The following is a 50,749-nucleotide window of genomic DNA, read 5'->3' as shown; positions in this document are numbered from 1 at the left end:
TCCTTGCTTTTTAAGGCCTTGCCTTCTGTGATCACAGCAATGGTAGGTGTAAAGGAAGCACAGTGTGTATGCAAGAGCAATATTGGTCTCTGTGTGCGGGGCATTTTACGAACTTCAAATGAAATAAATATGTGGGTTGGCCAGTTCTGTTTTCCTGGATATGTATTTATTGTTTAAAAGTTAAGCCTATGAATTCTTTCCCTCTTGTGACCCAAGAGAACAAAGTGGGTAGAAACTGGTGGACCACAATCAGTATTGAAACCTTTGCAGTTGAGAATTGCTTTGTGCATAGAAGTCCAGCACCTAACCTGGTTTTAGAAACTTGGAGAATTCAGATATACTGACCGGTGTTGGAACAGCCTAAGGAGTGTCCTTCTCCAGAATGGGTAGCCCTGGATCTCATTTGCTTCTTGCTGGATTTTTTTGTCAGATCTGAAGCATGCTGGTGGTTCTCTGGTTGTTTGCCTGTTTTAATATGTAGAGGTATTACATTTTCCCCCTCCATTATTCTGCCAAAGAAATGCTAACAAATCCTTCTCTTTTGCAGGACTTTTTGGCTGCCCATGGTACCCAAACTACTGTCCTGGTATATGTATTCTTGTGATGTTCTGGATTTAGTACCAGTGTTACACATAAGGAACAGTGGGAAGTCAAGTTACCTGCTTAGATTCATAGAATATCCTGAGTTGGAAGAGACCCACAATGGTCATCAAAGTCCAGCTCCTGGCCCTGCACAGGACAACCTCAGTCAGATAAGGACATTGCCAGGTCTGGAAGCTAAGCCCTGGGATACTGAATGGTGCTTCCATGCCCTCGTTGCAAAGGCAGCACTTTTTCTATGCTCAAAATTAACGGGACTGAGTAAGCAATTGAACTTCCCCCAGAAGAACTGCTCTGAACCTTGTCTCTGATCTCTTTGGTGGATCTTGTGAGTGTCTGGGCATTATGGGGTGCAAAGGACAAAAAAGTCTTTACAAATTTTTGAGCTGTCCTTTACATATCCCATGCTACTCACCTGGCAACTGTATCATGGGTAGTCCTCGACTTTGATACTTCCTATGCAGAAAGCTTCCAGCAGCACTGGCCTAAGCCATTGCTGCTCAGCTGTGTCACCTGCTCAAGCCATGTCGTTGGTAACTGCTGTTGCTGTTGTCACATTTGGGATTGAGTAGAATTATGTTCATTTACAAGCAGGTAAGATGTAGCTAAAAGGAGATGCACTTGGAAAGGTAAATAGAAATGGAGGTGGTGTCTGTTCCAAGCAGCAAGTCCACCAGCTCCGAATGCTGTTACAAAACCTTCGGGAAAGGTTTGTTTTTTCCTGTCCCTCTGTATGGAGGTTCAGCCACTCCTCCTGCTGTGGGAAGTAGCACTCCCATGGCTGCTGCACTCTCACACGTCCTCAGAGATGGGACTGGGATCTGACTGGCTGTGGCTGCTGGAGCAGCGTGGCTTGCAGGCATGCAGCACTGCCCTTCCCCAGGGAGGAAGGGAGTGTGTGGCAGTGGATTCATAGTCTATGGAAAGAAAGAAAACAAGTAGAGCTGTATTTATTCTCTGCTGTTGGACAAGTTGCTGGTTGGAAGCAGCCTATTTAACTATTGAAGCTCCAAACATTTTCTGTTTGTCAGCCATGTGATCACTTTGTATTTAGGCTTGATGGGGGGAAAATCTGGTGCCTCGCAGGAAGCCTGTGGGCTGTCTTCTAGAGGAAGCTTTCAAATGTAGCTGACCACTCTGATGTATTCTGAAAAATGGCTTTTTAGCAGAAATCTTTGTTTAACAAAATACTAGAGTAAATGAGTTTTCTTCCAGAAGAGATCTCTTAGTAGAATTAAAAAAAAAATAAAATTATCCCCTTTTCGTGCTGAGAAAAACGGTCATTGACTATGGTGTCAGTTCCTGAGAAAACTGCCTCCCAAAAGCCAAGTTATGGGGCTGGCTGATTGCTGTCAAATCCCTTTGCTTCAGTAAACTGATAACCTTATTTTCTGTCTTCCTCTAAGTCTCCTGAAGTTGTGCTACATCCACAGCAAATGGTTGGGTTAATATGACTCCTGGGCCATCCACCATTAATCTGAGTGGTTTTGAAGGGCTGGGACTGGTGAAGGGCTTTAGCTGGAAGAGGTCACCGAGACCACATAATTCTTACCAAGGGATGATGTCAAATGGGGTTATACATCTGTAAGGGTGATGTCAGATGGGGTTGCAAATCTACAGAGGCATTTGACTTTAATGCCATTTGCTGAGCAACTTTTCTTTGAGTTCTGCAGAACATCTCTGACTTTCCATCTGACACTGAAAATTTAATCATGTGCAAAAGAAACATGCTCTGTCAGTGTATCTCACTAGAGGTGGGTTGATGTTAGTTGTGATGGTAGTTGCTTTTGCTCTATTTGAAATAGCATCTGCACACAACTGTGCACCTAGGAAGCTGGAGCATCACTTTGAGGGGTACATGTGACATTTTCTCTTTGCAAGAATGATGTATCATAAATGAAAGTGGAGCTGGACTTCTCCACATTGTTCAGGTACCTGCTAATACCTCCCATAATTGCTAATGTTTCTCAGGGTTAAAAATGGTTATGGAACCTATCAGAAGCTGTAAAAGGAAAGGGAATCTATCTTCCTGGAAGGTAAGATCTGAATCTCTCCAACTCTGCAGCAGGTCCGATCCATGTCAACTTACTGGCCCCAGCCCAAGAAGCAGTTTGTTCTTTTCTACATAACACAGTATTGAAAGGCTGCCCAGAGCATGAAGGTATAACTTTTCACTTTAAAAAAAATTTAAAAATACAAGCCTCCTCAGCAGCTGAAGTTAGCCACTATGTGTCTCCTTAAACTGAAAGGGAGCATCTTTGGACTGGAGTGTGGCCTGTGGTGAAGGCACATGGTGTAATTCTTGAGCATGTCCTGTGCAGGGCTAAGAGTTGGAGGTGATCCTTGTAGGTCCCTTTTGACTCAGGATATTCTGTGAAGAAGTGTTATTTCTGTATAGCTTGCACTGCTGTCTGCTTCAAATGTTTTATTTTTAGCAAAATTTTATTGGCTTGATGTGTAGGAAAAATAAAGACAACATATTAGCAAAATAATTGCCATACCAGTGCAGCCTTTTGCTCCCCAGAAAGGTTTTCTTATTAAAGCTCCAGTGCTTTCTCTCAAGGATGTACAACTGTGTTTCCCCTTCATTAGATTAGTACACACATAAAGGAAATGTTAAAAGAGCCACTTTTACTACAGATTACTGTGTCCTGACACCAGCAGTTAGAAAATTCACCTTGCTGCTGTCTACTGCCCTAGCATTACTGGCCTGTCACTTGACAAAAGCAAGTTGCTCTTTTCCCTGGACTGTTGACTTTAAAGAACTTGCTGTAAATAGTCAGTGCCTTGCTTGTCTTAGAGGCCTCCAGAGGAAAAAAAAAAATCTCACTTTTTGATGTTCAAAGCCAGAAACCTCTTTACTCCCTTGGTCTGTATAAGGTAAAAATAAGTAAAGAATGAAAAATAAGTAAAGGATGAAAATCTGTTTCTCCTGACAGCAGTGACCTGAGGTGAGATCTTTGCATTGCTGGTGCAGTACAACGGCAGGGGCATTAGATCATCTTTACATGGGAGCTCTGTGGCTTTTCACTGCACATTTATAGAGTAAAGTGAGGCCATAGGGCCCAGAATAATTTTTACCCTTTGTGCAACATAATTTGAGAGAAAATTTTCCCTCTCCTGATTATGAGTAGTATTTCCTTCTTAGTGCTGTGTATGGAATGGTGTCTATAGCATTAATGCTTCTCTTCTGCAGTGCAGTGTTATATTCAAGAGTTAGAGCTCAGGTGAGATGGAGGCAGTATCTGCTGCTCTCTTCTCCACCCTCTGCCTCAATAGCACTCTGAGATGGGACATGTCCCATGTCTGGGACCAAAAAGGTTGGTCAAAACCAGGGTGAGAGAAAGTAACAAATTGTGGAGTTTGCTGGCTCCCTCATCTTTTGATCAGCTGTGACTTTTATCAGGGACCTGCATCTCTAATTTCTCTAATACTGAATGCAGTCTGTGAACCTGAGGCAGGCTGTCTGCATCTCCTCTCTTTAAGATGCTTTGCAAGTGCCTCTGACTGAATAAAGCTAAGTGAGCCCATGTCCTGTGGTGTGACCTGGCCTATAGCACATCCCAGGTTTCTGATTGGGAATGGGAAAGGACCATGTGTCTGCACTGTGTCTCTTCTGAGCAACTGCATTGGGAAGGGCTGACATGCAGCCATTATGGCATCAAAATGGATTCACATAGGATGGCACAGGTTAAATCGGGAGCAGACACCTCAGCATCTGTGGCATACACGCCATACAGTGTGTACGCATCTGTACTGGTTATATGATATCCCAAAACCTCAGATGCTTTAGCAGCTAGGATTTTCCCTAAATTCTAATCCTGGAGGGGAGGGAGGACGCAGTAAAGAACAATATAATGCTAATCTGCTTTCCTGTGGGCATTACAAAAGATAGGTTCTTTTGGCTAACGGTGTTCGTATCTGTGCAGGGAGAAAGGGTTTCAAGAGCGGAACAAGGACTTAGGGAACCAGATTAAAAAGCTTGCCGTGGGAGTACTAAGCAGGAGATGAACATGGACTTACCTGAGCTGTGTGATATATTCCTATGTGTCCATGTTGAGGCCAAGAAAGAGCTGGTACCTAAGAGGCAGGGCAGAGGCTGTTCTTGCCACATCTCCAAGATGCAGCAAGGCATGAAGGCAGGCAGAATTTTATGCTCTAACTTTGATCAGCAATGGCCCTTTAAGGCAGAGCAAGGCATGCAGTATGGACACTGCCCAGTCCAAACCCAGCAGCCACGTGAACTCTCCCCAGGTGGGCAGTGCCAGGCTGGCACAGCAAGGGCCCCCCTCTCCCCCTGCCTGCGATGACAGAGGGAGTCTGATTGAACTTGCTGGCTCCCACTCTCTCTGCCCTAATTTTCCTCAGGACAAATCAGAAGAACCTGTCTCCAAGCGCAAGATTTTGGGAATATGTGTCAGAGATGCCTGTCAGTAAAACATCCGTCTTGCCCTAATTTCTGCATGGAGTGCTGCAATGTCGACTGAAATAACCTTCCAAGCTGGCTCTGGTGCAGAGGTATTTTGGCTTATGTTATTGCTGAGAGCTTTCTTTCTGAGGAGCTCTTTCTGGCTCTCTGTGTTTCTGATGTCTGACTCTCTTCACTCTTCTTTTTCCCTTGGGCTGGGATGTGTGCTGTTTTCAATGCATCAGGAAGTAATACGCAATGAGAAAACTCTCATCATCTGTGCATCAGGGAGAGAATTACTGACTGTGTGCTGAGCAGTCAAGTTATTGATTCAAACCAAAGCCCAGTCTCTCTGTCTGCTGGGCTGGTTACGTCCTGCTGGTTCATTGCATTTAATCGGATTCCCTGAGCTGCCACGCAGAGGGGGAGAGTTAGAACCAGATCCATCTATAATGTTCGCTTCAAAATCCAGTTCTGTATCCCCTTCTCCGTCCATGGAACAGACGGATTCAGATGCTCTGGACATCAGCACCAAAGTGCAGCTGTACGGTGTGCTCTGGAAGAGACCCTTTGGGAGGCAGTCGGCCAAATGGTCCAGGAGGTAAGCCCGGTTGCTGAGGGATGCTCGGATGAAACACAAAGCCTAAGGGTTCTGGGATAAGTTAAGAGCCTGAGTGCTTGACTCTTCAAGTGCAGCTAGGCAGAGGCTGGGGTAAAACTTGGGGCATAGCTTCCCTGCTGTTCTGAGTCTGCTTTACACATGTGGCACCCCATTGTGCTCTCTTCTTTATCTGTTCAGACTTTGTGCTATGTGCACTTTAGGGTGGGAATAGAGACTAACTGCCTCCTCTGAATAATTATCTTATGAAAGAGGAAGAATCAGCTCGTGTATTTTGCCCCTAAACTGCCTTTGTTCTTTTAGCACTCAAAGCTCTTTGAGTCCTTTGGGTGCCAGAGGCAAGGGCTGAGCTGACTGCATGTGGGTCTGTATGTGTGTGTGGTCTGCAGGGGTCTGTGGACCAGCTCCAGTACTGCTGTGCTGCCTGACAGTGACAGCATGCTTGGAACAGCACATGCAGACTCTTCCCTGGGGAGAAGGTGGCTCTGAATTCTCTCCCATCTGGAGATGTAAGGGAGTTGTAAGCTGCTGTGTGTTGTCTATCAGCAGCCAGGAAGTTTGGAGCTGGAAAGCATTTGCCATAACCTTTAACCAAGGACAGAAGTAAGTTCTATAATACTGAAATGGTGGATCAGTTTAGAGTTGGTGTAGTTTCTTTATGGAAATCACTGAATCTCTGGCACTTATCTTTTGTGGGTAAGTACCTCTTTGCTGTAGTCTGCAGTATAGATACAAACCATTTCTAAATCCAGCTTTCCCAGCTTTGCTCTGTGTAGTAACCATAGTGCTGCCCAGTCTGTGAAGATGGCATAGCCTGACAAAAACATTACTTGGGAAGCAGCTTTGTTTTTGTAGCAGTCTTTGGCCTGTGTGTGGGTTTTATTCCCTCCCCTGCCAAGAACAGCCTATTTTCACCCAGAAAAGAATTTGTGCTGATGCTCCCTACTCAGCTCCCAAATATTGATAAATAAATGAATTACGTCTGGAAACTAATGTGACTGTGTTATGGAAAAGAAGTGGACAGAATAACAGAGGGGAAGGTAATTTGCCATGGAGGAGACTTTCTTAAAAGGCTCTCCCTAATAAAAATTTCTTGCAGGCAAATGGCCCATCTCTGCTCCCTCTGTCATTATTTATTTAGTGCTGTTCTATTCCTAGAAGTCACCCCCATCTTCAGCAAGTGGTAAATATTTTAGTGATAGCAGCTAGGAACAGAAGGGGAGGTGACTGTGGGTCAGGGATGATATGGAAGATTAGTTGCAAGCACAGCAGCTGAGGGTCCTGGGGGACCAGACACAGGTCAATGAGAGTTGAACACAGGGAATCTGTAGGGTTTGGAAGGAAGTGGGTACTGGAGTAAAAAGACTTGAAGAGAGGAGCAATGTGTTGTTGGTTGGTTTGTTTGTTTTATCATGGGAGAGACTTGCTTTAAAGTAAAATAACCTTGCATGTTATTATAACAAATGGTTATGGGGAGATGAGCAATTCATTCATTTCCCCTTCTTTCCCCCCAGGCCCAGCAACACATAGCTGGTCAAGTGCATTTTTTTATGAAAAGGAGATGTTTCCCACTCCAGATAAATTAAGAAAAAAAATTGATTTTTGCTTGATGTCATTTGGGATCTGATCTCTGATAAACGTAGGTTTTGTCCTGAAATCTTGGACAACAGTACTACTCCCAGTCCCAAGGAAAGTCTTTCCAAGATATGGGAGATAAAACAGTGTGTAAGGGGAGGATTGGTTTCATCAGGCCATGAGCCATGAACATAGGTTCTGTGTGGGAGATACATGAAATTTACTGGCTTGATCGCATTCACTTGGCTGTAGCAGCAATGTTTCTGGAGAAATTGAGAAGAAAAGCAACTGTTTAAGGGAAGGATGGAATCGGATTAGATAATAGATCAAGGAAAAAGTGTCCAGGCGTGGTGTCCAGTACTTTGGTGATGGAAATCCCAGGTTTTGGAATTTCACATCGTCCCAGCAGAGGTTATGCAGGGAGCAGGGAGGGATAGCAGAGCTTTATTTTAGTCAGGGCTAGATCTGATGGCACCTGTGGGGACAGCTGAACTTGACTAGAGGCAGCTGTTTGAAGCTTTTCAGTCCTTCCTTTTGCCCATGCAGTGGTCTACTCTGAAGCCCAAATATTTGTGTTCTGCCTCAGGTACTGTCCAAGAGTGGGCTGGATGCTTCTGGCACTGGACCAGTGTGGCTGTGTTTATGTGCAGGGCTGACATCTGAGCATGCTGCCTTTCAGAGCTTGATTTTTGAAATGCCATTAGCAGCACCCTGATGCCTATCTCTTAAAGAAAAGAAGTTCTATTCCTAATGTGAATTTTCTTTCCTTGTAAAGAAATATCCTTCCAACAGAGAAGCAACTGTCTTCTGAGTTTACTGGTACTTTTGACCAGTCTAAGATTGGGTCACTGCTGGAGCGGCTTTGGAAAATCATATTCTCGGTCCCTGATTTATGATCCTTCTCTTCCTAACAAACTGCACCCCATTCTTCCTTCTAATGCATAATAAGCAATTTAGTCTCTCCTGCTACAAAAGTTTTACTGGTAATGGCATCAGCCTGGCATGGAGGCTGGAGTGAAATGCATAATGTGCGTACCTGCCCTGGATATGGCATGAATAGGGTGCAGTAGCTTTCCAGGATGGAAGTGGCACCTTCTTTACTATGAATAATCCCAGTCCCATATAGGAGTGTCATGCTCTAAACTGTCTGTTACCATCTATGTCTGAGACTTTGGGGTTCAGTGGGACAGTGCCAGGAGGGGCATCTGCTTGGTGGACAACTGAGTGTCAGAAAAGCAAGGTGGAGCATGAGAAGTTGAAAACAGGAGAGAACAAAGCACAAAATATACTTACATCTCTCAGTAAATCCATCAGAGATGACAAGCTGGAAGGGAGGGAAACAGCACAGTTAGGAGAGAATTTTTTTTCTTGAACCAGTCCTGTCTGTGGCAAAGCATGCATGTAACCTTGTTTACCACAGTGGCTACTGACAGTGGCTACTGACAGTGGTCACAGGACAGATGGAAAAGATAATTATTTAGGACTGCTTTCTGCTGGGAATCACACAGCTGCAGAGCAGTGTGTGTGTGTGTGGAGCACCGGGCAGCAGGGGCTGCTGAGACATCGGGGCTGCGAGAGCGTGTGCTTCCCTCTCGTCCATGTACGTAAACGTCCCACTTGCTGCTGGCTGCCAGGAAGCATCCACCTCTTCCTGCCGGGCACCAGGGCAGGAGGCAGGCAGGTGAGGAAGAGTGAGGGGCAGGTACTGTGGACACTGAGCTGACATGCTGATAAAGATCATTTGCTCATCAGTTTCCTGAGCTGTCCCCAGGGATAGAGAGCTGGGCTGATCTCATAGCTGGGATTCGCTGCTTGTGCTCCTGGACCGGTGCCCAGAGAAACGCCACCGGAAGAAAGGACCAGGGAGACTGCTGCAGTTTTATAGTGTAACTACTTCATCTGGGCCATTGTCATGTCAAAAACTTGTACAAAGATTAGCTAATTAATTTAATTAGCCCTCTCTGATACAAAGAGAGCACTTTCCCCTCAGAGATCAGGTATCTCAACTTGTCCTGTAGAGCTGTTGTTTCTGCTCTCAGTGACTCAGTGACATCTGAGTCACTCAAATTGTTCCTGTTCCTCTGCTATTCCAGTTTAATTACACTGTGGTTTCAGCGGTTTCATAGTGCAGGATCCAGCAGCAGGGATGGGTGACCAGAGCAGCTGACCACATGAATGGCTCTTGTATTACCTGTGCTGCCTGTGCCAGCCTGTCTCACCTCTCACAGCTTTGCTGCTGCTGCTCTCCAAGGTTTTGAACTCTGCTCTATTTTTAAATTGCTTCTTTTTTGCGTTCTTGTTTGTATTCAAAATCTTCCCCTGCCTTTATAACACTTCCTTTTCTTCTGCTGCCACATCTGTGCCTAATTCAGATACATATTCAGTGTCTTCAGTCCTCCAATCACAGTCCTAACTTGGTGTCTCCCCCCTTTCTCCCTTGGCCATCCTTTCCCTTTCTGCTCTTGCTCACCTTGCTCCTGCTTTACTCTTCAACCTGCTCTTGAGTCTTGTAACACTCTCCTCTATTCCTTTACTTGATGCCTCTTTTCACTATGCTGTGTCAATTGTCCCTGGGTTGTTTTATGGAGACTTTGTCCTGAAGGTCATTTAAAGTGACGATCTTGGTTGCTCAGGTGTTGCTTTCCAGGTAAGGATAGATGAGGGAACGTGATCTGAGTATAAATACATTATGCCCACAAGCTAACCAGATTTTGATGGTTTTCCTTCATTACTTGCAGTGGGATTTTGTTATTATTATTTTTTAAGCTCTTATTTTGTATATTTTCATTCCAAATCCCCATATTTTCTCTCCACATCTGTGAGGTCAGGGATCTAAAAGTTCATTTATCTGTGAGAGACACATCAATTTTCAGAGATTTGTGCTATATTTTGTTCTTATTTTTGCTTTGATTTTGGTTTCCATTGGAGCATAATCTATAATACGAGGATTATCAGCATTGACCAACAAACAGTACGTAACAAACTAAAGCCTGGCTTTAAAATCACACAGAGTTAAAGACCAATATCTTTACCTGTCTGGCAAATGTTTCTTGAGATCATTCAGACTGAAAAGTGTCGAACAGGATGAGTAGACTTTCTCCATGTCATGTGTGGTGTTGACTTCTGGCATCTCTAGATTCATACTTGTGCCCACAGCATCTGGTTCCCTCTGACTCACTGGACCAGACACAGGCCATTGGGCAGGCAGGTTTGTTCTTTTAAGATGTTATTTCTGTATGTATTGTGCAGATAAGGCAACATTTCCCTCTAAAAAAGGAAGTCCTCCTTGAACTAAGCATTAGAGGCGTAACATGAAGATGCAGCTACTCAAAGGAAAACTTTCTTATAGAGTTAATGACCAGAGGTGGGAGGAAAAATTAATCAGGAAGGCACAAGGCTTCTGTTCACAGAAGAAATGTGGACAGGAGGAACCAGGAACAAGCCTTGTCTGCTCTCTGGAGGTCTCTGATATCTGCCTTGGCCAGTGTCAGCTCTGGGCCTGCTGCAGGGGTCATGGCTGCCTTTGCCATTAATGCAAATATCTGAAATATCTGAAAATGCCAGTCCTTTTTTCACCCAGAGGTGAGACATCAATTAATCCACTCCATCAGTAATGCATCCCCCAGAGATGTGCCCAGTGCCTCTGCTAAATGGGCAGGTGTCTTGTAGTTGAGCAGTTCAAGTATGGGACAGCCACCATGGGCAGGGTCACCCCTTGCTTTCCCAGCTGAGAGAATGTTAGATGCAGCTCCTCTGGGAGGTGCACAGGAACAGGAGTCTGGGCTGGAATGGAGGTGGTCCCCTGGGTGGAAGGTGAATAGCAATTGCTCCTACTCTGACGGCTTGCTTGACAGGCTGCACGGTGAATGAGCACCTTTTCAGTCCTCTACCTACTAAATAAGCTCAGCACAGAGGAGTGGTTTTTGCACTGAGTTGTGCTGTTCTGCTTAGAGAGATTTTGTCAGGCTGTGCTCAGGAACAAGAGGTGAGGTTGGGCAGTCAACCACGATGTCCTCAGGGTATCAAATGTGTCCTGCTGAGGAAACAAAGTGCCTGCTTCTCCCCACCTCTGATTTGAGCATAAACAGGTATAGATGAGAGGATGAGGAGAAGAAAAAAATTGGGGAACAATAACTGCTGCTGGTGGTTGTATGTTCTGAAGACTTCTGGATATAAATATGCACGTGTTCAATGACTGTCACTTTTAAACACTTTGGAGAAGATACAAAGTAGGTCCAGAGCTTGAGTTTGCTGCAGACTTTCAGAAGTTTAACTTTGTTCTGCATTTTTTTATTGCCCCAAGAGCCCATGGTCTCTGTTTCCATGGCATTTGGCAATTTCATCTGTGTTGCCAGAGCCACAGCAGAAGAGCAAGAGATAGAAGCTGATGGAAGCAGTAAAGCTTTCACCCAAGAAAAATAATTATAATAATTATTATTAATAATTATAGATATAATTTTATTATTCTGGTGATAATTATCTGCCAGCTTCAACATCTTTCTTTAGTTTTTGGAACTAAACTGGCACTGCCTGTGGAGGTCTCCTCTTGTTCTCTCCCAGAAACAAGAGGGTTTCCTGGGAATGTTCTTATTATTCACAGAAATGCCTTATCCCTTCCAGTTTCTTCATGATCTCTTGTCCTTGGGACCACGTGAAAGTGATTTACACAGATGTGGTTTGTGAAGTGTAATAAGGCATTTAAAAATAATTTTCACCTTCTTGATTTTCACTTTCTTCCCAAATCCCTTTCTCATGTCAGAAAATATGTACAAAACAGTACAACACATTTTCTTTGTAATTTACTCTTTTGAAACCTCCCTACTAAAGTTGTCCCCATTTTTCTTTTCAGCTGCTCTTCATAATTTTTGAATGCTGCAGAGATTTAGACCAAATTTAAACTAAGTGAGGTATCTCTCGCCTGCAGAGTGCATGCAACCTCAATTTTTGAAGAGAGGAGGGACTCTCCCAGGAGCATTTCAAAAATCCAAATAAGTTAAAGGTGGCACTCCTTTAATCATTATTTTGAGGACACACTCCAGTAAGTTAGAAGCTCGGCTTAAAGAAGCTGTGATATTTTGTGGCTGCTGCACAATGATCATCGGAGCATACCTGAGGCTAAGTGAGCAGAACAAGGCATATTTTAATGTTACAGATATGAGGAAAAAAAAATTCTATTTCCTTTGTAGTTGTGAAGGTCAGGGAGACTTTGCCAGGTGCTCTGCTTAAAAATACTCTCAAATTTATTTCTGCTCCTGAGTGCTTTGGTGGCCAGTTTTTTGCCTCAAGAGTCACTTGGGGATGCTAGGCTGCAATTCTGTGTTAGAGTGGAAACACTTCCCTTCTGGCTTATGCTGAGATGGGAGGGAAGAGGGTGGCAGGCAGCAGATTGCCAGATGAGCATTTAGTTGCTCTTAACCCATGCGAGAGACCCTTGAATAAAAGAGAAGCTCTCTCCAACAGGTTGAATTCAACACACGAGCTAGAGAGAGCACACATGTAGAGATGGCAAAAGCCTGTGGTCCTGCCTGGGGCACAGAGCGCTGTCCCTGTGCCCTGTGAGCACACGGTGCCATGGTTTGCCCACAGCTCTGGTGTGTGCGTGCTGGGGTAAGCTGCAAACACAAAGTGCTTGAACTTGGCACTTGCTGTTAAGCACCAGCTCTCGGCTGTGAGCAGAAGTGAGGCACCTCGCCTCAGACTTAGGTGGGAGTAGTAAACTCTTCTGCTCAGAAAGCAGCTTTAGTTAGGTGGAGATTTCCTTGTGCTGTGAACCACAACCTCCATTTCACCAGAATGTATTTCCCTTCTCTGTCTTAAAGGTTCTTCATCATTAAGGAAAGTTTCCTGCTGTACTATGCTGAGAGTGAGAAGAAGAGTTTTGAAAGCAATAAATACTTCAATATCCATCCCAAGGTGAGCAGTGTTTGCTTGCACAAGGAGGGAGTAATTCTGTTTCTAGCTCCCCCTCCCCCTTCCTCCATGGGCCCAGCAAGTGAAGAAGAGATAAGTCCCAATAAGTCACAAAGATCTCACAGGTCCAGGGAAGCCTCAAAAGAGAAAGAATCGCATTGGTACCTTTCCAGGATATTTAATGATTTAGCAGGCATATGACTTCTATTTTTTTTACCTGATAGTAGATATATTTCCTTGTTTTCATGATCTAATCAACTAATCTTGTGGCTATAAAAATACTGCTGGCAAAGCCAGTGGTGGGGTTAAGAGCTCCATTTGCCTCTTGTTCCTAACCTGTACTTGCACTCATTAGGAGCTGGTAACCCACATGTCCTCAGTTCTGAGGAGTGGCCTCTGTAGCTCTGCTGCCTGGAGCTCCACAGGGGGACCCTGTGCTCTGAGCCTGCTTTTGTCCTCTGTAGTCACTGGAAGCTGATGTAGCACGTGAGCTTCCAAAGGAGCTGATTTCACCCATCCTGGTTGGGGGCAGCCAGCTGCCTGTGTGCCCCCATGCAGCACATGGGGGTTTTGACTGCTGTCAGTGACACTAACGAATGCACAGCCTCTGTCATGATACCACACTGAATCAATTGGGAGATCCCTTCCTCCCTGATGAAAGAGTTTCCATGTTCTAGCTAACAGCTTTCCCTCCATGGTGAAGGCAGGACTGCCATCTTTACCCCCTTTCAGATGCTGGCTGGGAGTATCCTGGTGGTGATGAGAGTCCCTCTGCTTTTCAGGAACTGTGTGTATTGCCCCTCCTGGGGTAGCCAAGGCAGGGCAGTGGCCCACAAGTGACTGAGGGTGAAAGTTCAGCTCCTGATTAGTTGATAGTTATATTTTATTTTTCTGACTGATTAGAGTGCCCTGGTTTATTTCCAGGGTGTCATACCCCTGGGAGGCTGCATCGTGGAGCCCAAAGAAGAGGCCAACATGCCTTATGCCATAAAAATCTCTCATGAAGACTTCCATGTAAGTATATTTCTTTACTTCTCAAAAGCTCCAAACCCCACAGAACAGGTTAATGCTGATGAGCAGAGCTGTATTGGCAGTCTTTTCCCTCCCTGCCAAGGTGTGCCTACCCTCCCTGGACAGACTATCCTGAGAGCAAGGGTGACTTAACATCCCAAGTCCCCTCAAGGTTTTGCTGCTGCTTTGACAACCAACAAGGAAACTTGCACTTTCTGACACCAGGTTTTATGATACTAGCAGACCAGTAGACACATTCTTAGGAGCCCTAGAGCTCGTGTTGCCCTATCAGTATTATTCTTACTGTGACTGTTTGCCTTGTGCACACTTCCCAATGTGTGGTAGGCCTAGGTCATATTTGCTCCTGTGTGATCCTGCTTCCCGTGTGGAAGACTGTGGTGGGCTCTCTTCCCACCACAGCTGTGTCCAGTTCATGCCATGAGTGCACAGAGGTGCATAAGGCACCAGCATCTCTAATCTGGGTTTTTTTCCCCTCCCCTCCCCTCTTCCAGGGTAACATTGTTCTAGCAGCTGAATCAGAGTTTGAGCAGGCTCAGTGGCTGGAGATGCTACAGGAGTCTGGAAAAGTGTAAGCTTCTTTCTATTCCTTACTTGCTTTGAACTGCTCTGTAGATGTGTAAAGGATAAAGAGGAAGAAGCCTGACTAGAAGGGCTATGGGGAGTCAGACAAGCTCCTCAAAAACAGTGAGAGCTTCACTTCCCTTCTGGACATGTCCTTTCTCTAAACAGGAATGCTCGAAAACTGATGCAAAACTTCCCACCTTGGTGTGCAATGTGTGTGCAGTATGGCTCTCTGCTCCTCCCCCCAGGCTGTCATCTGCCAAATGCTGATACACTCAGTTCACCTGCCATCCCTCTCTTGTGCCTCAGAGAGGTGGGACCTGAGTCTGAATGGGAGCCCTCCTGGTCCATTTTGTGTGGGAAGCGAGGTTTGCAGGCTTGATAAAAGTGGGGGTCAGACAACTCCCCCATATGAATTTGGGGTGAAGTAAGAGCAGAACAGGCAAGGCACAAAGATAGTGTGCAGCTGCCCAGATGGCTCTATGTCCTGCTATGAGCAGGGACCTCACCAGCACAGTACTGACTAATAACCATAATTGTGATGCAGTTCTGTGTCTGCGGGGTGTGCATTCCTTCTGCCCAGATCTGAGGGTGCTCAGGCCATGCAGCAGCAGGATTTGGCCTCTCAAAACAGTTTAATTGTGAAATGCAGAGGCAGCCTAAATCCCGGGAGAGGCAGTGTTAGCAAAGCATTTCCAGCCCACCTGCAGGGGTGAAAGGGTTGCATTGCTGTGTGCATTCAGCACTGGTTCACACTGCTGAGAATGCTGGACAGAGATTTGCAGTTTGTTGGCCTGCAACACTGCAATCCCCAGCACCGAGGAGCCTGACAGTGCAATGAGCAGCTGTCCTGCAAAACCAGAGCAGGCTCCTTCTAAATCTCAGCAGATGCAGGAAGAGAGAACACTTAAACAGGGATTTCACTTTCCCAAATGAGATATAGAAACTTCCTGAGTCTGTAGGGCAGAGCCTGCCATTCAGCTATGAGGCTTAAAGCAATGATGCTTTGCTCTGCCCTTCCTGGCTGCATTACAATCTGGGTGGTCTCCTGTCACTGTAGGGACAAAAGCTGTTTAACTTGTAATACCAGTGTGTGCATGTATGTGTACATGCTAAGGCAGTATCTCAGTTAATTTCAATGTTGTGAGGCTCAAAATTTTGATTTGTAATAAATGGGGAACCCAGTGTTATGGTGGATCATCCCAAGCCAAGCTCTGTGCTGCTGCAGTGTGCTTGGCTTTGGTGCTGGGGGAAGCTGTTACCTCCCTGGTAGTGTATGAACTGCAACACAAGGCTGTCCATTGAAATTTCATGGGAGCAGGAGTCCCATGGGACACAAGACCCAAGGCTGTGGTCTGCCACCCCCTTGGCATGAGCAGCCTTGGCCATTACAGAGGAAAAGTGACAGAGTTAGTTAGCCCTTGAGCAGTTTGGAGATTTTTATTGAATAGCACAGGTCTGCACTTGCGTCCACCAATGTTAAGCTCAACTATTGCCAAGGGCAATAATTTGGGACCAAGTTCATCTTTCAGGTGTGTGTGGGAGGGAAGGAGGAAGGCAGCACAACTCAGGAGAGGTACTCACAAGTAAGCCCTGCACTGCTGCATTTGTCACAGAGCCAGCCTTTTCTCTAGTCCATGCTTCAATATTCCAGCAGTAGCATTTAGAACAGAAGTAGAGAGGGGCTGCTATCATACAGCAGACCACCTGCACCTAGCTGAAAATCTGCCTGAGACACCTTCCCTCCCCTCTCTGCTTCTGTTCCTGCATCAGAGAGTGGTGCAGCTCCAGTGCCAGTCTCATCAGTGCTGATGGTAGCCTGCATGTGAGGAAAAGCACAGATTATGTGATTTAACGGGGTCAGGTTGGGAGCTAAACAGCAGTCAGAAAGGCCAGCATGGGCCAATAAATTCATCTGCAGTGAATAGAAAAGCTAAAAGAACACAGTTGAATTTTCTAGGCAATCTGTTATAATCCTTTTGTTCCTAGATGGACATTGTACTGCCAGTGGTACCACAGCACTTAGTTGTGATCATCCTGCTGTTTTTATCGTTATTTAGAGCTGACCAAAAAAACTACCCCAAAAAACCAAAAACCCACAAACAAATAACCTCAAAAAAACCCAACCAACCAACCAAAAAAACCCCACAAATCCAACAACTATAAAAAAATCCAAACCAAAAAAACCCAGTCCCAGAACAAACTCCATAGACTGCAATATGGAAATAGGCAAAAGAGGAAAAACAAACCTAGGCTGGGAAGTATCCTCTGTCCTTTGTTTCAATTTTGTCCACTGCCTCTTTACATCTGGGGTGGGTCATGTCTATGTGCCTGCACAACTGGTTATTGCTTCCACCATCACAGTCTGCTCGGTGATCCCTTCAGTTCTTCACTCCTTTCCAAGCCTCCTGCCCTGATAGGGAATTCAGTGTGGAGGGGAACTGATGGTCTCCCCACGATTCTAATGTGTTGTGGCTTGGACTTACCACACTTGCCAGATCGTGAAAGCTTTTTGGAAATGCACAAAGGCCTGACTCCCAGACTGCCAGGCTCTCTTTCCGCCCAGAAAGGCTTTGCTACTGGTAGTAGGGGACAGGGGCACACATACACTCTCTCTGTCCACATCAGCCTTCCCTGAACTGGTAGAAAGTAAACTTGGTGGGCAATGTGGGAGAAAAAAAATAACATGGTACTTATGTCCTGGGGATTAACGTGCAAAGTGTCTCCAAAAATTGGCTGTGGGTGCTCCCAAGAAAGGTAAAATGCAGCCAAAGCTAAAGAGATATTCCCAGTGCTGCAAAAGGACTGGAACAGACAGTGATTGAGATATATATGTGATGGAGGTTCTCTACAGCTTTGGGTTTGGTTTTTTTTGTCAGGCAGGGGCTTCCTACTTGTCCCATGAGCCTTCCTGGCCCTGTGCTTTCTGATACTTTAAGCAGTGTAGCTTTTTCTGATGGAAACTCACTTGGCAAGAAATACAGACTAAAGAAAGCTGTTGCTTGCCCCTCAGCTGAAGTCACAGCCTGTACCTCCCTGTAGCTGTGGTTACACTGGCACTGGTGCCAGCAGATGAAGGAATAAAAATGCTACACAGTGATATGAGTGCATTTTCTAAGTCACACAGCAGTGGGTGTAGTAACCTTTGAGTAACAGGGAAATGTCTTGTTAGTCTGGGGAAGGAAGGGAGCACTGAGAAGGTGAATCTATAAACAGACACCTTAGAGGCTCTAGCTGTTTTGAAGCTCTCCATGTAATCATACGATAAACTCTGTCGTTCCCCCCACTCCCATCTTGACCTGTTTGCTGTTGGCTTCTCTGGGATCAGATTCATCCTTTAACAAGGATTGTGAGTGAAAAAACACATTCACACCTACGTGTTCTCACTCAAGATGAAGATGTCTACCTGTGGGCAAAACAGCACCTTTTAAATTAGTGTTTTAGTTTCCTCTCTACTTTAGAAATATCCTCATTAGCTGACAAGAAACACATCTATATGCAAAGAGCTTGGGCTGCTGGAGCTGTGAGCTGCCTGGTCCCTGGGGTGGTGTGTGTCTAATTTATTCGCCTGGCTTTTGTAAGAGACAAAGTACAGGTTGCCTTGAAATAAGAGATTGCCAAATTAACACTTTCCAAAAAGCTACAATTTCAAATGTTTCACAAAGAGGCCCAGTACAGGAAGCTTTGCAGATATTTAATATTAATATCTGCCCTTAGGAGTTAACAAAGATGGCAGAATTTCTGGGCAACAATTGCTGTCCCTGTATGCACATCTATATAAACAGTTTGAAATAAATTTTATATATGTTTTAATGTTATGCATTTTATATGTGTAGATATTTTTTCTAATGAAACATGAATAGAAGTGAGCAGCAAACTCCATTTCTGGTTCTGTTTTTGGTTTGTGTGTCCTTGTCCTTGGTGTTTAATATCTGTATTAAAGCCTATCCTGTCTGTCAACTCAATCAGTAATGGGCATTTGCTCCACAGGCACTTTTTGTAGCTTGGCTTCATAAAGGGTTTAAGAGATGTTGAGATCCTCTGGTCCTACAATAACATAAGGTGCTCTTTGAATATGCCTGCTTCCTTTAACATTCCCTACTTGCCAGCATTTTGTCTGGCTTTTATCTCTGGTTCTTCATTGTCGGGAAAAAGCACTTGACTCACAGTGTAGGGCCAGACACCAAGTCCTAGTGGCTTACAGCTTTAGCAGAGGAAGGATTGATTGTTCCAGGATGGATGATGGATACCAGAAAGCCTGAAGGTAGAAGGCCATAAGAAGGATTCAATAAATGGGTGAAGTCTGAAGGGGAAGAGTGACTCTAACAGCAAAATATTGGAAAAGCTGCAGAAGACAATATCACTGACAGTGGGAAGTTTTTAGAGTTAAAAGCTGCAATCAGGTTCTAAAGCCTGTCATTTAAAGGGTTCCACTTACATCCTGTTGCAGTTGGAGGCTGTGGATATGCTGCATTGGTCTGGAAAGCCCTTAAAATTAAGCTCAGTGTAGAAATCTCCAAAACACTGAAAAAACCATTTGAATAGCTGTGAGGTGTTGACATACAGCTCATGTATTAAAAAAAAATAAATTACTGAATGCCAGGGAAATTTCTCTAATTCATTTTTGGAGAAAAAATTTAGGGAATTGCTGTCCCAACTGATAAGAGTCTGCATGTTTGAATTCCTTGGTAGTTTGCTGGGCTGAATCCCCTGTCCTAGCCTGAGGGACCCTTAGCTCTCTTACATTGCCTGCTTTCTGTCTGCTCTCCCTAGGACCTGGAAGAATGCCCAGCTGGGAGAAGCCATGATCGAGAGCCTGGAAGCTCAAGGACTACAGCTGGCCAAGGAGAAACAGGAATATTTAGGTAGGAAACTCTTGCTTTGAAAAGCCATAAAAGCCAAAATAGTAATTTTGCTTTTCCTGGAGTTGTCTGTGTGGTCAAGACAAGCAGCTACAGGTTTTCACTGGATGAAGCTTTTGAGTAGTCAGCAGCTGAAATTCAGGTCTGAAGGGAGTCAAAACATGCAAAAGTTAAGGTAGGATCTGGACATGTGTGTGGAGCGTGAAGGAGGAACGTGCTTTGGCCAGCATGCTGCAGTCCTGCATGGCTCATCTGTACAAATATCTGCCACCCCTGAGATGTTTGGATGTGCTGGTTTCAGCTGCTCACAGGCAAACAGACAATACCTTTGTCTCCCAGAATCAGACAGCACTGATACTTCTGAGGCTGGTCACAGCTTTTCATGCATGAGTTTTCTTCACCTAGCTGGTGGGTTTTTTGGTCTTACTCTACTTCATCTCTGTGTTTACTCACACTGCTCATATTGGAAGTGGGAGCATTTACATGGGTTTGTTTGAGGTATCTAATGGCAGTGGCTAATTTGTCAGTGCTCTCTCTGTAGACAGTGGAGAAAGAACAATTGCTCCAGATGAATGTAAAATAATTTAGGTATGAAGAGAGGTAGGTTATGTTGTCAAATGCCCTATTTAGGAACCAGCCTCTGCATGGCCTGGTATCTTGGATGCTCTGACTGCCTTGGGAGGTCCGGTTATCTCTTCCCCACGTTGCCTGTAGCAAGAGCCAAGGGGAGAGTAGCTGTTTTAACCCAGATGCCCTCTAAGAGCATTACCCAGGTCTAATAGACCTTCTGACCTAGGGGCTGCTGGTCAGAAGTGTGGGCCCAGTGACTTGTCTGGAGAGTTACCTTCTTTAAACAAGATAGCAGGAATTTGGGTGTTTCAGGTTGGTGATGCCTTGAGCAGGAGCTAATGGTATCTACTCCTATTAATCAAGCCACTGGAGGAGTCTTGAGGAGCTTTTTGCATTTCTGCATCCACACTGATCAGGGCTGATCTCACTATATGGTCTCACATGTAACAGTGATCATAACTCAAGTATGAAGGCATATTCACTCTGTCTATCTGAGCACCATTCACACATGCGAGGTGATGGATGGGCTCGTACATGAGGCAGGCAGGGAGAAGTGTTTCCACACCTGACAAAGGAAAAACAGGGGATCCTGAGAGGAGGACCTGAAGGAACAGAAACAGGATAAAAATTAGAAACAGGAAAGTTTCATCAAAACATTATTTTGCAACCACCAGCACAAACTAAAGGGCTTAAAAGACTAAAGAGGTCTTTAGTACGATTAAAAAAAAGGTGATGAAGGAATAGAGGAATACACATTGTGTGGCAAACAGGAGATATTTGGAATATAAAATATATTTTTCACTGGATTCTTTGGTCCATGACAAGAACATTCAGAACTGGTCAATTGTCATAGTTGGCTACTTTTTTTTGACAGGATCTGTCTACCTCTATATAAGTACTATCACTTCTGCCTCATTAGCCTTACCTTCAATGATCTGTGTCCATCCTGCAGTCAAGCTTTGAGGTCAGGCACTGTTGCTGGCAGCTGGTCAAGGTTCTCTGGAGGAACACTGCTCTGGGGAATTTCTTGAATCCACACTGATTTACCTTCCACCCAGATGGGATCCAGGTTTCACAGCAGACATGGACTTTACAGAAGCCCATCAAGTCCAGGGCTTGCATTCCTGCTAGCAGTAGTAATCCTGCCAGCAGCAGTAACTTTGTCAGGTTCTCAGGGAAACCAGTAGCATCCCACTTGCCTGACATGAGGAAGATAAAAGTGCTGTGGTGAATCTGCCCCTGCTCCTGTGGCAGCCAGGTGGCAGAGCTGAGAGCTAAACCCGAGGCTTGGCCATGAGGAGCGTTTCTGTCTGGGTTCCTGTAAGCGTGGCTGGAAGCTGCCCAAGGCAGAGCCTCTGAGCTTGGAGCCTAGCACAGCACAGGTGCATCAGGCTGCAGGGTGAGGGCCAAAGCACAGCCTCTGCTGGGCGTGTGTCTTCAGTGCACCAGAGCAACTGATGCTGAGGGGAACTACTCTGTACAGCAGCAGTTTTGTGGCTAAGTTAGGGATTGATTTCTGGGCTTGGCTGGGACATCCCAAGGTGACAATCGGGAGTTGGCAGTGCTGCCCAGAGGGTTAAGGAGTGGATGATGTGCTAGGCAGGTGAGGATGGGACACTGAGCTGCGGGAAAACTGACTGCTGCTACATGTTGTGTGACCCTCTGCACTCACTTGACCTTTCTATGCCTTGTTCCTTATCTGTGAAGCAGAGATAAGAATATTGTCCTGACTCAGCTAGAGGATGGTGAAGGTTGGTTCATTAATGTTCTTTAAGAACATTGAGAGGAAACCTTAGAAGGAATACAAAGCAATATGGTTGTTTAGTTTATTAAGTTATTTGGCAGGAGGGAAGTTACAGAATGTCCCATTAGTGCCATCTCCATCTTTGGAACCTCCCAGACAGATACACACGAAGGAATAGGGAATGCTGCATTTTCAAGCTTCAAAAAGTCAGCATTTCTTGTTTGTAAATATCCCAAGGATATAAAATGTTTTTCTCTGTGCTTGGACTTCTTTTGTGTGTTTGCAGATAAACTAATGGAAGAAACAGAAGAGCTATGTCTGCAGAGGGAGCAAAAAGAGGTGAGTTCATCACAAGCCAATTTCCTTCAACTGCCGTGTGGCAGGGCTGAGAGGTTGGGAGTTGTTGGTTTGAAGGCAAGTTCAGGGAGAGAGGATTGTGAAGGCACAAGAGTCTCCAGCCAACCTCTGGGCCCTGTGGATGAAGAGAGGAATAAGATCTGTGTCATGAGATGGGTTGTGGAGATGTATCCCTGCTCCCTTTCCCTGTTACTTTCCATGCAGTGGGTTTGTGATTATGTCTCCAGGGGGACCAGGGAGGAAGATCAATCAAATGAAATTCATACTCACTGGACTGAATAACACAATTGTTACTTGACAGATTCAAGCAGATGGTGGCAATTAAGACCCATCGCCACAGTTAGAAAGCAAGTAAACAGATACTGTTCTAGCATAAGGATACTGTTGTGAGAAACAAGGAGCACAAAAACCAGTGTGGTTTGTTCTTTGGACACAACAGAGATGGGAAGAATAAGAAATGTTGCACTAGGGAAAAATCAAGAGAGCACTCCCCTAGATGTGACTATTATACCTTAATTTACCTTAGAATAGAATGGTTTGGGTTGGAAGGGACCTTAAAGATCATCTTGTTCCAACCCCCCTGCCATGGGCAGGGAGAGACATCTTCTGCTAGGCCAGGTTGCTTTATCAAGTTTATAATTGTTTTTCAAACTATTCCTAGCTTATAATTCCTTAATATAATAAAAGTAGCACATCCTCATGTTTACACCAAATCTCTACTGATTCTTAGAGCACCATCATAAAGTCACAGCAAGACAGCTGTGCAAGTGGATCATCCCATTATGCTGTAGGCAAGTCTGCATGGATATAGACCACCATGTTACAACCTCGCAAAGTGCCTCGTGCTCTTCTCCAGCTAATCCAAAATGACTGTTGCTTCTCCTTAGGAAAAGGTGGCAATGCTGACCTAGGCTTCTTAGGCCTATTTTTTCTTGCATACATTTCTGGAGAGCTAAAATCCAAAAGTGGCTTGGACATTTGCTTAGGGCTAAGCAACTTCTGCCTTTGCAGAGAGACATCTCCCTCTGGTGGGGTAGCCTGCTGCACAGCTACAGGGAGAGAAATGAGCTTGTCTGAAGATCCTGGAACAAATCTCTGCCCTTCCAAAGTCATGCACAGTAACTCCATTGCCCACGAAGAGCAGATGGCACTGGGCTCATTTGAAGGAGTTTGATGTTGTGAAGGACTGAATGTAGAGCTCACTGAACTGTGGTTTCACCCTCTTGGGAGCCTGAAGGCTTCAGAGTAGTATGTTGGGAAAGCAGCTTGAACCATGTACCTGCACCATAGAGCAAGGGTCTTACCATGAATTTATCCAGTGACAGCACTGTTTTGTGACTGGCATGGGCCTGTTGCAGGAGTTCTGCACAGCAGCTCTGGCTGCAAGGGGACCTGACAGGAGAGGGACCCTTGCTGAATTTTGGTCCTGTCTTTCTCCATCTGCAGTAGGTCTCAGTAGAACTGCTTTCTCTAGACTAGGGGAGGAGACTGTTTCACTGCGTGAAGGACAGCTTGTGGTATTTGGTGCTCTCTCAGCATGGTTTTATCAGCACAAAGATAGTGATGGGCTGATTAAACTGTGCAAAGCTTTAATTGAATGGTTTGTTTTCCTGCTCCAGTGGGGAGTGGGAAGAAAGGCTGAGCTGGCAGAAGTACCACACTTCAGGCACAGCAGTTCTGGGGCTGCCGCATTCTGGGGCTGCTTGGCTTTTCTATACCTGCACATGTGGGTGCCTGAAAATGGTACATACAAGTGAGTCCAGCATTCGCACGGAGTTTTGGACCTTCCATCTATATGTGGCTGAGCTGACCTGTGCTGGGAGCATGTCTGGGACTTCCAGGTACTTGGTAACCTGGCTGGGACTTCTGGATGTCTGAAAATCCTCAGCCAACCTCAAATCCTTCTAATCGCCCCAGACAAAAGTGTGGTGAAATCAGACACCCTGTAGCTCTACACAGCTTGGGTTAAATGCCATGTTAAAAGTCCCAGGCATTGTTAACAGCCTCTCCTAACTGTGTTGGCTGAGCACATTCCTGTCTTCCCTTTTGGAGCAGGAACTTGAGCGTCTGAACCAGATCCTGGAAGCAGAGAAGCAGCGTTTTGAAGAGGTGGTTCGGGAGCTGCGGCTGGAGCAGGAGGAGATCAGACGGTACAGCAGCAGGGCAGGAAAAGGACACAAACAAACACACCGGGCAAAAGTGATGCTGTGGTGGTGAAGCAAAACAGTCTGTAAAATCCACCTATTTTGTGCATGTAGGAAGGAGATGGTACATTGACCTAAACAGGAATGGTTGTGGGCTCTTTACCTGCATTTGCTATTGCTTGTGTGACCAGTAGAATACGCTTAGTTTCATTTTGCACTCAGGCCTCCAGCAATTTAATTTCAAAGGGCTGGGACACAAGCAACACCCAGATTAGTTGGGGTAGCATGGCAATGGACAGGTGCAAGATAGGATTTCAGAGAGGCAATTAGCTCAATTGACTGAGCAGCCATGTGGGGTCCAGACACCTGGATCTGAATTTCCACCATCAGCTGAATGACAATGGGTGTATGATATTGCCTCACCAAGACTAGTTTTGTCATTTTAAAAGTTAACTATGAAAAATATGAGCAGCAAATGTATTTAGAAAGAGAAGGATCCAAGTGCTTTGCCCTGAGTGTTGAAAGGGCATTTTTTGCTATGGTCCTCGGTTTTTTCCCCCTTTTTTCTCCCTAAATAACATCTCAGAAAAGCCAGTGTGATTTTGCAAACCATTTTTGTTCTCATAGGCTCTGCTTAGATGTGGCTGCCCTGTCTGAGCTCTTTCAGTTGCAACCATGGCTCTGCCCTTGCTGGAGAAGCACAGTAACTGTTGGGGTGGGTTTGATGATCAGGAGGCACAGTGAAGTTCCTGGACACCTGTAGTGTGTCCAAGGCAGGATGTGATGCTTCCAGGCAAACTCCTGGCTCTCCAGGACTGGCTGTACCAACCGATGGTTGCAGGTCCTGCACCAGAGACCCACAGCCTGCATGGCCTGGGCGCGGTCTGTGGGGCGATTGTTCCCCTGCAATAGCTGTCACCCTTTTTGCTTCTTTAGGGAGCTGGAGCTCACAGCCCGCTCCCTTAAAGGAGTGGAGGAAGAAAAGAAAGAGTTGCGAAGCCTGACACAGTCCTTACAGAACACCCTAGAGGTGAGTGACCACTTCTCCCCTCTGAGTGACAGCATTTTGGTCTGAAAGCAATGCTATCCCATGGAATGAATCCAACATCTGCTAATGCCAGAGTTGAAGTGCTGTACAGATGAACAGGCTCATTTGGTAGCTGATATGAACACCAAAATCCCCTGCAGAAAAGGATGAGAAATGACACAGAGCACAGCTGAACCAAAATTTTCTCAGCAGTACCAAGTGATATGGTGGTAGGACAATAACCATAATAAATTGCAGTTTGGGAAGCTTAGGTGGAACACTAGGGAGAGAATTTTCACCAGATGGGCAGGCAGGCAGTAGGAGAGGCTGAGGAACCTTCATCGTGGACTTTTTTCAGACTGTAGACAGCCACAGCTGCCCATATCCTGCTGTGCTGACAGACTGGCTCTGAACAGCAGGCTGGACAAGAGCCTACTGGACCTCCTGACTGTCTGGTAGAATTTGAAGCAGCAGAGGGGCATTCTTTGTTCACAGAGGGAGCATGATTCCCGAGGAAATAATGTACTACATGGAAATCTAGGAAACAGTGTCTTGAGGTATTAAAATCTTTCGTTACTGGTGGATTTGTGGAAAGTGTCTTTTCTAAATGTATATTTGTGAAATTTCCACACAGTTGGCATTCTGAAGCTGCAAGGTCATCCTTAATGTTTGTGTCAGATCCTGCAAGTTTGTCCAAAAATCTGTTCCTTTGGGCTCTTCTCATTGCCTGCAGTTATGGGTATGAAGAAAAGAACTGGAAAGCTATGGAAGTACCATTCCTGCCCTAGCTGCACACTGAACACTTCACAGGCAAACAGCATGCTGTGTCCTATTGCCTGCAGTTAGAAGTACCACAGAGGGCGTGCCTCCAGTTCCCACTAAGGAGCAAGCTGAGCAGGGAAGGCGCAGGGAAGCTGCATCTGTGATGCAGCAGGGAAGCACAAGGTTCCAGTCCCTGAGCTGTGTCCTTACTAGCATAACACATCAAAGGAGCCTGCTGGTTCACCCCTTCGTAGCGAAAGCTATGGTGGAGGCTTGCTCCCCATGAAGCAGGTATGAAATGAAACCCAAATTTTATTATTCCTGTGTTTAACCTGAGTGAGGCATGTGGATGTAAGGACGGAGGGACTCAGTAAGGAAGAACCAGGCAGGAACAGGAACAGAAATGTTAGACTTGGCTGATACTCACAATCTCTGTCCTTCTTCAAGGAGCTCTCCCTGGAAAAACAACAAATGCTGGAGATGCTGGAAGAAAATGAGAGCCAGGTCCCGCCTCCAACCAGCCCCAGCAAGGAGCAAAGTCCCATCTGGGGACTGCACTGCAGCCTGCGACAGATTGAAGAGAAGATGCAGCAACTTCTGCAGGAGAAACTCCTGGCAGAGAAAAGGTGAAGTGGGGAAAGAGGGCACTTCTGCTCAGGCTTAGTGGTGCCAAATGACGTGACTGTCTGCTGACTTGCTTTTTAGTTGCCAGCACCAGACAAGTTCGGAAGCTTGTCTGGTTCCCGTGGCAGGAGTTCAGGTTACAAATGCTTCAAAGGAGACAGAGTGAGGCAGGGCAGCTGAACTTGCTCCCAGTTGGGCCTGCTCCTTTGAAACCAGGACTTGGGCATGTGAAGGTGTTCGTGGCCTGTCCATAAGGAGTGTTTGGTGCTCCTGGGCCTCATCTGGGAGCTGACAATGTTCCATTCAAGAACTGTGCACCTGGCTTTCTCCAGCAATGTCTGTGTTGTTGGAGTGGAGCACACAGCACTGCTGTTAGCATCTCTCTGCTCTGGGCAGTAAGGTAGTTAAACACGCCCCACCATGATACTGATCTCCTTTCCTTCCTGTGAGCTGTGTTGGGGTGGGAATGGTCATCTTTCTTTGCTGTGCCATGCACCAGGATGAAGGAGAATGAGGAGCGGTCCCGAACACTGGAGGAGGAGCGGGAGTTTTACTCTTCCCAGTCGCAAGCGCTGCAGAACTCGCTCTCGGAGCTGACTGCAGAGAAACAGCAGGCAGAGAGAGACCTCAAGGTATCCCCAGCATATGTTGCATATTGATGTTCCTGGGCCCAGAGCACTCCCATTTTCCCTTTCACTTCATTCCCTATCAAGCCAAACTCTTGGTTTTATTTAGATTTCACATTGTGGTCACAAATCCTCATTAGCTGTGCTTCATATTGCCAACCGTATCTTGGGTTGCATCCAGAGCAGCGTGGGCAGCAGGGTGAAGGAGGGGATTCTGCCCCTCTGCTCTGCTCTGGTGAGACCCCACCTGCAGTGCTGCATCCAGCTCTGGAGGGACATCGACCTGTTGGAGTGAGCCCAGAGGAGGACCACCAAGGTGCTTGGAGGGCTGGAGCACCTCTCCTGTGAAGACAGGCTGAGAGACTCAGGGCTGTTTGGCCTAGAGAAGAGAAGGCTCTGAGAAGGAAACCTTCTAGCACTTCCAGTGCCTAAAGGTGTCAACAAGAGAGCTGGAGAGGGAATTTTTACAAGGGCATGTAGTGATAAGGCAGGTGAGATTGGCTTCAAACTGAAAGAGGAGAGGTTTAGATTAGGTATTAGAAAGAAATTCTTTACTGTGAGGGTGGTGAGGCATTGAAACAAGTTGCTCAGAGAAGTTGTGGGTATTCTGTCCCTGGAAGTGTTCAGGACTGGGTTGGATGGAGCTCTGAGCAAGCTGGTCTAGTGAAAATTATCTCTGCCCATGGCCGAGGGGTTGGAATGAGATGATCTTTAAGGTCCCTTTCTACCCAAAGCACTATGATATCATGGTAGCACATGAAATTGCCATCTTATATCTATGTAGCACTACTATTTATTTTTGTATTCTGAAGCCTGATTAATCCATTCAGTACAAGTCTTTTAATTTGCTACTGTGAAAGCATAATCTATAGATGGAGGGAATAAAAAAAAAGTAAAAGAGGAAAGTAGACACAATAAAGAATAAAGATGATTTCAAAGAAGTGCTAATGTGGACATTGCAGAACTGAGCAGACATCTTCCCTTCTCACTTGTGCTCAGAAAACCAACCTTAAGACTTTTTGATCTTCAGTAACCTCGGCAGGAACTTGGGTTCAAAAGCGGAGGAATTCAGCTGAGGGACCAGCCCTCCTTCGTAACAGACAATACATTAATCTATGCAAAGGTAACTGGACAAAGTATGATATTTTATTTAAATCGAAATAATGTAAAGGTTATGTTAATAATTGGCTGTTTGACACTCAACCTCCTTATACAACTATTTTGTCCAAAAAAACCCTCCTGCGTGATTCTTTTTCCTGCACCTCCAATATTTTCTTATCCTGTAACCTTCTACTTGGCCAAAGTAAAGCTAAGTTGACCTAAGCTGTGTAGTCTTTCTCATTTGCTAAACTAGTACTGTATTTCTAACTTCTCTTGTATTTTGTTTCTGAAACTAAGCACTGTACACCCATTTGTGGGAATTGACTGCCTTTATCTCAAGTCTGTCTCAGCTGGAATGGTGTCCTTCTGTTCCTGCTCAGCTGCAAGTACTTGCATTAGCACAAATTCATGTGTTAAAATACCATCTCTGATTCCATATGGTTTATATAATGAGAGGAAAACTGTGAAAAATGAAGTCAGAGTTAAAGGAGAATTACTAAAATAGTCTGGACTTCAGATGCTGTCTGAAGACATGAGGAACAACTTTTATGTTGCCTTGCAATATTTCTAGGATTTCCATCACTGTTGTCTTTTCATTTGCATCCATGGCAAGTCCCTCACAGACCTTGTGAGTTACCAGGATGATTACTGAGAAACAAGCTGGTTTTCAGTTCTTATTTTCTTTCTCAGGCTGAGGTGAAGGTACGCATGGATCTGGAGAAGAGACTGAGAGAAGCTGAGGAAGCATTGCAGAGCTTGGAGCAAGGCCTAAATTCTCTGGATTGCAACAAGGAGAAAGAGAAGAAGATGAAAGCAGATGTCAGTAACTTGAGAAGTAAGTTAGTCATCCATCCTCTCTACTGATGAGCAAATTCAAGAGAGGAAATACTTCTACCCATTTTCCCAGACACTAAAAGAAGATTCCAAATTAGCAAAGTTGCACACAGTGTGGTCTCCCAACTTCCTGTACCTCCACCACACCTCCCCTTTGAGGAGCCATAATGTGCTATGCAGGTAATTGGTGTTTTGCCCTCAAAGGAGGTTGAAATTATTCCAGCCTTCTCTGTTGGGTGGAAGACAAACCTAGAGATGAGCAAATACTTCCCAAAATGTCAAACAGGGAAGCTGAGGCAAACAGCTTCAGGGAAACTGACTAGTGACTAGGTCTGAGTTATAAGGAGTCCTCTGATTCCCCTTAAGGCTTTATTTTCTCAGCCTTGATTACAAAAATATTACCAGTTTGAGGCCCATGGTTGCTGTAGCAATGTGCTGATAGGTGACCCAGAAGGTGAAGTTTGGATCTTTAGTCAGAGCTGAATCACAGCATCAGCCCAGCACTGCAGTCCATGGGTCAGGTGTTAAGAGTCATGTTCCTCACAGGTTATCCCTGTTTCTTTGCCTTTGTTTGTTTGTTTGTTTGGGTTGAGTCTTTTTGGGTTCTCTTGGGGGACATTAGCCTGGCATTTGGCTTGAGTCAGGCTTGGGAACTGACACTAGCAGCCTCAGTTGAGTGAAGTCTGGCTTGTTTTCCATGCTCAAAATAGTACAGGGAATACAGGGAGAGTACAGGGAGAGTGGTTATGAAGATGCTGTGTCTGTACAGTTAAGGCTTCATTTCAGTGAAGGCTGGAGGTACTGGGCCAATACAGAGAAGTCAAAAAGTCCTGTGGTATTCTGAGTACTCTTAGGTAAATAGGGATAAATACATGTATAAATGGTTTTATATCTATTCACATACTTATAATTTATATATATTTAAATAAAACAAGTATTATTTGGTAGTTTCTACATAGGATTTCTAAACTGAGAAAAACAGGCATCATTCTGAACTTCATCCCACTGGCTCAGAGCCATGGTAAGAAAACAGAGTTAAGTGGATATGCTGAGCTCAGCATTCAAGTAGATCTTCACAGGGCATAAGTGAGTAACTGGTACTGAATGTCTTCTGCTATTTCCAGCCTTGGATTTTGGGGGATGTTTTCTTCAAAAGAGTAAAAATGTACTGATGAGCATAGTACTAGAGAAAATAAGGGACCAGCAATGTTTCCCTTAACATTAGTCCCAGTACAGATTGCCTCAGTCCTTCCAAGTGGTTCCTGCAGCTCTGCTCTGCCCTTTATAAAAGAGTTTGGGCACATTAGCCCATGATGAGCAAGGGACCAGCAACAGGCAGGAGAACAGCAAGACTGGAATGGCAGAATAGATGCTGGTCAGACCACAAGAGGGGAAATGGCCCAGGAAAAGCAGTTTGTGTGGCAGATCAGGGCAGAATAACGTCAGAGTTTGAACATGGGGCTTTGCTTGGAGCCTGTAACATACATAACTATGTGCTAGTATTTGCTATGCTATTAAGAAATCCCTTACGATGTATGGCCTGGACATGTGTGCCTGTGCTGGTGTTGCCAACACCTTCCCTTCCAAGTTAGGCTTGACTGGTTTTAGAAGTCCTTCAAAGAAAGTATGATGAGCAAGGCTTCAGAGTCGAAAAGTTCATCACATTTTGGCAGTTGAATCATGAGCAGTTGTGGGAATTACTGATGTGGAATAGATGGCTGCAGTTCCTTCTAAAATTTGAGGATACATTTGTTGGGAACTGGAGGTTTTTGTCACTTAGAAAATGTTCATTCTGATGATATTCTGGAGCTTGTTGTTCATGAAGGTCGTCATGACCTGTCTCAGCCCATCAACGAGTGCAGTCCCTTGTGACTGGTTCATTGCATGGAGTGTCTGTCCCATCACTCTCACGGTGGTGTTCTCTCCCCAGAGTTCTTTGAAGAGTGCATCCGCAACGCTGAGCTGGAGGCCAAGATGCCTGTGATCATGAAGAACTCCGTGTACATCCACAAGGCTGCCACTCGCCGCATAAAGAGCTGCCGCTTCCGCTGCCGGAGAACCAGCGCTTCATGGAACGACAGTAGGTATTGGGCAGCCTTCTGCTTTATATCCTGCAGGAGCAGGTATGTGCAGATGGGGCTGACAGAGCAGTAAAGCCTGCAAATGTTGTTTGTATTTCATGTTCCTTAGTAGCAGAATGGAGCTACAGCACTACTTGGAGCTTCCTTTCTCAGAGACCAGGCACTGAGCCTGCGTAATTGTTGCCCATTTCTTTATATATGTTGAAAGCTAAACTTCTGTGATGGTCCTGGGCCCTTAAAAAAAACATACTTAAATATGACTTCATCAGAATGCCTAATCACAGACTGAGTTAGGCTCAGCCATGTTGGTCACATGGCTCGTGAACTCTAGTGAGGCTTTATCTTCAGTATGTGTCCCTGATGGAGAGTGCTGACCTTTCTGTGCTGTTCTTGTTTCAGTGAAACAGTCCCAGTCCTTCATCTTCTCGCATGCAGAAGCTGAAAACATTGAGGAGCTGAAAGAAGCAGCCAAAAGACTGAGCCGAGACCAGCGCTTTAGGAAAACTATCTATCAAATCATGAGGTCGCAAAAGGATTCTGCTTCAGGGGACAAAAAGTGACTCTTCTTAGGAGGGGGCTTCTGAGATCAACTTGCCATTCAGCTCCGCAAAAGTTACAGCCTTGGGCACTAGGCTCAGAAGGGAGGTTTGGCATTTGGTGGGGAAGGTGGAGGAGAGCTGTGTGTAGGCAATCCCTTCAGTTATTGGCTTTGCTTTAGTTTGAGTGCTCCCTGTACTTGGCAGACCTTCTCTGCTGATCACTCCAGACCCGTTTGCTTCAGCTGCTTACATTAAGCCACGTTTTGCCAAGATGCCACAGTCAGTGTTAGAGTGAACCAGAGACCATAGTTTAGGAAGTGCCTCTTCTTTCCTTGCCTGTCTAGTCTGTCTGCCAAACGCCAAGTGCTTCTGAGGAAGCCTTTAGTAGCCTATGTTCCAGCTAGTGTAATCTCCTCAGCTGAACAGAGCTCACCCTGCTCTGCCTGATCCTCTCTAGGAGATGGCTCGCTGCACACCCTCAGTCCATCAGCACTTTGGAGGGGCACATTTCCTGAAGACTGCACCAGTCCCAGCCTCCCAAGCACAGGTTAAAGTATCAAACACAAGGGCAAACTTTTTGTCTTGATGCTACATCATTTCAAGCCAACAGCAGCAACACAAGGTGAAGACAACAGGAGGATGCTGTGGATTTGGGTCCAAGGAGGATCATGTACAGAGAAGAGCTTATAGGTGCATAGCAAGCTGGAGGGGGGGTTGTGTTGTGTTGACAGAACATTCCGGGGCCACCTTTGCACATTTTTTGCACATCTAGCTGTGTCAGAACAGGAGAATATGTCCTAGGGAAGGTGTTATCTGCTGGCTATTTATTCATCAGCGTGAAGAAGCCTTTGACTCAGTTCTGATGCCTTCCTCAACACCTCTGTAAAACAAGTTAGAGGGCAGGAGGGTGAGGACTGTCCAGCAACAAAACCTGCGACCACTTATAGAATTAAACAACGTCAGCAGCAAGCTGTCAGGGCTGTGGAAGTGGAGGAAGTCATCTCTGTATGTGCTGCAGTGAATAGCCTGTCACTGAGGCTTTGTACTGCTCTCTACCAGTCCTCTTAATTGCAATCCAGGCTGTCTTGGTCAAACTGGGACCTCTGTCAAGTCAAAGCTGGATCGGGAGCAGTGCTGTGAACAGCCTGTTAGAGGAGAGCTTTTCACCAGCTTCTGAGCCCTCCCAATTGCTCACCACGTGCTTATCGAATGGGAGAATTTGCCCTGCATGTGGTCATCTTGTGTGGTACAGGAGAGGAGTCACTTTGTTGTGGAACCCCTTGCAGCCTCTCCCACCTATTTAAGTGAGCAGCTGGCTAACAATTACCCATGCACTGCCTGGTGCTTACAGAGCACAGGATAAGCACACTTGGAGTGATGCCCTGTTTTTTCCTGTGTATTAATTGGGAAATAAAGAAATAGACAATACAAAGGTGAATAAAGTTAGCAGCAGAAGTACAGTTAGAGGGTCTTAAAGTGCAGATTTACTGTACCTTTCATGGCATCAGGACTCCTGGGTATTGTGTATGTCCAGTGACACATGGGTAGTTGCTTGCTACTGTCCCATTCAGATTGTGACAGTGTCCACTCACAGCCTTTGGCTTCTGGTCACCTACATAATTCCCTACCACTTTAGTGTTGTTCCTAGGGAGAAGTCTAGGATGAGGCTGGGAAGCAAGCCCTGGCTTACCAGCCAGCACAAGGGATTGGTGCTGGGTGGAGGAACATCCTGTGACGGTGTGATGCTCCTGGATGGAATCACTCCGGTATGACCAGAGGAAAAGCTTTGAAAGCACAGACGGTACTTCCCATTTCAATCAGTTACTGACTAATAACCTTCTGCCAGACATTGGGAGGTTTCATCCAATCAGGGGATCCAGTTGTGGAGGGTGATGTTTTTGTGATAACAGGCGATAAGCTAGGAGAAGATTATTTCCATCCTTCCTTAGCATACCTGATCCTTCTGTGGTTTATCTACTTGTGTTTATACACTAGAAAGCTGCAAATGAATTCTTGCTCCTACAAAGCTGAAGGGCTGTGATAAAGCAATACAGAAATGGTTTTTCCCTTTTTGCTGTTCCCAAACAATCTCTAGCTATTTTCCAGTTACAAGGTCTATATTATGTGATGCTGGAATGGATGGAATAAAGGATAGCTAGGGAATGTATCTGTAATTCAGGCAGTTAGGAGAATCACCCTGTGGCCTGCAAATACAGCATTTTTGTTCTATTATCATCACAGCCACAATATCAGACTCTTCAGAAGTATTGTATGCAGGAGGTTGCCACATCAGGTCTTCCTTTACTGTGCATATTGACAGCAATAAATAAAAGTTATGCTGACACTAGAATGAATTCCCGTGTGTTCTTGATACACTGTCACCAAAATGACATTAAATTGTCTCTGCAGGAGTTCAATTGTGACACTCTCATTTACTTCCAGCGCAGTTCCTCCGCTTCACTGAGTTGTGTTACGTGCTAAACATCACCTCTCAGAAGGACTGGCTGTATGTAAAAAGCTGTCACCCTTGCTACCCACTTCCACTTTTACATTGTGTATAAAATTAAAGCAGAATCTCAAGAAGAAAGCTCCCACTTGCTTACCTGAAGACAGTGAACAACTCTGTGTGTAACCAGCAAGATGTGCTCCGGGCCACCTGTGAGGAGGTGCTTTCCTTCAGTCATTCCCTGCTGCATAGGAATCTACTGCCCTGTAATTTCCCTGGCAGAGTCAGCGTGGAGCTGTGTCTGTGCACCACAGCATCCTCATTAAGTGACTATCTCCTTTCAAAGGACACAGAAATTACTGATTTCAATGTTCTCTGTGTATTTTTAATGCAATGCAGTACCAGGAAGATGGCTTAAGGGAGCAACTCACCTCTGTTCAAATAACCTCCACCAGTAATCCTAGATTGTTTTCTCCTGCTGGGAAAACTAGGAATGAGGTAATAACTTCCTCCACGGAGGAGAGTTCTCTAACTTGTTCTCTTGTGTCTGAGGATAGAAGAAAATGTAGGATGGTTTGCACCTTTAAGGTTTCACTTCAGGAGTTGCAGAACAGCTAGACTGGCTCTGAAAAGCCCGTGGCCATTCTTCCACCACCTCCACCTTCTGGGTAATAGCTGGGAACTTCTTTGCCCTCTGAAGACTTTCCCTGTTGTTCCTGTCAGAGACACTGCCAAATGTAAAGCCCGCTGATTCTCCTCTGCATTGTCTTGGCTACTTTCACAATGTGAAGGATGGCTCCTGTTAAAGGTTCAATTTCTCCATGCAAGATGCACAGATGTTTCAGTCCCTAGTGAAGAAGCGTGGTTCCTGCTGAAGAACAGGGGTTTTGCAGCTCCCCTGGTGCCCACTGCCCCAAGGCTTTGCTCTTGCACAGAAGTAAATGGCAGAGAAAGGAAGGCAGCCCTAGCCCTGCTGCCCCCAATCTGTGCTGCCTCTAAAGCAGAGGAAGTGGATAAGAAATGGAAATTGCCCTTGGGGTCAGAAGTCAATAATAAAGGGTAAATGGTTGCTGGTGCGTGTTGTGCATTGCTGTGCATGGCACACAAGTGACACAGGCTGGTAGCAGTTTTCAGCTACAAAGTATGGCTTTTTTTTTTAGCTCCAGATAGTAGGTAGGCTTTCTGCTTGGGACTTAGTGTAATATTAGTGTATCTCTATGGAAATAAGATGAGAGATTTCCATGGGAACAGCCTGTTTTGAATAGTTTTCAGTGCAGTCACTTTTTGTGGTTCTTAGAGGGACAGAAGCTGGCTCATGTTGTATCTAAGGAGGAGTTTGCACCCAGGAAAGTGACCATGCTCTAAAAGTCTTGTCCAAGGCAGGGGCTTGCCTGGACACTCGGTGCTCCTTGGTGCTGGTGTGCCTCTGAAGGACACATTAATTCTGGCATCTTCTTCCTCATGCACAAGGACAACTCTGCAGTTTTTCACCTAGTCCGTGTACAATTTTTTACCCACCTAGTCTGAGCATGGCTTTGAATGGGTGAAACGACCAAGCCAGAGGAATTGTGTAGTGAGTCACCTGAGAGCTGGGTCTGAGGTGGCCTGTTGGGGTGATGGTCACCGTGCATTCAGCCACTGCATATGGTTTGTTGAACAAACTGCAGTGTCTTTCTGTGCATTAACATCCCTTTTTCTGTATTAAGTAACACTTACTTCTTACTGCAAGCTTAATCCCATAGCCAAAACGCAGAAAGATCCAACGGAGTACTCACTCAGGTCTGTGAGTCCTTCCTGCTCTTTGCAGGATACACTGTAGTGCTTGAACCAGCATACAGATTTTGGAGTTTTTTCAGTGTTGGCAGATCTGGCACTTCAGAGGAAGAAAAATTATAAAGGCTGTTTTGTGGGGGTAACAAAGGCACCTTTTGCTAACTCAGAGGTGTTGCAATAAATAGCAAGGTCATGTGCTCTTATTTTGCTGTATCCTGAAAAGTGCAAACTTTGCATTCCTTAAAATACTAAGTGAACTCTGCTTACCCTTGAGTTCTTCTTGACTGCACCCCTGCCTCAAACCTCTCTGTGGAAACCACCCAAGAGTGGAGGAATATGTCCTCTCCTAGAGCTGCTGTTCTCATTGGTTTCTTCATCATTAATTCCGGGGTGGGAGAGAGCTCCTGTTTTCCTGTTCCTCCACACACCAGTGGCTGCCCATAGGAGATGCAGCCCCTGCCTCTCCAACATGAGGAAAACAGGTTCTGGTTTTTGTTGTGGGGTTTTTTTTCTAAGTTCTGCAAAACAGGAGTTAATATTTTTGGCATTTCTATGTTAATAAGGAGGCTCGAAAACAAGCTGTTTTGGTGGGTGTGAGAAAACTGACTTCCTGCAGTGGAATTAGGCCCTGCTCAAAAGAGGTGTTGGATCTCAGCCTTGATGGCATATGGCTGGAGGCTTGTGTCAGTCACTGCTGAAAGCACGGCCATGACCAGGGCAACAGCATGTTTGGCAGAACTCTGTCTTTGGGACAGTTCACAAAGCATTCAAGGTCCCTGGGTAGCAGAGGTGGGCTGTGCTTTTAGGTGCACTAATCTTACCAGCAATAAAAATGACAGAGCAAGAAGGTGGGAATGCTGTGGCTTTTGTAGCAAAGTAGAGGAGCAGGCTTTTAATGCAAAGATTGCCAGAGATTGATGGGATTGTAACTTGCCTGGGAGTAGCCACTGTTTTAATTTCTCCTTTTCTTTCCTGATCCTGCCAAAGGCTCACCACATATGCTTGTTGCAGGTGACGGGAAGGTGAGGAGGCTTCAAGAGGAATGAGATTGAAAGCAGGTGTGACTGAAAGCTAGAGCACTGCCGACCTTCAGTGGGTGTGTTTCAAAAACAAAGTGTGTGGTATGGCAAGCGCATTTCCATGACCTAAAGACAGCTGTTCGATTTCCTGGTAAGCAAAAAGCTTACTGAGTCCAAGCAAGGGGTCCAGCCCCAGATGCTCAGAGAAAAGGGGTCGGCAGCTAAGGCCTCTTCTCTCTCCCCAGTTTAGATGAAGCATGCCCTGTGCTGCAGGAATATGATCCCTGTGATGCAGGGACATGGCCTACAGTTATTCTTTGTGGGTAGCTGTGTTTATGCAGAGGCTGCTCAGGGGAGCAGAAGTCAATCTTTTGGTGCTGGAAAGGTTTTGGGTATCTAAACACGGACTGGAAGAGATTGGAAATTCCTGCAACTCTCAAGGGATTTGGATGTTCAGAAACTCTTCTAGCCTGGAGCAGCAGCCCTCTAGATCCCTCTCTGATCAAGTTTCAGAGAGATGCTGCAATCCATGGAGGGATGTGAGGAATGGCAGTGAAGGCAGAAAATGTTTTTCTTTCTGCTTCTGCTCCTTCTCCTTAATTTCTCTTGCAATGGTTTTTTCCCTTACACAAATACAGATCAAGTGTGGTTTACTGTGGAACTTATTTTAGATTAAAAGAAACCTCTGCCTGCACATTCTATCTTTCCTGCCTGTGTAGGGGGAACGTGGGCTTCAAAATGAGGACAGAAAATTCTCAGCCATTCAAAGGTATCACAGATGGGTAAAATAAGTGTGCTTATCACATATATCAAGCTTGGATAAGGGGGAGTAGTGGGATACACTGTATTTGAAGCTTGAAGCCAGCTTGCAGTAAGGGAAAATGAATTTGTTTGGAGGAGATGTTTTAGTCCCTTGCCCTGGCTGATGCTGAAGGAGCTAGAAGAGAGTGTGCTCACTAAGTCCACTTTTAGCATATGGCTGGCTCCTGGTGCTGGCACAGAATTAGTTTTGATGGCTGCTTGCCACACAGAAAATGCCCCAGCTGTGACCAACTGCTGCTGAGTTACAGCCTTGTTCAGAAACAGTGGTGGTGGCTGTGGCTCCAGGGAGCACCCTCAGACCTGGATACCCCAAAGGATGTTGTGCATGACACCCTTCCCGACACACTCACAGCGTCTCCACATCATGGGAGACTTTGGCTTCCCCTTGCAAGTGGGCACGGGCTCAGCTTGCAGCTCTGCTGCCACCCAGGAGCAGAGAGCCCCGTGCCCACAGCTGGAGCCGCTCCCGCCGCCTCAGGCCTGTTGGATTCCAGCATACTGGGGCACACCCTGCCCCCAAGCTTTTAGCAGCAGAATGGATGGAAGCAAATTAGTGAGCCGGCCTTAGGAAAGGTTACTGGGAACAGGGGTGGGAGCTATTCTATTCCCTTCTTACAGGGAGAAGAGCGTCTCCTGATCCCGGCCCCCACAGTGCTCTGCTATAAGCACCTGGTTCAGCTCCGAAGTGCAGAGAGGATTCAGAGCCTGGCTGCCAGGGGAGCTGTGTGTGGGCTCTGCTTCATTCCCAGACCAGGGGAGCAGAGAAGGGCAAGACAGAACAGTTGCTTTCCAGGTGAATGGGAAAGAAAGAACAGGCCTAATAGGGAAGCAAAGAATAGCTGCTGTGGATAGAACCCTTGCAACAGAATGAAGTGTCCTGAAGACAGGAGGAAACAGACCTGAAATATGCTTCTGGGTCTTGGTTCTGGTGCATTGCTCATACCAGGAGTTTCCACCCTGTCTGTACTTGAAGAGGGTCACAAAGCTAGCAAACAAATACTGCTTTACACTGTGAGTGTATACCCCTTCCTGTCTATCCAGCTCTCCCTAGCTTTGAGCAGGATTGCAAGCTGGCTTTCCCTCACCTTCCCCTCCAGGCTGCTCCCTCAGCCTTCTGTTTATTCCTCTTTGGCTAGCTGGGGCTGTCTCCCCAAGGTGGAAGTTAGCTTAGCCCCAGTGTGCTTTGTGGCACCTAGAAACAGTGGGAGGACAGTTCTGCCATGGTGGAGATGGGTGAGCAGCTCTCCTTGGAGTGCAAAGGAGGTGAGACACGCCCTCATAGCTGCTCATGCTTTTTTCGTAACACTGCCTTCCTGTCTAGAAATATTATTCATCCTGCTCCGAAGTCCTTCCGACTTGAGCGTTTCATGCAGAAAATGCACAGTGATGGGCAGCGAACACCCCAGGCTCTTAACCAGGCACCTTCTGTCCCTTCTTCACAGCCCACCTCACATGGGGCTGTGGGCCACGTGTGGGTACAGAGCTGGGCAGGGTGGTGCCAGGTGTCCCCTCACCTCAGACATGCAGCCATTTTCAGAGTCTGTGTGCCAGATCCTGTCCCAGTGTGTTTCACAGGGGCGAGAGGCAGGCAGAGGAACCCATCCCCTCCACTGGACCTTCACTCAGAGGAGTTCGACATCTATCCAAAGGAATACTTCATTATCGGGTTTTTCATTTTTATTTTTATTGTTTTCCCTGAAAATAATTTGTCTAAAAGTAATTTCCGATTTTTCCTCACAGGCAGAGAGCAGACTGGAAAGTTTTGCCTTCAGATGAAGCCCGGTGAGCTCTGTGACTGAAGGTGGCCCTGGAGGCTCTCTCTCTCGCCAGACACACAGAGAAAGCCATGCATGGGCAGACAGCCCTGGCAAGGACAACAGCCTGTTAATCCTGCATTAGGGACATGTCTGTACCTCCGCTCTGCAGCTGCAAGGTCAACTGTGGCCTCAGCTTTTCCAAGTCTTTCAGAAACGTGCTCAAGACAGGCAGCTGAGCATCTTTGCAGCTGCCCTGGATGAGGGTCGGTGGTGGCAGTGTCTGTGATCACAGCTGGGAATGCAGCTCCCAGGCTGGGGAAGGGGGCAGGCAGCCAGTCCCAGAGCAGGGGCTGGTGCACGAGCCTCGATGCTAACGTAGTTTTTCTGAAGCTAAGCACATCAAAAGCCTGATGTGCCCTTTTCCTTGCTGCTGCCTTTCCCTGGATAAACAGCCTCAAATCACAAGGGCCATAAAACTAGTGCATTTCCTAGCTCTAGCATCATGTAAATAAGTCAGGTCAGACAGCTGGTGTGCCAGAAATTTCCTCAACACTTTCCTGTCCGCATGATTTAACAGACTGCAGCTATATCCTAAGAGCCCTGGAAAGACATCCCTCTAACATGCATTGGGGATGTTTTAAGTATCTCTGAATGTCAGTAAAAAGAAAACAAGAAACTGTTTCCTTGGAGGAGATGGCATGTGTGTCCCAGACAGTGGGCTCATGGGGAAAATGGAGGGATGGAGCTGCTGAGTTCTTGCAGCTGCAGTTCAGCAAGGGAGAGGTGGTGTTATAAAGAAAGATTTCCTGGTTTAAGGCTCTGAATTAATTTGAATTGTTTTGCAGAATAATGGGCTTGCGCTTACTACTGCTGTAATGGGATAGCCAGAGAATCAGAAGCTGTGGCTGCTTCTGCAGCAGGAGACATCAATTATGGAAGAAGGAGGCTGTGCTGTATAAGGTCAGAAGACAGTAGGACAGACGGGAGTATATTCATCTTTTTCTCTGCCTGTCCATGTGATGTTTGCCACGGCAGGGTGTTAGTCCCCAAGGTAACATGAAATTAATCCTGTCTCCTTTCTAAGGAGAAATGGGTATTTACCATCCCCACAGCCCTGATACCACAGCCTGCCATGTTATGGATGCTAGTTACAGTAGTAAAGCCATGACTTCAGCTCACTTTCTGGAGGCTGTGTGTGGAGAAATGTGAATTGTACAGAAGTGGGATGTCAGTACTCATCTTTAGATGGACAGCTGTGCCAAAGACAAATCAGATTTTACTTTATGGAATCTCCTTTCTCCTTAATCTTCAGAGATTTATTGAAAACAAGCTCTAATCTCTTCTGCTTGCCAAGACAAGTACGTTTCACCTACTTACCACAGGGTGAAATTTAGTGCCATTCTTAATCTATGGTGAAAAAGGCTTGGGGACAGGATCTGCAGCATGTCATCTCTGGCATACACCGGGGATTTCCCCCCCTGCATTAACTGCTGCCTGGACCAACACGTTCCTACACACACCCAGCACAGATCCTCCAGGAGGTATTCAGGAGCAGCAGCTGGCTGTGGAGCACCTGGGCTAGCAGGCCTCCATGGCTTGGCTGCGCACTGAGAGCCAGAAGGCAGAGGAGTTCCCAAGGGAAACCTGGCAAACCCAGCTGGCAGTGCCTGAGCAAGGGGAAGCAGAGGAACCAGGGTGCTTGGTGGGAGGGAGGCAACTCCCACAGCAGGCAGGATCTGATACAACTCATGGGAAGAAGAAGGAAAGCAGTTGCTGTCCCAGGCCCTTAAGACTTACTACTGGAGGGGCTATATTTAATTACATACATTTTCCAAGAGCTATTTTTATCTAAATGTATATGGACCATTTTTGGGGGAAGATGAATTGTTATCCAGGCTAGTTGCTGTAATCTTTGGAGGCTGAAGGCTGGTGAATCCTCTGGAAGAGATGGTCCTGTTCCTGGTGGCCATGCTCTCATCTGGAGCATGGTAGAAATGTAGAGAAGTCATGAGTAAAGTCTACTTGTAGGGAGGAGGTGAAACTCAATGAAATGGAAAAACTAGTAAGTAGAGGTGCCAGGCTGGAGCTCCATGGGAGGAGCAAGCAGCTCATGCTATTCCCCAGCTGACCCGGTGAACCTGCATAGCCATTTCCCTTTCTGGAGGCACTTTGTTGCTTGGTCAGAACAAGCCCTGGGTTGCGTACCCAGCCACATCCTTGTGGAAAGAAGCACACACATGGCAGGTACTTGATTTCCACATGGTTAAAAGGGGTCCTTTCCTTTACATGCTCTAGAAAAGAGATGTGGTTTTTCTGAAGGGGTTGTGCAGCCTTCTGCTATGGACAAAGTAATACTGAGGCTCGGACTGTGCTTTCTGCAGATCCTGGGGCTGCAGGGACAGTGGCCATGGGAGAGACACTGAGAAGGCCCCTGGCAGACTGTAAGGCAGATAGCTCTCAATGCATGTCCCTGTCTCTACTCTCGAGAGTCACTTAATGGAAGGGGATTCTTTTTTTTCCTAGTTAAGAACAATATAGAAGAACACGTAATGTCAGATTTCCCCAAAGGCACAGAGAAATGCAGGTGGGAAAGTGAGGGGAGCCGAGGAGCAGCAGTTGAGTGAAAAATCTAAAGCTTTATTAGTGCTCTGTTTTCCACATAGAGCACTGTGGGGTGTTGTCTCCTTTGCCTGAGATAAGAGATGAGGAAAAAGGACCTTTATTTGCAGCTAGCTCATCCAGGCCCCTTGCAGGGCAGGCAGGTTACTTACTCTGCCTGTGTCTCTGCTTGCCTCAGCTGTTAGGCTGGAGGTGGGTGTATGGCAAGGGCTCTGATGTCTGTGCCCTGCTCCAGGAGGATGAACCGCATGCACACAACCTCTGTGAGCTCTCTGGAGGATCCACCAAACTTAATAGAGACAGACATCTCAGAGGCAATCAGACCCTTCATGTTTTGAGCTAAAGTAATAAGAAACGTTTTTATTTTTGATTTGTAGCTGAAGAAGAGTGAAATTTGCTAACCTGTGTTAATCTTGTGCTTTAAGGTGGGAGCTGTTTCTCTCACATTCCACACCAGTGCTGCAGGAAGCATCTCCTGGTGGGAAGACGGAGAAGAGCAGAGCCTCTGGCTGCAGTGTGGCCCTTGCTGTTCACAGGTAAGGCACACGAACTTGGCAAGGTGTGAATGTTTCACAGACAAATGGTAACAACTGGGGCCTTCAGGGAGCAGCTGGGCTGCAAAAGGCAAGATGTGCTGAGAGAGGTGAGAAGATTTTGTTTGATTACTTAGCTGCTTTTGAAAGGCTCAACAAGAAAGATTTAGCACTTGTGTAATTTCAACCAGGGTCTTTGGGACCTAGACTCTTGTAGAGATGTGGATTTCTCCTCTGGAATTCCTGTCATATATGTGACCATGAAGGAGTCACCTGGAGAGCTGCAAGCTATTTGTATTACCCAGCTTTGGGTAGAGAGCCTCACCTTGTCAGCCTTTTTCTGTAATCTCAGTTTACACCTTCCCCTTCCATGAAAAGGTGCTGCTCTCGGCAGCCACCAGGCAGGAGACTGTGGCTCATCCTGCCTGGCTCTGTGCAGAGGCTCCTGAGGCACTCACAGCAATGCTGTGGGAGCTGATGCCCTGTGCTAGTGCCTAGTAAGAAGCTCGCTTTGTAACTCTCTGTGTCAGGATTTTTCCTCACTTTTTTATGGTGGCAGCAGACGTGGGCTCTCTAAATCTCAAAGGAAGAACTTTTCCCTCCATTGGTGTGAGCTGCCCTATCGCAGCCCATTGCTGTGCAGTGCCACTGCCTGCCAGCCCTGCAGCTCTGCCCCAACAGGCCAGCTTAAGACTTCCCACCTTCTGCTGAAACTGATGTGTAGAACCTATGCCCTCTGAAACTGCATTTCTAGATACATTATGTTTCTCCCAAGGTCACTTCTCTTCTGGCCCAGTCGTAGTGTTCAGTTAGTTCTTCAGTCTCTTTAGTACATGGTGCCAAAAACATCCAACCACCAAAACCTTTTGCTCGCAGACGGACAGGTTTGGAATAAGGGGTGTTTAAGAGAGGAGGATGTATGTACCCAAAACTGAATACCATTTTTGCTGTGTTTATCTTCCCCGGACACCAAAAGACATTTTGGGGCAGGTGGGAAGAGTCACGCTGCACTTTCATAGCATCTTAGCAGCATTACTTCCCCAGAAACAGCAATAATGCTGTGGCCTGTGGGCTTGCAATGACAGTTCAGCTCGTCATTTTGTTCCAAGCCTTGGCTGCGTTATCTGTCAGGAAGATAATTCCCTGACCTTGTGGTCAGGGGATGAGTGCTTTGCTTAGTGATTAAGCCACTGCAGTAGATAACATGCCGTGTTTAATCCCTTTGGTAGCTGCTCCTGGAGGGGGGGCAGAAGGGGCTGCAAAAATACAGTGGCTTCCAATAGGTCTGGATACCTCAGAAATGGTGGCAACAATGCAGAAACTGTGGCTGTGTGTGCCCATCCTCCTAAGTTATTTGGTGGCAGACTGGAAAACAACCAGCCTATCTAGGGCACTATTTTGTCAAGTGATAAAGCCATATGGTGCAAAAACCCCACAGTCGTCTGAGGGCTTAGGCATGTCAGAAATCAGGGAGTCCCTTTGCTTACTGATCCTGTCTGCTAGCTGGCATATATAGAAAGAAGGTTTATAATTATTTTGCCTTCATTCTGTCGGTGGGGGAAGGGACTCCTGAATAAACAACTAATCCTGCTGATTTGAACTGGGAAAGAATGAGCTACAACCTTTCCCGCTGCGTCAAAGCTGTGGCTGGGAGATGGCTGTAAAGCATGCAGCTGGCATACTGGAAAGCCCCACCAGCCTGCCTTATATCCAAGCAAGTGCAGCAAATGCATCCGAGCATGGGTGCATGACCAGGTTTCAGGTTGTACAAACTGAGGTTTGAAGCTCACTCTTCCAGTGGTATTTAGGGTTCTGTCTGCAAGTGAATTCGGGGCGAGCTTTGACTGACAAGGTCTCACCTAGGAGGTTTCATCCCCACAGCCAGACTTCTGTCCCCTGCTTTTTGCTGTAATTCTGTTTCTTGCTCCTGCCAGAGAAGGAGAAGATGGACACATGAGCCCACATCCAGCTTGCCAACACTGAGGCACCACCATTCTAGTGGGAAGACCCTTGGGGTTTTTGAGCAATCCTCTCTTCCCAGGCTGTCACTGCATAGTTAAGGATTACGATTCCCCTTTAATCTGGCTTTTCCCTTTCAGAAGGTCCCTGCTCTCTCTGGAAACAGCCCCAGCCTCATTTTACCTCTGGCTGTGGCGCCACCTCTGTTGGACACAGGAATGTGCTAGTTGCGACCATGCGCTTGCCCTTGGGCAATTGACATGAGCAGGCAGGAACTGATCCCGGGTCTGGTGACTAAATCGAAATGGTTGCTTACAAATAAAGGCGGGGATGGATCTGGTCTTTGGGAAACACTGGCAGCCAGCAATCCAGTTCCCTAATGAGAACTGGACTATGGGCATGCTGTGGGTCTCCGGCAAACTCTGGCAGTTTGACATTAAATTTGGTCTTTAAGGAAGAAAAAACTGAACAACTTTAAAAGAAAACAAACAGAACAAAACCAACCAAAAAACCCCCCAAAAACCCCAACCAAAAAACCCAACCAAAAAAACCCCAATTCAGCCCCCCCTCCAAAAAAAGCAGAATTAAAACAGTGTGCTTCTTCATCCTGTGGTCTTGAGATACATACCTCTTCTTAGCTCATCCTCCTGATCCTACCACTGACACACGGTAAAATCCTTTCACTGCCAGCCCAGATTCAAATACTAAAAGAAGTGCTCCTCATCGCCCTCTGCTTCACAGGAGAACCCTGGTCACACTTGGCTGCTGCCCTAGAGCCCAAAGGGTGGTGGTTAAGCTCAGGCTCCTTCCTTACATTGTGGGCTGCTGCCTGACAGATGCCTGGAGCAGCACCCATGCAGGCCTGCAGCAGAGGAAGCCACTGGGTTGGGGTGCTCCAGAAGGCATTTCTCTGCTACTGTAATGGAGGAGCCTTCAACAGACCTAAAAAAATTCACAATTCATCATACATTTGTTTAAGTCCTCTATGTGCTTACCCCAGGCTTCTCTTTTCCATCCTTACTCCCACCATGCATTCAGGACTAGTTTCTTTGCTGTAGTGGTATGAGAGCCATCAAAGTTGGAGATGTCTAGAACAGTTTTTCTACAATTTTCCACTCTGGCCAACCCCAACCCTTGCTGGAAAACATAATTCCTTTCTTACCTGAGGTTTTAAGTACTTTCCACCATTCTTCATTCCCTGGGGGTATCTAAAATGTGTGAAACTGCTTGGCCATGTAAATCTGTTGCATGAGACATATAAACTATGTGTCCTATGATTTTAAGGATATATGAATAACTCATTTTGTTATTTCTTTCTTCTTCACACATTCTTTCATTTCCTCTGGGGAGAAGTTTTCTCGCTTTGCATTTGTGCCGCAAATTTCCCCACAGAAAAAACCTATGCTAAAATTATTCTCAAAACATCTGATACATTGAGTCCCTGGCCAGCCTTGCCTGCTTGCAGGATGCCTCCCTGTACCTGAGGACACTGCAGTGCGTTGCCATGGAGAGGACTCAGACAGCATTACTGGGTCAGCAGGTACTGTACAGCATGGGAGTTGATACAGCACCGGCGTCAGGATGCGTGGAAGGGGCCCTGCGGATTCCAGGAGACTCTGCAGAAATTCCCCTGGTAGCTTACAGCAAATTTTCTGTGCATCTGGGGACTCGCAGGCTGTGACTGAATCATGTGGCATCTACATTATAGTACAGTGTCTTTGCAGGGAGGGATCTGCAGTTTCCCAGAGACGGCAGGAGCTGCAGGAAATCTCTTGGAGTAGCACAGTGCAGTCTGATCAGAGATACTTAGAGAGGACAGTAGCTCTGGGTGTGAACATCATTGCCTTCAGGAATCTCTACTTCTACAATTTTTTTGATGGAACTGTAAGTAAAATGCATTGAAATACCCGATTCTGCAAACAGATTGTGCAGGTTCTTTGAAATATTGTAGGAATTGCAGAAAACTTCTGTTACAAGACAGAGTGCCTTCTGCCTGGAAAATATTAGGACTCACAGCACCCAAGAGATGTAAGTTGGAGTGACAGCTACCATGAAAAGTGATATGGAGTTATTTACAGCTAACCTAAGATGTCAGGTGCTCTAGCATTGTATAAAGCCCTGAAGCCCTCAGCTTGCCTAGCATTTTCTGAGAGCAGGCGGGCCACCTCTGGTTTACTGAAACAATCCTCCCTGGCTTTACTTCCTCCTGAGCAGCAGTAGGTGAAACTGATAAGAGAAAAAGCAACATCATGACTTACAGCTGTTACAGCATATCTAAAATTCCTGTCATGACAGGTCATGCTGACCTACATGAGCTAAACATGAATTTACTGGCAGGTCATAAAGAGAAGCTCGTGACAGTGGTGATAGGATAGATGAATCTTAGGATGCCAGCCTGTCCCCAGAGCACCTGTGCATGACGTGATGATGACTGCAGAAAGGAAAGCCTCCCTTTTGGGCAAGAAGAGACACTGCTTCCCATGCCAAGCACTGGTGTAAGCAGGGAGGGCAACAGCTAACAACTTCCTCTGGGGCTGTTAATGCTTGCCCCATTCATGGTACTGTCTGGGAAAGCAATGCAAGGGAAGCAAATTAGCAGCAGTGTTGATAACTAAAAATAAAACAGTAGCATCCCTTTGCTATGCCACAACACCACAGTTCTTCTGTAGGTTTTCAATCTACGCCACCCAAAGCCCAGATTCAGACAGTTCCTGTAGTTGCTTGTGTACAGATGTCCCAGTTTAAGGAAGAGCAGGGCAAATTAGTTTTCTTAAAGCCTCTGCAGACAAGTGGAGACTTGGCTGCACCCTGTGGTCAGCTCCCCAGGTACCTAGCTGCAGGCAATGGGAGCAGGAGCCTCAGAATCAAACTAGGAAACAAGGACAGCTTGACAGCTTCAGGTGGGAGCTGAAAATGGTGCAGAGGCTCCTACAATGTCTGGATGAGGGCTGCTGAAATTCCTTGATGAGAACACAGTACCACTCTTCCATCAGGGTTCATTTCAGATGTGGACCCCCCACATGGCTGTGTAGTGGTCCCTCTACAGTGAAAATAGTGCCAGCTCATGGATCTCACCTTCTCCTGGAAATCTGAAGAAACAGCTGTTGCTGGGAGGTAAACATGAAGCCTGTCTTGTTAGCAGACAGGTGTGTAAGTAGAAAAGCTTGTGAACAGAGTGGTCCCCTCCTAGGGTCTAAGAAATTGCATGCAAAGGGGCACTTAAAAAAACTCTCACCTGCTGGCTTCTTTCAGGAGGGAAAGGAAAATGGCTTCCAGCTTTACCTACACATCTGTGTTTTGTACTCCCTTCCTCATTTATTTTCCAGTCTCTTATAAATCTTTAAATAATTGCCAAAAATAGCACAGCTTACTTTGGAGGTGATTAAAAAAGAGACTAAATTATCACATCACCCTCCTACAAACCAAAACATTCCCAGTAGCACCCAACAGACAAAGAGCCAAATCTCTTACTCTCCACTGTTTAGCTTGCTGTCTGACAAGGTACTTCTGTGCCAGCTGCTCTTCCTCTCAGTTGCACTGAGCTGCTTAAGCAGACGCTGCTTTGTAAACATCCAGGAACACAGTGTCCAGCACCAGGGTATTGACAAATTTGTCACCCAGTCTAAAAATATCAACTGATATGTGACCCTCCCATCCCACTGCCTGGGTACTGCTCAGGCAGGAGGAAATTTCCACCAAGCTCTTGAAAGCATAAGCTCTGCCAAGCCACTGTGATTTACATAAATCATGAAAAGTTTAATATATCTAGGCTGTATTCACTCCTGGAATAACTCTGCTGCCCTAGAGAGGAAACTAATGGGATGAACTGGGCCCCAAAATTTTAATGTGCTGAAAGAAAGTGTTACTGTATGCTGTCATACATAGAGATCTAAGTGATTCTAGCTATCCAGGATGGTATAACGATGCTCAGTCCATGTTTACTCACTCATTTAGCATTTCCATCTGTAGCTCCTGCCCATTTCTGCCAATGCACCTACCTCTCACCCTGCCCCTGTCCTGGGCTCCCAGTGCAGCCTTATCTAACCTTCAGGCCCCCCATTTAAAAGTGTTTCAGGGTTTGGGGGCAATGTCCAGAAGTGATGGCTTAAAACCTCTATCCTCAATGAAGTATCAGCTGCAGATCAGGAGTCAGGGGAGCTGCCACAGCAGGGGCTCAGGGAAATATCCCTCCACTGGAACCAGGAGAGGTTAATTAGAGGAGTGCTTGGGGCTTAGGGAGAACATGAGTGAGAGCTCCAGCTAGATCAGGGAGGCCAACATGGCCTGGGGCAAATCACATCAGTTCTTTCTGCTTCAGTTTGCTTGTACTTAGGCTGGGGGCGATAACTAGTTTACCTCACAGCCAGGTCCTGAGATTAGATGCAGGGAGCTGTGTAAAGCACGTAAGAACAAAATAGCACTGGCAGTTCAGTTTTGTAATACAGGATGATTCTTACTGCCAGAGTGGTTTTGTAATGCAGAGGATTCCTTGCTGAATGGCAGAGATGCAGGAGGCAAGGGCAAAGTTACCAGAGAAAGACTTGGGTCCTTTCAGACTAGAATCTTACAAAAACAAGGTAATGTTTCACAGTAAAGATGCATGCTCAAAGAACGGGCTAAGGACAAAGAAGTCAGACCTAGAACTGTATTTTTTTCATGTCCTAAGATGCATGTGGGATGTGGGGCATATTCCATTATGAAGGCTCTGAAGGCTGGCATCCCCAGAGCGCTGGATGCTCTCCATAAATGGCAAATTTGTTTCCAGGTGTCTTGTGTGCAAGAGCTTTGCATTTTTTCTCTTCTTCCCAGTGTTTTCTCTTCAAAACATCACCTACTAGTATCTCACCAAAAAGGAGGCAAGAGCTGCTGCCTGCCTAGAAGCAAGAAGCATTATGATTTTCTTACTGTGCCTCCATACTGGCTCTTTACAGGGGGTGCTACTTGCTTGCCAAGAACTGGTGGGGCTGCACTCCCACAAGCAGTTGTATTAGGGCTCCGTCAGCTCACACCATAACATCCCTGAGCTGTGCTGCAAAGCAGCTGTCTCGGGGCTGATTTCCAGAAGGGCTAAGCCAGTGTCTTCCTCTTCTTTGCCTAAAACAGCCTTCTTTTACAACTATGAAGGCTAAGTCCAATCCTAACAAACTAAATTCCCTGGGCACTTGACTCAGCAAAGCATTACAGCTTACATTTGATTGCTTTGAAGGAAGCCTGTGTGATGTGAGAACAGATCACAGAGCACTTCCCAGAGCACCCCTGCTCTCCTGGATGTAGTGGCTGCTCTACTAAGCATCAGCACAGTCCCAGGTCCACAGAGCAGAACTATGTGTGAAGACACAGTTACCATTCATAATATGCTGCATCTAACTAGCTTTGTATCTCATCCTTACATTTCCCTGCATCTTCTTTAAAACAAAACCCCAACCAAAAAAAGCCCAAACCAAAAAACCATGTTCAAAATGGCATTTCAACTATTACATTTTTGTCTTTACCAGCAGGAGAAGAACGCCCACAGCCGAACGCAAGTCTTTCTTGGATGCAACAACTGAAGCAATGAGAAGCCATCCTCGGGTAGGATATGATAAGCCTGGCTGACTATGTATTGCAAATTCTGTGTTTCCCACATCTCCCTGTCCAGCCTTGGCTTAATAAAGACATGCACATCAAACTAAGTCCCCTCTCAAACCTGTGAGCACTGCATATTCAGCGTTTGTTCAGCAAACAGAATTTCCCTGGTATTGGAGAAATTTTAGCAGAGTTATCCTGGAGCTCCATAAGCATCCTAAGAGAAAAATAGTAGGTAACCAAGGCGAGAAATCTAATCCTCGCATCCCTCTTATTCATG

General features: G+C 46.0%; 1 protein-coding gene across 2 annotated transcripts; it reads left to right on the top strand.

The window, feature by feature from the left end:
• Positions 1 to 4,492: 4,492 nt before the first annotated feature.
• On the top strand, positions 4,493 to 34,313 carry PLEKHD1 (pleckstrin homology and coiled-coil domain containing D1). Of its 2 annotated transcripts, none has more exons than XM_082284212.1 (14): positions 4,493 to 5,118; positions 5,254 to 5,609; positions 13,022 to 13,115; positions 14,037 to 14,126; positions 14,636 to 14,712; positions 19,479 to 19,570; positions 22,168 to 22,220; positions 24,294 to 24,388; positions 25,319 to 25,412; positions 26,619 to 26,797; positions 27,295 to 27,427; positions 29,213 to 29,357; positions 31,287 to 31,436; positions 31,837 to 34,313. In XM_082284212.1, the coding sequence occupies exons 2-14, from the start codon at positions 5,461 to 5,463 to the stop codon at positions 31,995 to 31,997; spliced, it is 1,512 nt and encodes a 503-aa protein (XP_082140338.1). In that variant the 5' UTR covers positions 4,493 to 5,118; positions 5,254 to 5,460; the 3' UTR covers positions 31,998 to 34,313. The 2 variants fall into 2 exon arrangements, with proteins under 2 accessions (XP_082140338.1, XP_082140339.1); XM_082284213.1 differs by having other exon boundaries at positions 31,287 to 31,440; positions 31,837 to 31,982.
• Positions 34,314 to 50,749: the final 16,436 nt, after the last annotated feature.

Source organism: Coloeus monedula (genome assembly GCF_965178545.1).
Source record: "Coloeus monedula genome assembly, chromosome: 6".
Classification (NCBI taxonomy): domain Eukaryota; kingdom Metazoa; phylum Chordata; class Aves; order Passeriformes; family Corvidae; genus Coloeus; species Coloeus monedula.
This window is presented reverse-complemented; position numbering and strand designations above follow the sequence as displayed.

What these genes read in the sequence shown, in the direction of transcription:
- PLEKHD1 (XM_082284212.1), top strand. Translation starts at nt 5,461, where the DNA reads ATGTTCGCTTCAAAATCCAGTTCTGTATCCCCTTCTCCGTCCATGGAA. An exon ending in CTACAGGAGTCTGGAAAAGT is followed by an intron (nt 14,713 to 19,478) that starts GTAAGCTTCTTT and finishes TGCTCTCCCTAG; the next exon opens with GACCTGGAAGAATGCCCAGC. An exon ending in AAACTCCTGGCAGAGAAAAG is followed by an intron (nt 26,798 to 27,294) that starts GTGAAGTGGGGA and finishes GCCATGCACCAG; the next exon opens with GATGAAGGAGAATGAGGAGC.